Source organism: Labrus mixtus, chromosome 4 (genome assembly GCF_963584025.1).
Source record: "Labrus mixtus chromosome 4, fLabMix1.1, whole genome shotgun sequence".
Classification (NCBI taxonomy): Eukaryota; Metazoa; Chordata; class Actinopteri; order Labriformes; family Labridae; genus Labrus; species Labrus mixtus.
In genome coordinates this window covers 28,748,395-28,820,483 of record NC_083615.1, presented here as the reverse complement: position 1 = coordinate 28,820,483, position 72,089 = coordinate 28,748,395, and the positions used below count along the sequence as shown (strand labels likewise).

The 72,089-nt window shown below is 41.6% G+C and overlaps 2 protein-coding genes and 1 long non-coding RNA gene across 3 annotated transcripts in view; 1 reads left to right on the top strand and 2 right to left on the bottom strand.

Moving 5' to 3' along the window:
- The window catches only part of si:dkey-246g23.4 (uncharacterized protein LOC559426 homolog), a 20,456-nt gene extending 16,440 nt beyond the window's left edge, over positions 1–4,016 (bottom strand). The window contains exon 1 of the mRNA XM_061036751.1: positions 3,910–4,016. The gene's annotated coding sequence lies outside the window, so the exon portion shown is untranslated. The remainder of the gene's footprint in view (positions 1–3,909) is intronic.
- A 12,263-nt stretch (positions 4,017–16,279) lies between these two features.
- On the bottom strand, positions 16,280–50,223 carry kcng4a (potassium voltage-gated channel, subfamily G, member 4a). Its single transcript, XM_061036713.1, has 4 exons — positions 49,709–50,223; positions 45,433–46,196; positions 44,663–45,304; positions 16,280–17,978 (listed from the first exon to the last, which is right to left on the bottom strand). Exons 2-4 carry the CDS (start codon positions 45,538–45,540, stop codon positions 17,094–17,096), a joined length of 1,635 nt encoding a protein of 544 aa, XP_060892696.1. The 5' UTR covers positions 45,541–46,196; positions 49,709–50,223; the 3' UTR covers positions 16,280–17,093.
- Positions 50,224–55,019: 4,796 nt separating this feature from the next.
- On the top strand, positions 55,020–60,507 carry LOC132973340 (uncharacterized). Its single transcript, XR_009672986.1, has 3 exons — positions 55,020–55,212; positions 56,791–56,893; positions 57,642–60,507. It is a non-coding gene; the product is annotated as an uncharacterized LOC132973340 (long non-coding RNA).
- Positions 60,508–72,089: the final 11,582 nt, after the last annotated feature.

The window sequence follows — 72,089 nt, the reverse complement described above, 5'->3', positions numbered from 1 at the left end:
CTCACACACATACCAGAATCACACACATGCACAAACAGGAGCTGTGAACATGCAATGGTGGAGAGATGTCAGAGTGGGGCTGCTACAAGCCGCTAAGCAGAACAGTTGGGGGTTCGGTGCCTTGCTCAAGGGCCCCTCTGCAGTGCTAGGGAAGTGCCCTGGCACCTCTCCAGCTACCATACCAACTTCCAGATTTGGAAGAACCAGCGACCCTCCGGTTCCCAACTCAAGTCCCTACAGACTGAGCTCCTGCCCCGATATGATATGATCAGGAAAGTTCACCTTGAGCGAGTGGGAGAGAGTGGTGACGTTTTTTATTCCCTGTTGAGTGTGAGCTGCATGTGTAAACAACCAGATCAGGAGGATTTCAGGGGCAGTCCCAGGAAATTTTAAGGAGTGCATATGAGAAAACGGCTAAAGATTTGAATCTCATGTGGAGTAACTGAAGCAGACCGGTGCTTTTTTCTTTCTTATCTGGTTGTAAACGGCTATAAAATGATAATACTGCGACGTAAGAAATGTGTTTCTGTAGTCATACATATTCATATTTGCAGCATGGCAGAGCTTGATTGGTCTCTGATGATTTAATTAAAAGAACTGTGAGGTTGTAAACTCTGCACAGCCGGTTTCTGGGCCGTGGAAAGTTTAAAGACATTTCCTGGGCTCATTTTTAAGCTAGTCAGGTCCTCTAAAAATGGCCCTCGGCACCTTTCCCTCTCTGTCTTCTGCGAGGAATGGCTTAGTCAATGATCATTTGGAATTCAACCCTGCTTAAAAAACAAATCATGTTGGCAGACTCACTCAAACACACACACACACTGGTGCTTCTCTGCAGCAGCACACACATCACATCTGCACGCCCTTACAGCTTGCAGATATCCTTTCATCCATCTCCACATTTTTCACAGCCCCCAAGAATGTTTCAACTGTTGTTGTTTTTTTTTTTTTCCTTTTTAGCTGAGTGTGAATTATTCTGGTGAATGAATAGGAGAGCAGAGGAGAGCAGAGAGGTGTGGAGCGAGCTTCCTGTGGAGGGCGGCTGACAGCCTTGTCAGAAATTCTGCAGACACATGCAAACCCAGCTAACACTTGGAGCAAGCCTGAGGGGGGAAAGATTTGACCTTTTTGATGTGGATAACCATTAATCCGTGCATCAGGTTGTACTAAGTGGTGCAAGAACAGGCGTGTCATCAAACCTTCCTTTTCGTTAGCCATGCTACTCTTGCTAACAAAAACAGACAAAAGGCATCGATGATCAACATCAGTATCTTAGAAATTAGCATGTTTCCTACCTTAATGTACTAATAATAAATTACAGTCCAAGTATGTAGACATTTGGGCTACTTTAGGATATGTGGTACCTCTATCTTCTCTCTAAACACTTTCTCAACAGCTGATTGGATATGACTTTTTGTTTGTGACTCTTTTGAAAAGTGTTTTTTATCATCTGTTTTGAGTATCTAAGGACAAGTTGAAGCTCCATCTCTTTTTTCCCTAACTTCCAGCCATCCATCTCATCTCATCTCATGCCCTCCACCTCTGCCTCGTTCCAAAGCCTTTTCTTGCTAATTAGTGGCACATTCCCAGAAAGCACAGGTGTGTGTGTGGGCTTACCCAGATGGCTGTGCTGGTGATGATGAGAAGGCAGCCAATAAACTGATTGCACACAGGTCACTCGTTGGCCATGCAAAGCCTTTTCTAACATTAGCAATAATGAGAACTTCAATTGGTAATGTTTACAGAATTAAGTGGGCAGGTAAACAAGTCCTTTAAGAACCTCGGTGAGAATTATCAAATCTGTACGAAAAAAATAAGTTTTCGGGGTTTCAGAGACGTTCTACTTTCCATCTTTAATCAGAGTTTAATCCACTATAAACATTCCTGCTGGAAGTGATTGTACGTATGTAAAATAATCTGTGTGGTAAGAGAAGAGGTGGAACCCATCCTATCAACTATCAACTGAAGACAATTACCCTTTTATAAATCTCTATAAACAGATATATGCATGTAGGTGCAGATTAAGGCTGCATAATATTGGAAAATGCTGAGATTGCAAATCTTTTCTTTCTGGGACATATATATATATCACTTGTGTATATTGCCATATGAAAAAATACAGAAAATCAAAGCAGATACATGCTTTGTGTTTTATATTTATGTTAGGCATTCATGATATATTACAATGTGTGATTACTTTGTTAAATATGTCGATAATGATCTGAAGAGCTGTAAATCAGCAAAAATGCAAGAATGCATGTTAGCTAACACGAGTTCTGATGTCTATCTGCAGTTATTCATGTTTGCACAATATTTGTATTGCAAAAGGTTTCTCCAAAAAAGCCAAAAAAGCATTTTTTTTAACCACTTGGCACCAATTAAAGTTTTAGGAGGCTGATAGTAACCTTAGCTTGCCTTAACAGAGTGAGAAATAATTTCTTCTTGAATTATTTTTGATTGCAATAAATTCAGACTTTTGCCACGTGTTTATTGCAAAGCCTCATGTTGCGCTGATGATGCAGTTTATTGTGCAGCCCTCCTAGTGCAGATAACGATCCACTGTAAGCTGTCTGATCTCTACTCCAAATCCATTCACTTCTCAAGTTGCTAATTGGGCTGTAAACAAAAGGCAAAGGAAGAAAAGGAAATCTTGGCCCAAAGTCTTTCATGAACTACTGCTGGCTCACCTAAGGCCAGGGAAAATTGACTGTTTCTTCTTTAGATTACATCGTCGTGAGACAAATAGTTGATCTGTCTGAGGTAGTGAGTCCTTCTTCTACAATTGAGGCCAAAGCTCGGTATTCTACAATATGTCTTCATCAAGGCATTGCAATGAATGCTACTCAAAATGAATAGCCCTGTGGTATCTATAAAGACAGTATGGAGCCAGAGCCAGGAATCTTAGCTTAGCATACAGACAGCAAAGGGAACCAGCTGTGCCCTGACACTTGATTACAAAAACCCCAATATTTTTATTACATTTATTGTTATTATACAGATTGTTCCATTCAGATATGTTAGTAATTCTTGCTGTTTCTAAAAGTACAAAAAAAAACACATACAGGCCCTTGAAAGGCTCAGTATTTAAACTCAATATAAAACTCTGTGGAATAACAAAGTGAACAAGCTGCAATTTTTGGGTTACGTGCTGAACTTCTTGTCCAGTGTGGTGACTTCATGGAGTTTTACGGAAACGGTTGCTGTTAGTAGATTTTCAGTTAGAAAAAGTTGGTTTATTCCGACTAAACCTGGACTTTAAAATAGCATGTAATATGTTCTTGAACTAGGAGTGATTCCTTTTCCTGACTCATCTGAATCTGCTGCTGGTCTGCTGAAACCAAAGCTTCAGCTGCCGATACTTCTGGGTGTCCGACGTCCATGTTGCACACTGACAATATTGGTTCTAGATCAATGGCTGACAAAGACAAGACCACTTGGTCCTCTCATCACTATTTAACACCACAGCAAACAAAACTCAATAAATGGTAAATGGATTTGAGCTTGTGTAGCGCTTTGCTTGTCTTCTGACTACACAGGAGGCTTTTACACAACAGGTCACACCTACACATTCACACCCATTCACACGCTGAGGGTGCTATGTAAAGTAACCATCAGAATTAACTAACCTCATTCATACACATACGCCACAGACAAAGCAGCGGGAGCAACTAGGTCAGTGTCAGGGATAAATGTCTTACCCAAAGACACATTGGACATGAGGCTGCAGGGGATCGAAACCCGACCTTTTGGTTTATAGAGATGACCGTCTACCGACTGAGCCACATCCACCAATAGTGAAATCTTGGAAGCCTTCTGGCACAAAGATGTTTACATGTGATTTACAGCATTATTATTATTCATCTCAATAAGAATAACAAACTGTAGATACAGTCTACATAGAGTCTATCTTACCTGCTGATGTTGAGCTCTGGTCTCCAGGTGAAAGATGTGTGAAGTCAGGAGGGTGTTTCCAGGAAGTAAGGAGGTGTTTACAGGTAGCATACAGGATACAAGAGGGAGGAAGAGATGCACCTTAATGAGTGTGATCAGCTGCTGATGGAGGAGGTTTTTTTTTTTTAGCAAAATAAAGATTTCCTCAGGGAATAACTCCCCCTGGTTTCTTAGCATCCACCTGCTGGATTGTTAACAGAGATTTATTTTGCCAATGATGGTTTGTTTTGTTTAATCAACAGCAGGACATGCAGCATGCGGGGAGTTTGATCCTATTCTTGATATACCAATTCGAGGATGTTAGAATAATTTTAGGAAAATGATTGAATCGCAACCTGGCGATTATCCACAACTACAGATTTCCATGTAGTTTTCAACTGTTCAACTTCTAATGTATGGTGATTCTTCCAAACAAAAAACCTTGGCTATGTTAAGTAAATACAGGGTTCAATTTGAAGTCTTGTCCGTGTGCTTCTCATGCCAGCTTCTCCAAACAGAGCCACTAACCATCTTCCACTCAAGGTAACAAACGATGTCTATATAGCCCTACTTCTATTCAAACTCTCCATTTAAATAACGTATACAACACATGACACTCACTAATCCCTGATTAAACACTGTTTTACAGCCAGAAAGAGAGCTTTAATCCCAAACATATACCTCAAACTAAAATATTTATCAACACCCCAAGGTGCTGAATAGCTCCTGTCAGGCTGTATTCATGCTGTCCACACCTTTGATACTGAGAGGGGCGGCCTACTATGAACTACGTTTGAACTTCAGGTACAGCTGCCATCTGTGCCGGGGTCCATTTACAAATACAAACTGTACCTTGTAAAAGAGGTTTAACTTCTCAGTCAGTTTTAAATGACTTCATTTCTGGAAAAAGCTGCTTTTATGACTTTCAAATGTAGCTGCTGCCGTTGAGTGTGGAGTACTTACAGGCTCTCATAGTGACTGTGAATCATCAGGTAACAGGACCTGCACTTCTCTCCACTGACTTCCTGTCACCTTCAGGATCCAGTTTAAGATTTGACTACATGTTTTTAAAACTTAACATGGTTTGGCTCCGTCATACTTATCTGAGCTGTTGCCCCAGCATGCTCCAGTCCGAGCACTGCAGCTGACTCTCCAGACGCTTTTGGATTTTCCCGAGGTGATGGAGCCTTTGCGGTGGCTTCTCCTAACTTGTGGAACAGTTTACCTGTGAACATCAGAACCGCCACATCCATTGAAACTTTTGAGATTGACATTTTGTTATTTTCCTATTCATTGTAGGTTTTTTTATATAGTGATATTTGTTGTGCTTTTATTGCTTTATATTACTCTATTAATATTGTTTTATTGTTTTTTTAACCTGTACATCACTTTGATATAAAAAAAACTTTGACTTGACTTGACTTAAATATGGTTGTCATGGTGTTTCGTTATGAAAGGTGGGGTGACTCAGAGGGATGAAGAGGAACAAGGTGATTACTTACCGTTTCAGCATTTTTTTCTCTGCGATTGATTGCATTCCTCAGAAATGTATGATGACTTTGTTTTGTACTCGTGTTTGAACAATGGAGTCCCATTAAGTCCCCTTACAGTATGTTTTTGGTGAGGATCTCTCCACTCGATGTCACTGTTGTTATTTTACAATAGACAAGATTAAAGGTGTAGGCTTTAGTTATCACCTTATCACAATGCTTTGTTATACTTGTATATATTTCTGTCGCTGTTTGTGGATTAACAGCAGTAAACTAGAGTCATAGCCATTGGTCTGTCAAGAGACAATGAGGCACTAGAGGCTTCGCTGTAACAAACAACACATTACGAATTTCACTGATTGGTCAAATGAAGTTAAAATGTTATTTCTGCAACAACAGTTTGGTTGGTGGGGATGTCTGTGTAGGTTCTCAGTCATCCAGGTCATGGTAAATTTGAAGCTAGATCCAACTGGGAACAACTGGGCTTGGTTGAAGATCTTGAAGATGTTTCACTTCTTGCAGTTTTTGGAGGAGAAGTGAAACGTCTTCAAGATCTTCAACCAAGTGTGGATCAAGCTTGAAATGAGTTGCACTCTATTATTTAAGAGGAACCACATGCATCCGTGGTGCAACCAAACACTGACACATCTTAAACTAACTAGATTCAATGTAGGGTTTAGTGTGGACTTCACCATGAAGTCAGACAAAAGTCAAACCTAGCTGTAGCACCAGGACCTAATCACAAAATGAACATGATGAAAGATCTAGTCTTAAATTGTGTTTGTTACCAATATTAAAGCAACATGTGTACATATGTCATGTCTACGTTTTCAAGCCCCGAATGAAATATTAATCAAAGCTCTTTTTTTTCAGACAAATGTTACAGAAACATTATTACTCCTCCAATTCCAGTCAGGTCATATCTTACAAAGAAAAACACCAGTTTCAATAAAGTTGAGACGCGTGTAAAAGTTGGGTGCATTAGTGCACATAGTGTGGGTAACCTGCACATTCTTTTTTTTTTTAAAGATTTATTTTGGGGCTTTTTGTGTCTTAATGGAGAGATAGGACAGTGGATAGAGTCAGAGATGGGAGAGAGAGAGTGGGGAATGACATGACGTAGGGTAGGAGCCACAGGCTGGATTTGAACCTGGGCTGCCTGCTTTGAGGACTATAGCCTCTGTACATGGGGCGCACGCACTAACCACTGCACTACCAGCGCCCCCAACCTGCACATTCTTAAAGGCAGCATTAATACAGGATTTCAGACCAACATTATGCTGCCAAATGGACCACTTCTTTTTGACGGAAGGCCTTGCTTATGTCAGCAACAAAGTGACAAACCACAGTCTGGATGTTTGATAACAGCATGGCTCCGTAGTGAAAGAATTTTTGTGATAAACTGGCCTTCCTGCAGACCCGACTTATCACTCATTGAAAATGTTTGCAGCATTATGAAGGAAAGCGAGACCTTGAACTGTTGAACAGCTCAAATCCTGCACTGAGCAAAACTTGTAAAACACTCCACTTTTAGGATAACAGAAATGGGTTTCCTAAGTTTTGCTAAAAGAAAAAAGAGTGCAATAGAAAGGTAAACATGACCCTATCCCAACCTTTCTTTAAAGTGTTTCTGGCATCAAATTTAAAATTGGCTTTAACTTTCCATGAAATATCTCAGTTTTACCATTTGACATGCTGTCTTTGTGATCTCTCAATTAAATGATTAGTTTCAAGGTTTTACAAATCATCATGTTTGGTTTTTATTACATTTTACTAAACATCCACAACAACAACTTTTTTTGTCTGTAACAGGGTTGCATTGTTCTTCTTATTCCAGTCTTCCACTTAATACCACCTGCATCTCCTTTGTTTGTAACCAGGGGTGTAGAGGTATTTTTATTAGTACGGGAGAGCATCTAGATAGTGTTGTAGTACTCAAGATTGGTCTTGATCTCAAGACCGGTCTCGAGACCACTTTCGAAAGGTTTTGGTCTCATCTCGGAATCACAAGATTTCTTACTTGGTCTTGTCTTGGTCACGGACTGGGCGGACTCCTGATTTTAAGTCAAGAAGACAACTGATAGGCTTCTTTCTCATTTCATTACTGAGATTAGAAGGAAAATGCCCCTTTCTTAAACAACAAATAACTTCAATTCATTTGTAGTTCGACTTACACCGGTTACAGCCACAAACGTACTGGTGTTATGGTCTAAGTGAGTGACACGCCCCCTGCACACAAGTTGATGATTTATCTTTGATATTTTCGGTCTTGGTCTTGACTCGGTTTCGATCCCAGACACAAAGAGAAGCTGCCACGTTACCATGCTACAGTAGTTAGCTAGCTAGTATTAGCTACCCAATCCTAGCTCGAGGTGGGTGTGTACCTGGTGCCACCAAGTAAGTATTACACATCATCGCTCTTACCTTTTTTTAGCTGTTCAAAAACAAACAAATGATGCTTTGCTGCCTTGTCATCTTTACTACAGTAGTTAGAAAATCTACTGTGTCACTATCAGTCTCTGTAGTCTCTACCATGTTTCTCATTTCATGAATTGAGGTGGTGACGCAACCAAGCCACCTTAAATGTTCAAATGATAACTGGCCCTTGTGTTTGTGTTTGTGCTGCAGCAGCACTTCACGTATGTAGTAATTAATTATAACATTTTATAATTGTCTCATTTAAGTAGCCTAGTCTTGACAGAGTTATCGTTCATATCCAAAGCAAACCTTGTGGTGCAAAGCTGTGTAATAGTGGTGCAGTAACCTCTCCAAGAAAGGACTAAACAGTCCTCCTGCTGAGCATGAGGTGTTTTGTTTCATAGTTTCTGTGTATGTGTATGTGTGTATCCTGTCCTTTTAAGTTGTGTTTTTTCAGGGTAGTGGATCATCAGAGTGAAGCTGACACCCCGTAAAAGGCTCCTTCTGAATTCTGAGTCGGTGCACATACTTGGGGCTCATTATAAAACTGAATAATGTGTGCCCGGCTTCAGATAAGAAGACAGATAAAGACACTCTTAGTCTCTGTCCGCCCCCTTTCTCTCTTTGATGTCTCACCTCATGCTGTCTTTTTGTCTCTCCTCATCTCAGTCACCCAAAAAAAAGGTTATCTTTTTCCAGTATTTCTACATTCACCCCCCACCCACCCAGCTCCTCTTTTTTCCCCCACTGCACTTGCACTGCTACAAATCAAGTTTAATATTTCATCCAGTAAAATAACTTATGTTCCCTTTACATTGACATTTACTCTTATTCCACAAATTGCTTTGAGTGTCCCTTCAGTGAGTGGAGTCAACGACGACAGATTCTACAACAGATTTCCTCAACTTTCCATTTATTCCTCCAAATTAGGGTTACAAGACACTCCAGGACTCGTTCGGCTGATTAAATTCGACATTCAACAGTCTGAGCCATGGTCTCTCGATCTAGACTGTAGGATGTGGTCTCTATGGGGGTTCTGTCTTCATATCACAGGCATTTCTGTAGTTTGTAGTTGTAATTGGATCCACTGCTTATCAGAAATCTTGTGGTGTGCATCCACCCTGACTCAAACAGCAGGGAGCCAACACAGACCGATAATATCTCATAAAAAAATATGGAATTCAAAAGGACATTTGGTGCAGCAAAGGAGAAGGGCTTTGGTGGTGCTATTAATAGACCAGAGAACAGTAAAAGGATAATCACATGAAGGTAATGTAATTTTCTGAAATACAACCACTGCAAACGTGTTGTACTTGATGGGAGGATTCTTGATGGGAAACATGCAAACATTACAGCAAACAATGTTATAAACCCTGAACACCCTCCTTTTATCTCTCTGTCCTTGGAAAGCCATTTAAAGTGTGTATCAGTGCTCAGGTGAATACTGTCAAGTTGATCTTCACATGAACCCTTTTTGCACTTTTATAGTTTTCTTTGTCACTTTCAGTCTATTTGAGCTTTTTGCAAAAATTCAGGTATGAACAAGATCAAAAGAAGAACTTCAAAAGAGGTGAAAGTGTTTGTATCAAGCGGCTGATGTTTTGTTAGTTGATGCTTTTTAATCTTGTGTGATACTTTATTTCAGGCAAATATGTTCCTCTCTGCTGCACGATTTTGAACATTACTATAAATTACACAAGTTAATATTAATCATTTTATATTTACATTCTTTAAAAAAAATCATATTCAAATGAACACAGCAACCATGTCATATATGAACAAAGCTTATAATGTTTTATCTTCAACATTTTTTACTTTCTCAATTCTTCAGACTTTTGTATCTTTACACACATTGTATGTAAAATCAGCTGCTAGGGGGGCTCTCAATAAAAAAAAAGAAAACAATGATGGGAGTGGGCATGGCACCCTCTCCCTTAAGTCCTGTTCACGTTGATACTTTGACATAGTTTAGCCAAATTTCGGATTTTGGGTTTGTTGTGGTTTTATTTGGAGTCGGCTGCGATTAGTTGAAGGGGCGTGGCATCAATTCGGCAGTTCCACCAGCCAGCTCCTATCTGTGCATGTCTTGGCTCCAAATTACGTCACCAGTGCAACATGTCAGCGACCATCCCGTGGATGATTTGTCTTCAACTCTGTACAACAGAAGGAGACTGTCCATTTTAATATCAATGATATTGAACAACATAATTGACCCAGCCTGCATTTTGCAAGCAAACATGTCCAAGCTAAGAGCTAACATCTGCAATCTGCCCAGAAGTTATAAGTTACCATTAAAACATTTTTTTTTGAATGAGTCAGTAATCATGACGCTCGATCGATGGCTTTAAATAAATCTATCACTATATTGAGATGTTGAGAGCGAACAGGAAAAACACAAAACATAAAAAGGAAAGAAAATTGAGAAAGCATGCAGCAGTCAGTCAAAAATCTGTTTGAAAATATAAAAAAAAACAAAAGCAATCTCAGAAACTCATCAGAAATAAACCTGAACAAACCCTGCTAATCTTCCTTGTGCTTGCAGGAGAGATCTGTTTTTCCCAAAAGGATCAGAAGCAGCTCTGTGTTCTGGTGAAAGGTGACCTACTAGAGGAACAAAATACAAGCCAATATCAAGCGTCGCTCTCGGTCCGTCACATCTTCACACACAGATAAACACTTGTTCTCCCATCTAAAACCTTCGCCATTAATGGTTGAAGAACACTGAAAGTCAAGTGGTGGCTTCACTCTGAAAATTACAGCTCTTCTAGCAGAACTGCCCCCAGCTCACACGGCCTCCTGGCACTACTGACTGGAGCTTCTGAGCCCTCATCGGTGTATATAAATATAGGATGAAAGTTAAGCTGGCTATGAATTTAAAATAGTCTTTCTCCATCCCTTCCTTCCAGCCTCGTCTTATGCCTTATGGTCTCTGAGGTATATTACCAGACAAAAATGAAACCCCGGAGCTTCAAGATAATTCACTTCATTAGCTGAGTTTGAAGTCTCACTGGGTGCAGATGTGAGCAGTAAACACAAAGTATTTAATGAATTATGATTGGTTTAGATAATTAGTGTAGCGAGAGTTCATAAGGCTTAGCATAAAATAAAATAAAAATAAAAATCTTTGCAGATATATATATCTTAGTTTTAAACATAAGGTAAGCTCCTGCTACACTTACCACATTTGTAGAATAAATAAAAACGAAGTAAAATGAGATTATTGACATTCCTGTCACAGTTAAATAGTAAACAGTTTGTGTAATCTTGTCTGGGGACTTTAAAGGGCAACCTGCAGGTTGGAGACCCTGAGTGAATCAATTTGTAGGAAAATAACTGAGAAAGAATATTTTTTAACAACGTCTATAAATTAATAGACTACAGTGACTTCAGTAGTCTTTTTTTGTACGTTTGCTTTTACTTCCACATTAAAAACAGACAACCAGGTGTGACGTAACATGAAGGAGTCCTGCTGATTTATGTCTTGTGTTAACATCAAAAAATGGATGTAAATGATGGTTTTGTTAATTAATCTGCATACAACACTCCACAGGCTTTAAAGAGGACATATTCTCCCCCTTCTCCACCTTTTCAAACAGTCTCCTGTGGTCTAAATGAAACATCTGTGCTGTGCTTTGGTCAAAATATAACATGAATCAAGCATCAGAGGAGGTTTGTGACCCAGCTCTCTCAGAATGCTCCGTTTTGGTGTGTGTGTCTCTTTAAATGTAATGACCCCCCTGAGTTTTCTGAGTAGACATCACTCCTCTGTAGAGAGAATAAAAATGGCGGACCTGCTCAAAAGTTTTGCTCTAGACTGGGGGTGGAGATACCAGGGGAGGGGAGGGGATTTATTTTTTTACCAGAATCCCACTGTGACATGTGGCTCAGCTGGTAGAGTTGTCGCCCCTCAAACAGAAGGTCAAAGGTTCAATCCCCAGCTGAGCAAGCTTCTTGCGTTACTTGCAATAAAAATACAAAAATAATTTTTTGGTGTTTAAGCTGTGTGGTTTAATGTTTTAACCTCCTTCAGGGACAGTAGGGGTCCCCAGTCTCTAGAACCTTATTTTGGGGGTGGTGGGCAGAAAAGCCCAAAACACACATTCTGTATTTTTATGCAGTACACTAAAAACATGTAATGATCAAATCAGGAACTATCTGACAAATTCCACAAAACATTGAAAACATTCTCAAACCTTCCATTGAGTGTCTTTTTTTTATTAAAACAGGAGGTTTTAGAAGGATTTAGTGTTATTAAAACTGTTTTAATGACTCTGTTTATAATTATTAAATGCACTGCTATACAAAGCACTCAGTCTTCCTGCCCCAAGGCGTCTGCAATATTGGCTTTTTCATTAATATTTTTTTTAGTGCACAACTGAGTGACTTACAAAGCTTCCCCGGAGCTGCATCGTTTATCAGAGAGGCGTGGAGAGAGTGTGAAGAATGATCATTTAAGACACCATCGAACTTGTTCTCCTTTTCTTTTATATAACTGTAATCAGTGTTTGTCTGCAGGTTTATCTTTTTTTTTAGCACCACAGTGTTCAGAGGAGGCAGATGACACACATGGAGGTCGATCCATCGGGGACATCTGAGTCTCCGTCATCACCTCACAGCATCAAAGCAGCTCGCTCTCTGCACCACAGCGCCCCGCACCTCCATCCTCACTTAGCAGCAGCAAGAAACACACTTATTTGCAAGTAAAGTTTGTTTGCAGAGCTTTCTTAATCACAGTTTCAGTCTCGAAGGGCTTCCCAACGCCTACATGATGGGAACAATGAATGCATGCGCTGACCCTTTGGCCTATAGACTCTGAATGAGCAAGAAAAACTCCCACTAACCCCTCAGTCTCCAAAGTGAGTAGGTGTGCATGAGATGTGGAAGAAAGAGACAGAAAGAGCGAGGGAGAGAGAGAGAGAGAGAGAGAGGAAGCCACTGACATGACTTTACAAACTTTTGATGGATTTGTTTACATGTTCTAACTTACTGGATTAAATTAGATGTTACTCCAGTCATCATGTGTTGTGTTGTGTTGTTGTGCATGTCTGTTTGGCTCTCTGAGTAATAGTTTGTTCACACTTTTTGTGCCCCAGCATTTATACAAAGATTGGATCTGAGACTGAAGAGACACAGACAATAAAACAACACAGTTATAAATAATGTGATTTAAAAAATGAGAGGGTTAGAGGAAGACAACAGATAGAAATAAATACAGTGCTGGAACAGAAACACAGAGAGCCTTATCATGTAGTCAAAGTGTTGAGAGGCGACAGTTTGTGTTCAGCAGGAGAGTTTGTTAAAATCTTTGGAGGCAACGTGTGTGAGGAGCGTGGAGTAGAGATCCTCAGAGACACCTGAAAGAGGGACAGGAGATCCATCGCAACGAAACAGCCTCTGTTTTACCGCTTACAGTCAGTGCGAGTACCAGCGTGAAACAATGTGATTGTATATGTGTTACTGTAGGCTCATACTGTAGATCTGTTTAAGAATAAACCATAATCATCCCTGTTATATTACAGCCACATATTATTAGTCATCAGTTTGGTTTTCTCCCCTAACACCATCTCATTTATTTCTAGTCACTTCAGTTTGAGTTAAGTAAATTAAGTTATTAAAGTGTTCTTAACCTACAGGGTATGAGTGATTTGATCAAGCGGCAACCTCAGGTGTTGAGGAAGCCAATGCGGAAGTGCAAAATCCTGCAGTTCATCGAGTGTCCACTTGAGGCTGGCTGCAGGAACACAGGAAGTCACATACACACCACAGACAAAAAAGCTGTTTTTTACATCAGAAAATGTTTACAGCCTGGTACAAAAAACTAAATAGATCTGATTAGTTATTGTCATCACTGGCACACACTGTACGGGGGGTGAATATTTTTAAAAAGCGGCTCCGTTTTGATCATGAAAATGACACATGTTATCCATAGTTAGGTGTTTAGCTGACATGATTGACAGGTGGGCGTGACATACGGCTTAAAGATTTATTTATTTTTTGGGGCTTTTTTTGCCTTTAATGTAGAGCTAGGACAGTGGACAGAGTTGGAAATCATGAAGAGAGAGAGTAGGGAATGACATGTGGGACAGGAGCCACAGGCTGGATTTGAACCTGGGCCGCCTGCTTTGGAGGACCACAGCCTCCATACATGGGGCAAACGCACTAACCACTGCGCCACCAGCACTCCCCTTAAGAAGCTTAAAACCCGCCTTAGCTCCAGCTCTCAGCCTGTCGTTAGGTTGACTGAAAGTTAGACTGAGACAGGATTTCCAACATGGCGGCTGCTGCCGATGAGCCTCCGGAGCCCCCTGCAGGAACAGGATGGCTGACGTCACTCAGGCTTCAATCATTAATATTTACAGTCTATAGTTTTGCCATGCTGCTTGCACTGTGGGGTCTTTTCTCAGAATGCAATCAAGCCAGCATCCAGATCAAATAACTGTAGGACTCATTACACTACAGTATTAGTATTAGTGGTAATACTGGGATATCTTGGTTACAACATATAATCAGCATTAAGATAGCGATAGGCTTACTTTACTCATCATCTCCTTTGAACATCTACTGGTTCAACAACTTGTTTGGTTCCAAGGGATTTTTTCCAACGCACTGAACCAGGGGATTTTGTGTGTCTTGTAATTTGGTGCGAAGCTGGTCTCGTAAGTTTCTCTGCTGACACTGCTCATTGTTATGGTTTAAAGAGTGACCATGTTAACTGGTGACCTTCAGCTGCATGTGTCTGTGACTGCCATAGTTAAGACAGGTGTTGACACAGAAAGAGTACTCACTAATATTTAACAGGGTCACATGTTAAACCGTAATACCGGCAGAGCATCGAAAGCCCCTCTCGCTCATGTACTCATTCACAAGTTTAACGTCTGTGTTTGTGTGAGTGGTGTCAAACATTTAACAAAATATGCTCATCTGCCGAAATATCAAAGAGGTGTATGACCTGCTCGCTGCCCAAATCAACCTCCGACTCATTTTGGGCAAAGATTACAGATTACAGATTTGGTTTTACAAGATTATTGCAAGCCACACTGTGCCACACAGATCACATAATGTTTGATACGACTTGCATGTACGCTGTGTGATGAGGTAAGGGAAAAGCGCTCAAATTGGGTTTCCAGTTTTGCAAAGAGAGCTTGAGATGTGCACAAGCGGGTGTTTATGAACATTTAACAGACAGGCCAGATGTTTCCACCTGTTTTCATGTCTTTCCAACCAACTTCTATGACAAAAAGCGAGGAAGAATATTTTCCAAAAGGTCCAGCACAGTATATTGCTTTCATATTATTTTTATCTTGCCATTTAAATGCAACCATCCTGAACTGACAAGAGTGAATGAAAAAAAACATGTTTTAGGATAATACGTCTGTGCTGCATCACAAGCAGTGACTTTATATTCTTGTTTGAAGTTAAGCCTGCTGAGCCCAATCCTCCCATCTGAACAGCTGCAAGCTCCTTTATTACCCGTTTGTGCATCTTTATTTCTCCTGCGAGGATGCATTATTCCCATAACTGTTTTTATAGAATGATGAACCATGATCAGTGTTGTGACAAGTATGCACATGCTGCCCGTAGCCTATAATATCACTGTCTTTTATACTCATATAGAGCACACAGATGGATAACATCCGTAATCTGTGTAATCCATCATATCTCATTCTCATCATGCTAAATTGGATTGCCTCATTCCGATTGACAGCAACTTGGCCATATGTTAGTAAAGAGGCTCTGATCTCAAATCACACTGTATATAGTGTAAAGAGCTATAGCTGCTGAAATTGGATGCCATATGGCTGATCTGTGGAGCCAAAATACACCAAACGAGTGCACTAGAATTACTGACCAAATTAGGTAGCCTATCTACTTTAGTCTGTTGTCTCCTTAAGTTAAAAAAAGAAGAAGAGGAAATACAATATTTAATGGCTGTATAGGTATGAGTTGCAAGCAGAAACATTTAGCCTGGGGCTCTTAATCCCAATTTTAATCTAGATTACATCCACATCTGGCCTGTCCCTGCGTGCCTCCACATCCCTCTTGGACCCCATTGTGTGACTCACCAGATAAAGGAGGATGACCCCGTCTGTTTTGGAGGTCACCCTAGGATTTGACTCGGGATGATGCACTAGGTTTATCCCTGGATATGTAACATTCAGCAGAGCAGATTTAGGAAGTTCTGCATCTATTAATCAGATTTGTGGAGAGACACAGCAACCCATCCAGAGTGTCGTAATCGTCCCCATGACGACAGGAAGGTGGAGTAAGAAGGGAAAAGTTGCAGAATTGTTGTTCAAATAATACTTATCTTTGTGTCTGCCTCAGACAGCTGTTTCTGTTTCCACTTTACTCAGAAATGTTCAGTCGCAGGATTCTGTCTGTGCGCCCCCAATTAGCCGAGGAGATTAGAAAAGAAAAGAAAAAAAACACTACAGCCCAGAAAATGGATTTCTCTCAGATTACTAGGAGAGCTTTTATTTGGAGCGATGCAAAGTACATGTCATGGTTCTTAGCGCTCGTTCTCTCTCACTCACACATTCTCTCTCTCTCCAACACAAACGCTCTCCACCATCCTATTTCAAACTATCTGGATTCTTACTTCTGCAATATATTACATCACAGTTTACCTGGAGTTCACAGTAGAGAATGAAGAAACCATCACCTCGTTCGGATCAAGCATTCAGACATACGAGAGTGAGAGAGAGATGGATATATATATATATATATATATATATCATATCATATATGGGCAAAACTTTCAGTGAGTTTATATTTCTTCTCAGAACATGGCTTCAAGCTTGTCAAAAATAAATCAAGAGGAGCATCTCTTTGAATTCATGACAGAAAGTTGAGTATGAGACACATTTTCAGGTCATTCTGTAGGCAATATATTAAAAGTAATAAGAATCAAACTAAAACTTGCAGTTGAAGTATATATATCTATATATATATTGTTTTTTTCACAGTGGAAGGAAAAGCAACTTTGGATTGAGTATTGCATGTTAATGGGAGCAGCTGGTTACTGATATTGCTGCAGAGGCTTTCTGGTCAGACTAGACTGTCCATTTTAAAGGGTTTGAGTCTTAAGTTTCTGAGCAGTCTGCAGACCAAAGAGCAAAGGAACTGCTGTTTGTTTAATCTCCATTCATCCGAGATACCCTCAAGAGTTTACCATAATGTTTGCAGTACTTTTATTCAATGCAACAAATAGATCAGTAGGCTCTGGTATCTTCATGGAAGTTTCTGCTCGAGTAGTGCTCAGAAAGCTGCAGGTGGCAGACTGTGGCTGTTGTTTCCTGCAGCTTCTTCGCCTTTCCCTAAAAGAGCGAGGGACTCTAGTGAGTGCACACTGTCCTTGTCCGGGCGCAATCCCAGTCGAGGCACAGATGAGTCCCCCACTTCTCCGTCACCTGCTGGCTCCTGCAGCTCCCCGGTGGCAGCAGCAGCTGCAGCAGCAGCCGCCGCACACTCCTCCTTGAACAGTCTGTCGTGCTCCATCTTGAGCTCCTGGTAGGAGCGTGAGAACATGTGGAAGATGGAGGTAGCAGGGAAGGCCATGATGAGGATCCCACTGAGGATGCTGCTCAGCGCCACAACCTGACCCGGAATGCTTCGAGGCACCATGTCGCCGTAGCCCACGGTCGTCATGGAGATAATGGCCCACCAGTACGACGCGGGGATGCTGCTGAAGTCGTGGGTGCCGGTGAGCTCGCTCTCAGCCAGGTGGACCAGCGGCGAGAAGAGGGTGACAGCCACGCAGAGGAAAAGCAGGAGGAGGCCAAACTCCCGCGTGCTGCGCCTGACCGTCAGCCCCAGGGTCTGCAGGCCGAGGGAGTGGCGAGCCAGCCGCATCACATAGAGGATCCTCAGCGCCCGGAGAATCCTCAACACAAGGCTCAGCTTATCCAGGTAGCCCTTACCTCCTCCCGGCCTCTCGTGGTTCGAGTCCGTGTCCTCCTCTTTCACCACCAGGGAGACGTAGTAGGGAAGGATGGCCATGGCGTCGATGATGTTGAGCGGCCCGCGGAGGAACTCCAGCTTGCTGCGGGCCTGAATGAACCGCAGGATGAACTCCAGGGAGAACCAGGCCACACACACGGTCTCTATGATGAACATGTTGTAGCACTTAGAGGAACACTCGCCCTGAGGTGGAGAGGGAAGGGGGAAGGGGGGGAAGGGGGTTTAACAGAGTTTGACGGATGGGATAGAAGCAATGGAGAGATGGGGAGAAGACAAAAAAATCCTGAGGTCAGATAATCATCCTCTGTAGTCATTAATAAAACATGAGCTACAGTCAGTCAGAATGCTAAAGCCACTGCAGCAGCACTGATAGATAAGACACTGACACAATCAATCAACTGTTTTATTAGGGCAGGTTTCAGAGATCATTTGACACTCGGCGGGGGCGATGACAGAAAGCAATCAGGTCTCCATGCCCTCTAACTACAGTATCAAGGAAGAGTGATGCAATGTTATTGAACCCTTTCTGAAAAACTTAGGAGATGTAGCCTAGTACAGAGCCCTGCTGTTAACCACGCCACTAAAGCTGTGTCCCCAACCATTAAACACAACTGTCACTCTTTGAGGCCAGACCCTTTCAATGAACTGCTCCTTCTTCTACTCCGAGCCCCTTACTCATTAAGACGGGTGATGATACCATCAGAGTGATTTAGGCCTGTTTCAGATGATCTGAGGATCCTGGAGCTGGGGGCATCAGCTGGACGTACGCCTGGATGTAACATAACGTCTGACTTGGAATTAAAACCTACGACCAACTTACATTACACCCTGTGTACCAGTTGAACTTAAGCCCTGTTTGAGTTGTACCTGTGTGTAACTTTTACACCTATGATATCGCTATCTGTAAAAGGATTTTTGTCTTTTCTTTTGGTTTGCGTATCTGTAAGTTTGTTACTTGTCAACAGTCTCCGCTTGGCGAATGTACACATGGACGTATGCGTATGATAAAAAACGGATGCAGCTACAACCTGTCTCAGTAAGGCTTGGTGCACTCGATGTAACTCTTAAGTCATGAAGTCGGCCCTGGCTATGACGCAATTTGCACATAGTCAGTGTCACGGTTTTGCTCCGTCCAACGGCTCACGCCCTGCTGTCAGACATCACTCATGGTGGTGATGAGTCCTATAATCTGTCTCAGGGATTTAACAAGTTATTTCCTCCGGAACAGCAATTTTCTGAGAGAAGTAGATCTTTTCAGAGAACTGCTGTTTAATGTCACAAAAAGATTTGTGACGTTTCAAGCCAACCGGTCTCTTCCTCAGGTGCTGTGATGTAACGTTACAAAAAGACACTTGTTGGAAAACAATGTACAAACATGCACCTCCTAAACTACCTCTTAAACCTTGCCTTTACCTGCAGTGGGTAACATATTGTTACTCACAGCATTGGCTTAATTGCTTGTCGTTGCAAAAAGGAACTCTGAGCTAAAAAATTCTGATCAGTGGTCTTCACTGTTTCTGTGGAATTTGTGACTTTGCCATCACACTGCTTCTTCTTTTGCTCATGATGGTGAGAACCATATTACCTAAAGCTGCCGGTTCTTTGTCACTTCAATGGAATCATATTTCCATATATTGCTCATTTGCTGAAATAGCTGATGCTGTAAGTCTTGGCAGAAAGGCATTTGTGTTCTTCTCTTGAAATGACTTCTTACAATATTATTAACTGAATATGAAACCACATGACTCCGTGCATATTATCATGAAGGTCATTATTTGTATGTTCTCTCAGCCTCTTCTTTCATGAGCTTTCGTTCTCTCATTGTTCACTCTGCATTTATCTCCCCGCTACTTTGTGTCTCATCTATTTTCCTTCCCCCTCATCGTTTCTCCCTCTCTTCCGCCCTCTTCTTTCTCCTCCTGCATCTGTCACCTCCCTCTCATCGCTCATTCTGTTTCCTCCTCCATCAGCCTCTCCGGACTCCCTCCCGCTCATCCTTCATTCTCCGGTTGCCCCTCGCTCCACTCTCTTTCTGCTCCAGCTCCTCCGTTCATTCAGTGCTCCTTTAAGTGCAACACAACTCCCTCCACTGTTTCTCTCTGCTTGATGCATCCTCAGAGCACGTGTCCCATTCCTGCCGCTCTCATTTATCACTCTCATGCTCTCTCATTCTTTCTCAATGCCTCTGAGCGTCCCAGCGTGACTTTTAGCCTTTCACTTTGTTCCTACAGAGTGACATCTGTCCATGTAATGTGTTCTGTTGTATTGCCTACGCATTGTTGAATTGTTAATTACATTTTAACCTTGAAGATTTCCCTTAATTCTACAACTACAATTCTAGAATTCACTTAGCAGACGCTTTTATCCAAAGCGAGAGTAAGTACAACACAAGCAAGGATCTAGAAAAAAGGGAACAATGTCAGTAAGAGCAAACGATCAGCTTTGAGTCTGATTGGACACACAGGTGCTGACAGGAAGTGACCAGAGGCAAAGCACAACATTGAGGGCAGTTCTTGAGAGCTCTCATCAGTATAGAAACCATCTTATAAGTCATCGCTATCAAACAAAAACCATCGTCATCACCATCATCATCATCAATAATATGGAGACCATCATCATTAAGTTAGTAGGTATTCATGAAAGAGCTGGGTCTTTAGCTTTTTCTTAAAGGTGCAGAGGGACTCTGCAGATCAAATGGAGTTTGGAAGTTCATTCCACCACCGGGGGCGACAGAGTGAATGAATGAATGAATGAATGAATGTGTTCATTCTTAAACCACATGTTAAAGTGAGTATACAATATGTCCAGGGCAGCATGTGTTCTTGGAGCAGCTGTTGCTCAGTTGGTAGAGTCGGTTGTTTCTCAACCGGAAGGTCGAGGGTTTGATCTCCAGCTCCTGCAGCAACATGTCTAATGTGTCATTGAGCAAGACACTTAACCCTGAATTGCTGTCGCTGCTTCATCAGTGGTGTATGAATGTGTATGAATGGGATTAGTTACTTCTGATAGCCACTTTACATAGTAACCTTTGTCATCAGTGTGTGAATAGGTGGGACATGCGGTGTAAAAGCCCTTTGAGTAGTCAGAAGAGGAAAGCGCTATACAAGCTCGAGTCCATTTACCATTCTTATATAGTCTGCATCCATCTTTTATAAGATGTGCGGTATTAACAGCAGCTATTAAAGCCCAGTACGTTCTCCTTTAGTCCCCCTTTAACCTTTAATCTTATTAAATTAACAGGGCATTCTTGCAAGCAACCAGTTGCTCATTTACACAGACAGAGAAAACTGTAGCCTATGATTATTTTATTCACATTTCTGACCCGCTGTTGGATTTGATTCTCTGAGATTCATACTGGTGAATCAGTGTGTTTTGATCTTTGACTGCTCATTGCTCCATTAATAACAGCTGCTAACTGCTGATTCTGTAAGTCTGCCGTGTTAGTGTACAGCTGAAAACAGCCGCCTGCTGCTTATATTAAAATGTACATGCTGTTTAACAATGAAGTGAAAGACAGTAAAATGTGCTGTTCAACTGAGGGGAACTGAAAGGTAGCTGTGAACTCTGTGGATTCACATCATGTCATTGTAAGAAGTCATGTGGTTCTTTTTTTTTGACATGGGAGAAAATAAACAAAATATTTAGAATTAGAAAAAACCTGAAAACTTGCCCCTAAGGTTTTGCTGACAAGTAAAGGGTTAAATGAAGGAGGCAAATTTGTCACCCTATCACAGATTTCCATCTCTGCTGCTGCCATGCGGAAAGTTCTCATTTACTTCCAGCTGTCATTGATAGTCCCACTATATCACCATGAAGGCTTATTAAACATTATTCAACGAGGGACAAATTTCAAATGACAGTAAAACTAACCAATCACATCTTCTCTCTTTGAGGGTGGGATTTGTTGTCTTAAACTTTAAGACAAGTTTCGCCTGCTGTCTTGAATCACAAGCTTGCCTGGGGTCAACCAAATTAGCTAGCTAGCTTTCTCCCATGAAGCCGTAAGTTAGGTTAACGAAGGGTGATCATACGCCCCAATTTGATTGATACTGTCCTGTTTTCAAGCTCTGTGTACAGAGTCCTCACAAATATCTATTAAACACTGATATGTCCCGGTATTGAACAGTCCCTGTCTCTGTTTTAACTAACTAAAAGACCACACCATGCATAGCAACACTGATATGTCTGTTAATGTGTCAATCAAAGTCGTTGCCAAGGCTGTTGCTGTTTTAACCGACATAAAATCATCACTAGCTACATGGGTCAAGGTTCAATACTGATTTGTCGTACGTGTCAATCACTGTCTAGGTTGTGGCTGTTTGCTTAGCTAGCCTAGCTTATTATGCTAACAGGTAGAACTGATGGAAAAAGAAGCCAGCATTTTCCAAAGAGCTCCAGGAGAGTTACAGCATCCCTGAAAAGTACCAGCCAATGAATATGCTGCTTTTCGCAAACACTGCAGGTATCAATTTTCAGTCCCCATGGTGAAATCTGCTCGTCAACAAAGTGGGAGAGCAACTCTGTATGTATGTGTAAATATGTAAAAAGTCCAGTTTGGGTTAACACCAGCACTAGTTTTGGTTATGTCTGCCTTTGCAGTAATATCAAAAGTGACAGCATCACACAACAACGTTTAACGGGGGAGAAACAGGCGCACAGTGTGACGGTACGAGCCCAAAAACCCTGTTTCCTCATCTACACATAAACACCTTAAACAGAGTTTCTGAAAATCTTCACCCTGGAAGGAGTTTTCCAAAAGGTGTGTTTTCAGTGACCTAAAACCAGCCTAAGTGTGGACAAGGCCTTAGAGTGTGGAGAGAGATACAGGATAACTTCTGATACAGCTCACTTAATTCCTTAGCCGAGATAATACCAAAAGATGTACCATGTACCAGGTAATATCCACAACTTTAACTCAAAAGAGAATTTAAAAAGGAGAGCATTTCCAAGCTGATCAAATCAAGTCGAGTGGAGCCATATGGTGCAAAAAAAAAAAGTGTCACATCTCCAAAGTGAGTAATTATGTGTCACAATATATTCCAGATGGCTTTGATGACTGAAAGCTGTAAAATAAACTTTCTGGTAAAGTGGAGACAAATGAAGGTTTATGAGAGACGTGTTTACTCCTTTATTTATGGTGTTTGTCAAATTTAAGGTTTCTGTCAGCTTACCAATCATCCAATCTCACAAGACTGTTTCCTGTCAGGAAGCAGGACATGTGAAAGTTTGGAAGGAAATATATCAAGTTTTTAAGATGTATTGACAATATCGTTAATATTGATGGTTGTTTATGGTGCAGTAAAATAATGTTGTAGAGCTGCCAGTTCAACTATTACTCATCTCACTGATGATGACTGACTGCCTCCCTCTTCACCCTGCTCCTCCTCTCTTTTATTGTATTTAAGGAACACTTTGGGTTAGGATATTAATTCATAAAAAATAGTTTATTTTTCGTGCATTTTCACTGTAAATAAAAGACATATCGATATACAGTATATCGAGTATCGCCATTCAGCTTAACAATATCGAGATATGTGTTTTGTCCACATTGCCCAGTCCTACTTGGAAGTCACAGTGTATCTCCTCCGAAGATACAACACTATCATGACAGTTTTTGCCCTTATATCAATGGTTCGAGTAATTGGACGAATCCAGTACCAACAAAAGAGTGACTAAGAATATACTGGCGAGAAAAAAAGAGTATAAAGCAGATTTCACACAGACGTCATCACCCCCATCCACTCGCTCACGGTGAATATGTCCTGCTGTGTTCACACATGGGCTCACCCTGACATCTTGCAGACATTTTACTAGGGGGGGTAGCTAGAAAACAAATAAGCCACCAGGCGTCTGTTTTTGTAGGTACCGTTCACCCCTTTAATGTAAAGCCTATTAAACTTGATTTACGGCGTGCTGGTCCACAGCAGCAGGACAGCTGTTGTCAGTGAAGTAGCCCACACTGTAACCACATTTTCATGAAGACAGTTTATGATTTCTATAGACGTCTGCAGATCTGACTGTCTGACGTTTGTTCTTAAAGCAGAGGACAGATAAAAAAGGAGGTAGACTTTTGTTTCCTTCAGAATTACCAACCCAATAAATCTGTAATTAAATATTAATCTTTACACCTCATCTTCATCCTGCCTGCATTTGTCATGTTCCTCTGTCCCGCTGCTTGGCTGTCCGTCGTGTATCAATCTTGTAGACACTTTCTGCCCACATGTTACTTCTCTCACGTGCACCCTCTGCCTCTCATTTGCTCCCTCCCTCTCTGCTCCCTCATGTGCTGACATTAGGCCCATCAGGGCTGTGTGACACTGTTCTCGCCCTCTGCATGATAGGCCAATTTATTACAGCGAGAAGCTTTCCACTTCGGTCCCTCTGTCTTCCAAACACACACACATACAGTCACACACACACAATACCCACCATCTCCCTGACCTTATCTCCTCCATACGACTCTCTGGAGCTCATATCGGTGACAGCTCATTTCAACACCAACACAGCAGCTGTCTCGCACGGTGTTTCATATCATGGTCTGGATTAACAAATCTCAATGTCAAATTAAGACAGAGACATACAGAGAGGGTTATCTTCACAGAAGGCATGCTTGGAACAGAAACATTTGAAGTGATCGCTCTGGAAACCACGTCAGCATTATGAGGCTACATCATTTCCCTTTTCTTATTTAGGTAGCTAGTATACAGCACACTTAAAGAGGACATATTATCCTCCTTCTCCACCTTTTCAAACAGTCCTCTGTGGTCTAAATGAAACATCTGTGCTGTGCTTTGGTCAAAATATAACATGAATCAAGCACCAGAGGAGGTTTGTGACCCTGTATAAACCAGCTCTCTCAGAACGCTCCGTTTTGGTGTGTGTGTCTCTTTAAATGTAACGAGCCCCCCCTGAGTTTTCCCAGTAGACATCACTTCTCTGTCGTGAGAATAAAAATGGTGGACCTGCATAAAAGCTTAGCTCTAGGCTCGGGGTGGAGTCCATGGAAGGAGATATCAGGGGAGGGGAGGGGATTTTTTTTTAACCAGAATCCCAATGTGACATCACAAGGAGAGCCCATTTGAAACAGAGCATTTTTCTCTTTGTTGTAAGACTTAAACAGACCACAAACAAAGGACTGGATGGGTTTATTTCACATTTTGTGGGTCAGTAGACACTCAGGTTACCTGAATATGTTCAAAAAGTCAAGATTTGGAGGATTTTTCATATTATATGTCCCCTTTAAGTGACGGCCTTTCCGTTTGCAGAGACCTCAATCAGTAACAATAAATCAGGCTGTAATGCAGGAATATATCCTCAAATATCATCTTGAAGGGGATGCTTATATAGTTTGATTACTGCAGTAACAAGTGTTGTAGTGCAGGATGCAGGTATACGGAGTATACCCACTTATTTTTCAGCCTCCATAGGGTAAACCCACTTCTAAACCCCCTCTGATTCACATTGTGGATTGATTGACTATATCCGTGGTGTGCTGCAATTTGTTTCTTAGGATGCATGGTGAAGGGATAACTCTCCCTACTCTGTCTCTAATTGGCTCATATGCTCTTACTAAATATACAAAAGGAGTCTTACATGTCAGAGGCAGATTATCCTCTGCTAGACGGGCCACATAAAAAAAGAGAGTATACCCTTTATTGTACCCCTGGTGTATGATCAGTACATAAACCTGATTTTAAGATGCATCAATCGGCTGTTTTGATGCAGACACTTTGGTAAAAGCTTTTGCCCTCAACACTTCCAAGTAGTATAAACTGTTTCATAAAAATGATCACGACTTGTAGACAGTTTTCAAACAGGCGTTGATGGTAAAAACACATTTTCTTTGAACAAACTGTCCCTGCTGTCATGTGGTGTTGTAGGAATTGGATTAATACGTTTATGATTGGTTTCCTTCAAGTCAGAAAATTACTCTGAGTGATTCATTTGTAACAAGTAATAAATCAAAGGACTTGTATTCCTGACTCGACAAATTGGATCTAGAAACCTGGAGGACAGCATGAAATGTCATCTTGGTTATTAAAAGCTTGTATGTTAATATAACGCTCATTTACTATTTATAAGAGTGGTTCCCAAACTTTTCTCCCCTTTGGCAGATGAAAATATTCCTGTCCCCTTACTTTACCGTTCACATCATCATATATGGATATAAACTAAACACACGGTCAGTCACGCTCTTTCCTAACAAGTTCCTTAATTTTTAAGATTTGTCTCAAACATTGGCTGCAAAAAGTGCAGAATAGCAACATCTGTGTGACAACAAACAAACAGAAAAAAACAAACAAGCCCGTTTTATAAAGAGGATACCTGGATGTCCTCTCTCAAAATGTGCCATGCTTAGCTAGAAGTGACAAACTGTGTGAATTGTTTTTAAGCCTTGTGGGGTCCTGACAACTATTAAAGCAGTTTTTTGCAATCTCAGCATTTTCAACACAATTCAATGCAGTTCAGCGTGAAAATGTGACTGCTGTATTATTTATCCATCCATTCGTTACATCATGTTCATTAAGGATTCTGAGAGCCAGAGATAACTTCTTTTTATTCTGTGCTATTTAAAGGAAGAATGTGCGACTTTTTGATCCAGTAGTTTCATACTGGTGCTCCATTGAGCACCAGTATGGGCTCAGCAGGGGCTCAGCAGAGTGCAGCTGACGGACTCAGAGCGTAGAGGGAGCATGGAGCAGCAGTACATGAAAACAGACACTTTTTTCGGACTTTAGCTATTGTGAACGTACAAAAGTAGGTACATAGATTAAATATATGAACCCCAAAAAGGGCATAATATGGGCTCTTTAAGTACTTTCTTCCTGAAGTGGATTGACTGAAAATTTGTTTTTGAATTAATCAAATTTTTGAAGTGACTTAACAGTTTTGGCCATTGAAGGACAGAGACGACCGGACACTGACTGTTATATACACATTAATATGGAGATGGTTGTGATGTCTTTAATGTCTGCGGATATAAAGCCATATTTCAGTCTCATTTTACTGAGTGAGCCTGCAGGCTAACATTTGGCTCTGACTCTGCCGGTTAATTGGTTGGTTTTCAGTCCTCTCTCTGATCAAACATCTGGCATCTATTGCATAATATCGTTTTCAGTGTGTTTCATTGACGCCCGAGTGTTAGTGTTAATGACCGGGCAGATGGTGAGAGAAGTGAAATTGGTGCAATATGGTATAATTCCCTTTATACACACACACACACACGACTGACTCTCACTGGTTTGGAAGTTAAATAAATCCTGACACAGCAAACACACACACACACACACACACACACACACACACACACACACACACACACACACACACACACACACACACACACACACACACACATTTTGCTGCAAGAGGCTAGAAAAACACAATATGTATCATGTGAATTAGTTTCGGTTGAAGATGAGCGCTCAGTTTGTCTAAAGTACATTTTTACTCAGGCAAACAAACTCCCCTTTTGCCTGCTGTTTTGCTAGCAACGATGAAGTTTGACATTGTTGTTGACAGCCTCCCGTCTCCCGTCTGCTGGTGACCCTGTCATGGAGCAGTGAGACAGCTGCTGGGTGTCTCGACAGCAGGCCAGCAGGGTTTGAAGTGTAAATGTGTCTCCTTATTGTCGGACAAGCGAAAGCTTCTATAGCACTGAATTATGAATGTGTTTTTCTTTCCATACTTGTGGATCAGATAATGCTCCACATTTCACTGTCTTCAGATGGTAATAAGGACAACCCCGCCCCCCCAACATGTTATGTACTCTCGTTACATGATATGGAGATGCATGGGTATGTTCTTTCTCCTGCACGATAAACTGCACTGTGTTTAAAATTTGATCAGCATCCTTAGTATCGTCCCTGGTGCTTCGTTCTGGCTTTTAATTTCACTCTCTGACGCTTTCACATTACGGGTCTGACTCTGTAGCTCTCCTCACTATCTTTTATATTCCTCCCCTCGCTCTCAATCAACGAATAAAATCCCCCCATGATGATACCACCAAAAGTACAGGTTTGGGTGTAATGAAAAAAATATTTTACCCATCAATCAGTTTTACCTTGACCACACTTCGCACCACTGAATGCCGTTTCTCTCTGCTGCTGTACTGACCTTGTGCTCACTCTTGTACGCTTCTAGAAAGAAGAGAGAGGAGGAGAGAGGGGACGGGAGGCACTGACAGAGACAGAAAGACATGGAGGAAGAATGAGGGGGCGTGGCAGTTTGCAGTCCTGCTGGCCTTAACCAGGAACAATTGCACATGAAGCACCGCGTTCAACAGTCATGGGTTATTAAAGGGCCTGTATTATGTGACACATGCATCCATCATCAGGCTGGTCTCCTTGTGACCTGATAGCTGCTTGTACGCACAAATGCACACAGGGTAATACACGTAATAAGTAATGTTGCACAAGTAATCTGTAAGAAACCTCGATGTGTATTATGATAAAAGAGCGACAAACAGCCAGGAAGTCTCCCATAGACTCACTGATGTGACACTCCGGTCAAAACTTGTACTTTGTGTTTTTTATTTTTATTTTTTATGTTTTATATTTCACATTTTTAAATGCTATTTTATATATTGTAATAGCTTCTTATACTGTATTATTTAAGTTGTTGCTAGTTCTGCTTTATTTCCTTGTTAATTGTTTAGCACCAATACACAAAGTCAAATTCCTTGTATGTATAAATGTACTTGGCAATAAACCCCGATTCTGAAAACCATGAGCCTCATTTGACAATATCTTGTCGATAAGATTTATTTTTGGGCTTTTTTGTGACTTTATTCGAGAGATAGGACAGTGGATAGAATTGGAAATCAGGGAGAGTGAGAGAGTGGGGAATGGAGCCACAGGTTGGATTTGAACCTGGGCCGCCCGCTTGGAGGACTACAGCCTCAATAAATGGGGTGCGCGCACTAACCACTGCGCCATCAGCGCCCCGCCAATATCTTCTTAAGGTCTTATCTTAAATTTGTTTTGAAGGTGATGACCTTGATTCTCAAACTGCAGAATTGTTCCCACCTGTGCTCTTAAATTGATGGATACCATGTTCTTACAAGTTTGAAGCTTGTACTAGTTGTCAATGAGCAGAACAAAATTACCCTGAGATGTCAATATCAGGGCATGAGAGTGCAGGGCTGTGTGAACACACTGGAGTGAAAGGAGAAATAATGAGACGCCAGGAATGCCCCATATAAACCCTAAAAATTAGTACATTCAGGTCGTGCTGCTCGAAGTTAACAACAAACAGGCTGGTTGGCTAGGTTACATTTAGCAACATCACTATACCACAAACAGATATGATATCAGAAGTGTTGCCAATAAGATGAGGTGAACTTACAAAGTTTGATCTCAAATATGAGGGGAAAAATACAAAGATACCAGGGGTGTGACGATACACGGAGCTCACAAGATGAGAAGAGACGATACGATACCCGATAATGTGTTCATGAGGAGTAATATAGAGAAATCTCTTTTTGTCAAATAAGTTTTGCTTGTAACACACACACACACACACACACACTGTTCATTTAGAAGATGTGTGTGTGTGTGTGTGTGTGTGTGTGCACGGGCTATAACTGCAGCAAGTGTAAATGCAACCAGCAGCTTCGTCTGCAGTGTATGAATATGTATGAATGGGATTAATTACTTCTGATAGTCTCTCTCCTAGCAGCCTCTACCATCAGTGTGTGAATGTGTAGGTGTGACCTGCGGTGTAAAAGCGCTATGAGTAGTCAGGAGACTACTGCAGACGAAGCAGAAGGAGAAATAAAGGGGTTAGGTGTCTTGCCCAAGGACACATCATGTTGCTGCAGGAGATGGGGATCGAACCCTCGACCCTCTGGTTGAGAGACGACCGATTCTACCACCAGCATCAGCCGCCTCTGGGTCCCTGTAAATTACATAACAAAGAGTATTCTGTAGAGCTGCTCTTTTGAAGTTTCTTGAGATAATTAAAATTGAATTAGCGTCATACAAATAAAGATTGATGTTGTTTAATTTTCAGAAAAGTGCAGAATTAAAGAAAACACCAAAACCAATAATAATGGACTGGCATGTCTTCTCTAAAGGACTGCTCTTGTGTGTTTATAGATTTTGTTCTCAACTAAGAATGAATCCAAGGTGAGGAAACTTAATTAAACGTTGGAATCTCTTAGATCAGAAGAGATTTCAGCTTAAGAAGCGTTAATGACCGAGGCCCACTGACCACCAGAGAGTCCATGTGAGTGTGAAAGCAGAGCCGAGCGGTTTTATCCCCATATGAGGCCGTTGTGCAGGCTGCCAAGCATCACTGACAAAAGACCAACAGCTTGTTCGTGTGCAACAAACACTCTAATGGAGAGAAATGAAAGAGGGAATGTGGGAAGGATGGATAAAGAGAACAATGGAGAGGTGAGAATAGATGAAGCAAGAGTAGGTGGCTGAGCGGAGAGGGGGATTACAAGATCAGTTTACGAGGAAAAGAGGAGGTGACATCTAAAGTATTTAGGCCCCTCCATAAGTCTCTATTCTCAGTCTGTCACGTTGAACACCCCCACCCCCCCTCCCCACAAACACACACACAAACAAACACAGACACAGTGAGCAGCAGGGTTTTATTTGTCCAATTTTAAAGCGTCTCTCTTTCAGGACATTTGCACTGACTGAACATAAGTTATTAAAATTCATTGTTAGAATATACAAAAATTGGTTTGAGCCACAGATTAATTAACATCCATGCACATTCACAAAAAACTAACTCAACCAGACATCTCTGTCGTAAAGTTAGGCCATGTTTACACAAAAATCATCCACTAAAGAAAACATTTTTGTTTTGCTTCTTTTTTTTTCCAAATGGCACGTTCAGATGAAAACATTTTGACAACAAGCACTGTGCACAAGGATCCACAAAAACGAGTAAAAACGCTGTAGTACAGATGCTTTGCCACTAGGTGGCGGTGATAAAAGAACATGTGCACAACTGCATAAGAGCGGTGAGGTGCAAAACATACAAAAATGGCTAACACATAAAAGTTGTGTGGAGGGACATTGAAGTGGGGTTAATTCTCCAAGTGACCCCAAAAATCGCAGTTTTCAGCATGTTGCCACGACGACGAAGATGTTGCCTTTGTCGTGATTGTCATGAAACAAACTCCCAGAATGCATCAAAAGGTTATCTTGTAAAGAGGGCCTTAGCCTCCATGGTGATGAGGGTGTTTTAGTGTCTCATCAACAAAATGATGCTAAAGAAACATTAGTAGTGTACGAGAGTACACACACACACCACCAAGGCAGTGGAGCGATGCACTTTTATCATCAGAATAAGGAGATAAACCCATTTCTTTATTTTTATCTATAGCAATCAGTAACACATTACGCCATTAATTTGTTGCATCAAAGCTTAAAAAGAAACACACACACATAAATCTGTCTGCTGCTGGTCCTGCAGGCTGCATGAAGGAGTGCAGAGGCTTTGACTTCAGCTGTCACAGAATATAACAGCAGTCTGAACGAGATGTTTGAACATTTTTATCTTCTGCAGTGACTACAGAGAGGGCAAAATGGACAACAACTGCTCAGTATATGACCCCACAGTGTGGTGTGTTTGTTTGATGCAATGCTACTGTTCCCCATACTCCCCTCCGAGCCCCTCTGCCTGTGTCATCCCTCACCTGTCCTTAAAGTGTCCTCTGTCTGCTTTCCTGTGACGAACGCCATGCTGTGCATCATTAATCTGCCAAAATGTCTTAGTTCCACAGCTGCTTCTTATCACTAATTAGTGTCAGAGTGAATTTAGACTGAGATGTTTTGTCTGTTTGCTGCCAGACGGTCTGTTGAGACCACGTTCGTGATTTACTTGCAGGGGTAAACAAAATCTGCACAGACTTCGGTCAACATTGATGAACAAATTGGTCACAAGTCCTAACTGTGCCAAAGAGCCGGAAAGATGAAGCTTATCAGCTTTGTTGCTCAATTTACTTTGATATAAAAGCCTTATTACGTATTATCTGTTTATCAAAACAGGGAGTGGATTGCCGATGCAGACTGGGATTAATGAAACAGATGTTTCCTAAATGAACTTTGTTATTCATTAGAGAGCTGGCTTTTATAACAGTAACATGACCAGCCTCCAGCTGTGTCCTGATCATAATCTGTGAAACTTTAAATTTTACCTTTTGACTAAAAGGTTCAACTCTGAGGAGTTTTTTTTACAAGGAAGAAGTCCCCTTCACAATTAAGGAAACACTTTTCTTAGTCCTTTAAATGAACATCTCTTTCTCCTCTTTTGCAAAACTGTCAACGATGCATGACTTCATAACACTTAAAGATCCTATATTATACTTATTTTCACCTTCATGTTGTCAGTCTTTGAAACCTATCGAGTAGGTTTGCATGATTTGCAGCTAAAAAACTCCTTATTATTTATCTTATACATGCGTCAGTAAAAACTCTCATTTCAGCTTCTGCCTGAAACGGTTCATTTCAGCTCCTGTCTCTTTAAGGCCCACCCTCTCCACTTGCCCACTGTCTTCTGATTGGCCAGCTCTCTGGAAGCCCTCCAGTGGGCAGAAACCTGGGGTCTTCCAGTGAAGGGCTGCTCTCCAATGCGTCATCGGCCTACGTTGAGGCCTGAATCTGGTCAACCTTAATTTGGCTTGTTAATGAAAGTATAAGTGTCCCAATTTGGAGGTTTGAAAATATGGTCACCCTATGTCAGCTGACACTTTGAGTCAGGATTCTGGGGCAGAAATGTTAGTTAAAAGGCTGTCTTATTTAAAACAATAAATAATAATAAGGCAGGATGGCGAGGATGGGTTGTCTTTCTCAGATTGGATTCATTACAAGTAAAATCCAAGCTTGTCTCCTCATTGGTTATTGCATCCAGATCCAAATAAACAGCAACTCTGTTTCTTTTAAAATATAATAATAAAAGTGGTAAAATCATGTAGGTGGCCGGCAACTTCTCTGTAGAGTACAACAGTAGGAAGCATTTCTTGCCTCCAAGTGGGCGGGTCCACAAGTGTGTGATGTCACGTGTAAACTATGAATAAATGATGTTTAACGCTCTGCTCGGTTCTTGCATCGACAGAATACATGTTACAAATGTGTTGCAGTGATAACATCTATCTCAATCCCACACTCCCTCACACCAATCTGTGAGTTTTGTGTGTGCTCATCACCAAACGCAATGCAAGCATTCATAATGTGTGTGTGTGAATGTACATGCATTTTTAATTTGTGTGCTCATGCTTTATATTAGTGTTCATGTCAGCGAGCTTGTACGTGCTCTGTATCAGTGTGGAGCAGATTCCATGCCTATTGTTGCCTATCTGTTGACGAGTTCCCTCTGAGGCTGATGTGCTACATGGCTGCCAAGTGGGATTATTGGAGAGAACAGCAAAGTATGAGGTGTTTATCCGCTGTACGTGCCAGGATGTGGTTATAATGTACAACACAGCACAGATAAAGCACAATGTAGAGAGTGGGGAGGAGACTTTTAACCTGTGTGTACAGTGGAGGTTGTTGTGGCTGCAGACCTGCGTCCACTAAAGGCTTTTTTTTTTTTGCACTGGCAGCACCAACGACCTCAAGTATAGAGCGCTTCTTCCTGGTGCTTACTGTTGTTAGGTAACAAAAGTTGGCTCACAACACTTCCACTTCCCATGGTAGTGACTCCAGGGTCTGCTTTAATTGGACTTTTATTCAAGGAAATTTCACACAATAAAACAACATTAAAATAATGGTAGGGAAAGGTGTCCTCCTGAGCAGTTTGTTTAAGTGACAGTGATCCTGATACTAACGTTAGGTTACTTCAATGTTACGATTTAATACAATTTGACATACGATACACTTTATTGCCCCCCTTGCACCTTATTGGAAATTTGTCTTGGACTGTTGTTAGCAAATTGGCACTCTCTATGCTTTAATGATGAAGAATTGCTTGTCCTCCACTTCCTAAATGGCAGCATTATCGACCCAGCCACATCAAAATACATAAAGCTGTCTGTACTTTTGAAGACTTCTTGGCAGTGGTGTAAGGAGGAGGATTCTCCACCCGATATACAGTATGTAAACATCATCAAAGTGAAGTTCTGGTCAGGACTTTGCTGCTTTAAGTGATTGAAATGGTGCCAAAGGTGCCTAAAACCTGCAACAGATCTAAATATCTCAGTTTTTCAGTGGTTGCCGGGGGTGACGGTGGCCACCACTTTTCCTAAAATCTTTTTCCCCTCCAAGCCTCCTCCTCTGGTCTTGTGACTGAAAGCTATGAATTGCTCAAAATAGCCTCTTTCACATAATCTCAGTTCTGACAATGAGGTCATTTTCAGCTACTTCAAGGTCAGCTTCACCTGACTCTGTGAGCACCGGTGTGCTGTGTGTGAGAGGTATGCTGAACTCCCCAGCTCCAGTGGCATTCAGTGAATTTAACACCCCCCTTTTGATTGCTGCATCTGCTTTATTTGTATTCCCTCTCTCTCTCTTTTTCCCTCCAGCCACCAGCATATCTAAAGTCATATTTATTTTCCTTGACTTATAGTCACTGTGACTGACTGTCAGCCTCAGCTTCTCCCTGCTGAGTTCCCAAAGTTTACACAGTCGGACACTAATTTATGCTCCATTCATGTTCATTTAACGGAGGCTGAAAATTATGAGGCGGGGATGAAACAAATGTGGCACATGAAGAATGCTTTCTTAATTTGGTCACCCTGTTGTTACACTCTTAAACGAGGCCCATGATTGATGATGGTGCTTTGTCCTCCAGCTCAGCAGATGTAGCAAGCTGACTCTGTGTACGGAGAGACAATGCACACATACAGCGACGCAGGCGGACACACACCAACTGAGTAATTCAAAGCCTCACTGCTGGTTCTTTGCATCTCCTGTTACTGTGGGTGTTTCACATTTCAGGTGTGGAATTGAATAACCTCAAATAAAACTATACACCAGGGAGGCTTACAATTGTATCACCCTAAGACAGAATTCAGGATTGTTTCCTTTTTTTTGTTGCAGATCAGACTGTTGGCTGTGCTGCTCGGGGCTGCAGGGGAAATTCATTCATGCTTCCAAGTACAGAGAGTCGGAAACAGTGGGAAACCAAATCACAATTCGCCCTCAGAGATATTAATTTGGAAACTGTCTTTGTCGATCCACATAATGCAATTATGGACAGTTTAGTAACTTGTGATGGTCACGCACAACCAGAAATGCTTCAGAGATGGTATCATAGCCAACACTCTGATCTCTGCCAAATGATTTTCAGTGGAGCCGGACTCTGATGGAAAAAAACAAAAAGACAACAAGCTCTGTTTTAGTTTCTGCTGGGTTGAGATATAACGAGCAGACCAATCCAAGCAAAAGATTATGTCCATCCTGATTTTCTTCAGTTTTTCTTTGTGCTTGATCAGAATACTTTATGATGTAGTGTAAACTGTTTAAGCCATCAAAGCTAAGTTAAAAAGTAGACTGTTCTTTAGATTTATTGTTTTCCCTTTGCACTTTTGAGACTCATGCCAATGTTTTTTGCACTGTTACGACATTTAAAGGAGCAGTATGTAACTCTGACACCTAGTGTTTAAAAGTGGTACTGCAGTCCAAATTCAAAACATTGAAAAGATATGTCTCCCCCCGCCCCCTCCTCTCTAGAGTCGATGCTCAGGCAGGTTGCCATGTCTTGGACACTGAAGCTTCAGTGTTTATCCAGCTCTGCATCGGTCTGTAAACCTTTCTGTGTTCTAACCTCTCTCCATTTTTCAAAAGCATCTCCAATATTGATCCTAGTTTGAGCACGTTTCTGCTCGTGGAGCTTATTAGAAACATGCAGAGGCTTTTTAGGTCGAGTACAATCACTTCTATCTGAACCACTTCTCTTGACCGCTTCCATCACTGCAACACCTGTTGACCTGATAACTGCTCTCATATCTGACAAACCGAGGGGCATCCAAAACAGCCGTGTGGAGGTACCTTAAAAGCGCCTACCTCCTCTGGTCCAAACAAATCCAGAGCATTCAGGAGCAGAATCTAAAGTTAGAAGGAGGACATACTTCAACATAGCATGTTTCCTTAATGTCTGATCATATAGTAAGATCACTTTATCATTTAATTCAGTAGATATCTTACTTATTTGACCTTTAACCCATTGTATCTAATTTAAACCAAAAACTCTACTCCTTTTTTTATGTAAAAATTTCTCCAAAAGTGTTTCCTCTCTCTTCTCCCTTTAGCTATGGAAAGCCATTTTAATTGCCTCTGCGTGTCCGTGCTATAGAACGGCCTTGACTTACGTTGGTGCACACGTATTTCACAGACTTTTCGATAATGAGAAAAGTCCCCGGTATAAATGGTTTACCATTTTCATTAAACCGCAGAGAGTGACCGAATACAAGGTCTAACGCCTTCAAGCTACGAGCTTAAAAATGATCCACTTAACCAGAAAATTACCTGGGAAAGTTTTGGATTTTTAAAGAATGAGTTATTAATTATTCTATTATTAATGGAAAACTTTTCAAATTTCATGTGATTTACACTGATGGTGACTGGTCCCTGGTAATATTTAAGGCTGCAGTAATGATATTCCATCAATGCTCTGCTGCTGAACGTTTACCCTGAAGAGGTCGTCCTTTCACAGATTAAATTTGATAACAGACCAAAACACAGACCTCTTTAAAATGGCTCTAAGTGCTCTTCATACAGCCACCTTGTTGCTGTCATTCAGAAACATCATAATCATCATTCTTGGGGGTGGCCCTGTCTTTGGCCAACATGACTAGACACAGTGTCCCTGACTGGGTAGCTATTGCTCTTCTCCCACATGGTGGCAGGGCTAACGGTTCACATAAAAAAAAAGAAGGAATTTGGGTCTCTGACGGAAACAAAAACAAGCTGAAGGAAGCGCTGTTGAGTCAGTGTGAACACAGAGCTAAGAACAACAAATCCAGAGGGAGTTAGACTTCAATCTCTTTTTAGGATGTCATCCATATATTTACATATAGGGTACATTTGTATATCAACCAAACACTTCAATATCTAAATGTAGACACAACCGCCGCCTGACACCAGCCACCACCATCGGACTGTGTCGTCCCCACAACCACCGCTGTCCTCATTCATACACGGCCTGCTCCGACCTCCACCTCAGCTGCAAGGAAGTGTGGACAACAGGAACATGAGGAATACAAAGGAGAAATCCTTCCTGCATCTTATCCCACATGCTCTTTTTGTAAAGGGCCTCGAGATAGACTTGTTATGAATTGTCACAATACAAATCATGATTGATTGACATGTGGTATGGAGAGTTTGAGTTCTACCTCTTGGTGCTCCCTCTTCCCTAAGAGCTCCGGTAATGTTGCTGTGTCTCACACAGTCTCCTAACAGCTCCTCTGGGAGAGCAGATAAGGGACAGGAGAGAAAGGAGGCTTCACAGCTGGTTTAGTGTTTACGTCCTCCCCTCTTACTCTGTTTCTCTCGGTTATCTCCAACTTCTCAGAGACCCGGACTCCTCTCTTCCCTCCTTCCTTTTCTAATACATAATAAATCTTCCCTTCATACGTCAGAGGACACATTATCTCTGTCCCACTCTGCCCCTTTTTTTTTCTGTCTCAATAAACTAAGAAATCACTGGCCCATGTGTCCTCTGTATAATCACATACCCAAACACTTCTGATGGTTCAATAAGATTATCGACAAGCCTCTGCTTGAGAAGGAGTGGAGAGTCGATCAGAAAACGTGTCATAACTCACGGCCTGAAGCTTGAGTCGTGCAGGCTGTGACTCTTCTGTGCCTCTCTCTCTCTTACTCACTCGCCCTCTCAGGATACTCGTGATGGATGCCGTGGGACATAATTATTGAACAGCAAATCCTGCTCCAATTTATGGTATAAAGGATAGAAAATGGCCACTTCAATTACTCCTCAGGCCAGAAAGCAAGTGAATTAGCGAAAGGAGAGCAAATCTGAGGAGGCTGCCTGAAAATACTCCATCACCCGGTGAGAATATTAAAGACATGAATCTGAGCTGCTCTCTCTCTCTGAGGGTAAAACACTTTGATGTAAAGGAAGTAAATGAATGAAAATGACAGCAGAGAAAGTAGCTTTCCTCAAAAGTTTTACTCAGAAAGATATGCAAAGAAAGTGAGAGTATTGGATGTTTGACATTTAGACAGAATCAAGATGTAAACTCAGGCAGGTTATCAGAGTCCTGCTGCTTTCCAGAGAGAGAGAGAGAGAGAGATTTGAACGCCACACGCTCTGCTCTGTCCAATCCAAACACTGCTGCTATCTTTGTGGAGATTACTGGGGTCAGTGCTGGGTTAGGACAGAAGGAATAAAAATTCATCTCATGAACTACTTAGTATGTCCACTGCACTGCCAAAACACATGCACCCACCAGAGAGGAATTAAGTTCGGCAGCAAAGACAAGAGAGAGAGGAGAGAGAGAGAGAGAGAGAGAGAGAGAGAGAGGAGTTTGGTCCATAGGTTGACATTAAACATTTTGAGCAAGGTCATGGTTGTCATGGTCATGGCTGTGCATCTACTGGTCTCATGATTGGATTGATTATGCTGTCAATGATTCGATACCATGTTACATCAAGAAGCATCACGATGCATCCTCAATTCTCTTTAATACTGCACATGGCTACTTTTTCATAAATGAAGACAAGCAGTCAGATAAATATAAACTCCTTTTTCACTTTTTAGAAAGTCCTTTAGACATCAACATTGGAAACCAAAATAAATGAACGTTATAGGTAATGTATAGCTTATAATTGTAAGTCACTGTGTTCAGTTCTGATGATTACAAAGTTTTTTTTCTCTCCTGCGTTTTGATTTCAGACATCTGATTTGTGTTAAGTTGCTAAATCTGAAAACATCCTCGTTCCTGAAATGAATGTTTCACATTAAAAGCAGTACGACGACATATAGGCCGGGGGCTTTTATTGTGAAAAACCTGTCAGAATAGAATATTGGAATATTGACACTGGAATCTACACCAAACTGTAGATTATCTGTGTCACACACACATTCCCTACTTCCTACACACTATATAGTGATTTATATGTAGTGGAATATATAGTGCACTTACTCAGCAAAATGACACTACTCGCTCACTCGACGTCCGCTGACAGTAATGTCACTAAAACTTGCAGCTTAACTCCAACCGAGGATCAAAAACAGTAAACAACAACATGAATTTCAGTGATAACTTAAATTATACTGAATACATGTAAAATATTGAATTTTGTATTTCATAATGAAACATATTTTTGCACCAAAACTCTTAAGTTGTGCTCACAGACTCTGGTCTCGTGTCTATCATTATCAATGCTCCAAATATGAACTTTATTGGGTTTGTGTGTTCACGCTGGGAGCAGTCGAGTCAAACGCTCTCTGCTCGTAAACATCTTTGAATGCGTGATGGTATTTATTACTCGGATAGTGACCATCGGCTGTACACGACTTTTCACAATGCATTGTGGGATACAATGAGTGGACTATATAGGGGATGACCATGCTCACTCAGAATTCGGACACCTCTACAAAATTGCCTGTTCACTATATAGTGGATAAGGAGTGATTTCTGACACAGTTGTTCTTTGTTTAAACCTCGGGGGAAATCTGAGTTATAGCTTACAGCCTCAAAAACCTTGAATTCATTCAACTTATTCAAACTTCTTCTGTGTTCATGTTAGCCTACCCTGGCTTTGGCTCCAAGTATTAGTGTTGACACGGCCATTTTGCAGATGCAATATGCAGTCAAATACTGAAAGAGACAAGGTAAGCACGCTTTCCAAATATTCACATTTGTCCGTGATGATAAAAAATACCAAATCCTAACTTCAAACACCGGCAGCTTTCGAACTCAAGGACGATTTAATGCTTCTGTCAGGTGGGTCTTAAAATCCACAGGCATTCTGACGCCTTGATTTTATATCAATATTTCATGCATCTATTTGCATTTCTGAACCCCATTAAGGGAGGCTGTGCTTCCCGTCAAAATGCTGCAACTGTACACAGCCTGAAGGAATAATAATAGTGGCTGCAGATTTAAATTGAGAGTTTTATCATAAAGAGCAGAGCACTTATACAGCAGAGAGATACACACCCGCTGCCGAGTATGGAGGAGTGATGGAGGAGTTATTATCAGTGGGCCCGAAACTGAGCTGTGAGATAAAGGCCCCTCCCAGAGCGTTTAGTTCGCAGTGATGTGCTGTTTGATAGAGGGGACAACTGAGGACATGTGGAAATACATTACATCCAGATAGGCATAACGGGGAAATGAGGCAATTTTTATCTCTTGTTTTTTCTCACCAGAAACTCATTCTCATCCATTCTCGCTTTTTAATTCACTCCCTGAAGCATATTTCTCACTCCATCTCTCATTTTCTCTCTTTCCCTCACAGACATATCCTTTATTTGTCCTCCCTTTCCATCTTCCTGCTTTATCTTTCCTTTCACACCCCTAACCCAAACCGAGGCAGGCAGAGAGCGAGGTGAATGATGATTGGACGAGGGAATTTTGGCCCGCACTCCCGCACACAGCACACAGGGACAGAGACAAACAGCAGGGCCATGTGATTTAAAGATGACAGCGGTCCTGCTGCTCCTGCCCAGGCTTAGACGAACTCTGCCGCTTGAGTTCAGTAGTCAAACACACGAGAATAGTTTTGAAACTCAGGAGCATGCAGGGAGAAAAACACGAGGGCAGCAGATGGATTTGTTTACTTTTGCGGCCAGCTGCCCTTCTATTTCCAAGGAGCATCGACATGCAAAGAGATGCTTGGATGAACACACACACCGAATATGTCCTTCTAATCCACACTGTCCTCACAAGGAAGAGACACTAACATGAAAGAACAACACACACGCCTGCATAGATATTCTTTATGTACAACACAGGCAGTAGAGCTGAACGATAAATACTGGCTTTGCAATTTTAGGCTTTTGCAATATTTATTGTGATCTAAAAAAAAGGACATTAAAGCAGATAAATTATGTGTCTTTTTCTGTACATCAAACAAAATTATACTTTGTATTACTTGGATCTTTCAGTCATTTTCTGATATGAAATTTGAGCCTCCTCCTACTTTCTGTGATTCTAACTTCTAATTAAATGGAAGCTCATTCAATCTGTGATTGAGGGTTTGCCTAGATGTTGATATATGACAGACTTTCATCGTAGATTATTCCTGGAAACAAGAAACCAGAGGCGCTGCCAGTCAACAGGCAAGACAGACAACCACTTGGGGCCCCAGACCAGTAGGGGGCCCCTGAGGGCTCACAAACTGAAACCAAGCCAAACTAGCCCAAAATGTACAAATCGGAACACTGGCAGACATGATGGAGTGGTGATGAACGCTTGTTGGAGGCCCCCCCTAGTTGATTTTTGCCCAAGGCCCCAACAGACTCTAGATTCACCACTGCAAGAAACCTGCAGGTATAGGTTCACAACAAACCAGACAAGTCTTCCATCCTCAACACTATTGAATTGTTCAGCCGTACCAGGCAGTGTAACACCATAAATACAATATCCCTGCAAGCCACCGTGTCCTCACAAGGCTTGGATATGTCATCCACAACTAACAACATGCACACAGAAACACACAGCAGTATACAGTTTCACAAAAAATTATTTTCCCTGAAACACTCTGCTGCCAGGAAATCGATACAGTGTGATAATGGCAACTTTGTGTGTGTGTGTGTGTGTGTGTGTGTGTGTGTGTGTGTGTGTGCCTGCATGCCTGCGTGCATGCGTGTGTGTGTGTGTGACCCCGAGGGTGGACAGCTTGTTGTCTCCAGTGGAGCTCCACCTTCTTTGCACCTATGAGGACCGGCTAGATTTATAAGCAGGAAAGCCCAATTTCCTGTTCAGATCACAACTGAAATAGTAAAGCTATACATCAGGAAATACAATCCTTCTGCATTCTGCAACCCTCGTACTCTGCATCTGCAGCGTAGAAATGTGATGTCTTGTGAATGCTGCTATCTTATTCTTTTTTTGTGAACCTTGTCACTGCTGTCAGAGAATGAAAAATATAACCACGGTAGCATCTGGCTTCTTTGTGCTTGTTTTCCTATAAGCTATACATTAGTCTTATAGTATGCTTCAAAAGGTCTGTGAGACCATCACACAGTCATGCAGGTCCAAAGCACTCGAGGACGCTTTCCAGTCCTGTCCATCTGTGTTCCTATGACTTTCTACTGACTACTGGACTCCTGACAGGGCTCTTGAAATCCTCTCTTCAGCCTTTTACAACTCATCAAGCATTCTGCGACCGTCGCTCTCCTCCACCTCCTAAATTCTCCACGATCACACCCCCCTGCACACGGTCGTTTGGCTGCCTATGACTGCTCATATCAAAATCAATGCAGGGGTGCTGCCGCTGGCGACTTCTCAGCAGCTGTTGAACAGCTGCAGAGAGTTTTCCTGCAGCAAACCTGTCTCTCTTTGCATACAAAGCTCACTGTACATGTATTCCATTTCCAATTCAAGAGCCAGCAATCAAAAGCAAACAGGGGATGTGCTGCAGTAAGATTTAAGTTAAGAAGGGAGAACAGACTCGAGAGGAAAAGGGTGCAAAAGTCAGTGAGAACCGTATCAGTTACAGTGGATGAGTTTATTACTATTGTATGTGCATGTGACTGTCAGCATGTGTGTGTGTGTGTGTGTGTGTAGGCATGTGACTCCAGTGCAAGCATGTGTGTGCTTTACGCCTGCACATTATTGCAACTGGAAGTGTCTCTGCTGGTGCTGTCTTTTTTTTTTTTGTCTTTTGTCTGAAATACAGTAAGAGAATTTCATTATCCCCCCATGTTTACTGACAGATACTGGACAGGCCTCAGTGAGCAGCTCTGACTTCATTATCCCACGCTGCTATGGGTAGATACAGATCACAGGACATGAAAGGCTAAGACACACACACACACACACACACACACACACACACACACACACACACACACACACACACACACAGCAGCAGCAGCACCCCACAGGGATGTTTAAGAGGGTGTGACGACAAGGCTTTTTACATTTGAGCAGATTGAAGCCCAGCTTTTTGCAGCATCACAATTCCTTCATTGGTCAGAAATGAATTAAAAAAGGCTCTCACACATACTTTTTCTCACTTATTAATACTGACATCAGTGATAAAGTCAATGTTATATTTCAAAAACCACTGTCCAATAAGCATCAAGTTTGACCTATGAGCACTGTGTAATGACACAGATTAGAACTAGAACAAAAAGGATCACATCACTCCTATGTTAGCTCCCCTGCACTGACTTCCTATAAAATTCTTCTGCTCACCTTCAAAGCTCTTAGACACCATTAACTTAAAGAGCTGAAAAGAATAGTGGTGTATTACCCCTCAAGAACATTGCACTCCCAGAATCAGGCCCCTCTCCTTTGAAATCATCTGCTGGTCAGGGTCCAGGAGTTAGTTATCCTCTCTACTTTTAAGTGTAGGCTTAAAATTTTGCTTTCTGATAAAGCTTACACCGGCTCCATCAAGCGGTCCGGTACAGCTCGGGTGCCAAGGGTGCTAAAGGGTCCTTTGTTTACTGTGTCCCTGTTCTTTTTGAACGTTTAACTTACTTAATAGCGGGCTGCACTGTGTTGGGCTGCTATGATGTCACACTATTACAGCTGAAGAGGCTAGCTCCATCTGGCTTACAATCCGCTTACCAAATAAGGTTAGTACGGTTGGCTGTGGAAACCAGGCAAGTTCAGGGTTTACCTTACCAAACTGTACCAAACTGAGGCTTGTACCAGCCCCCTAGCTGCTCTAGGCTTCTGTCTCCCCATCTCCCTCTCTTTCTCGATCTGTATGCATTATTTCTAATACTGCATATCACTATTTTTAAATCTTCATACACCATTTACGTTGATAACCATATGTCTTGACAGGAGTCCCTGAGCTCCCGTGTCTTGTCCATTCCTCTGGATCATTGCTGCCGACGGCCCGCTGCTATAGGTCTGCCCGACTCCAACTGCTACAACTATTGATATTAAAGATGCATTTTTTTATGTATTTTTTTTTTTTTACGTCTTTAATCAGAAATAACAGTGGATGAAGTTGTAAAACAGGAGAGAGAGAGAGTGGGTAATGACATGCTAGAAAGGAGCCACAGGCCGAACTGGAAACCCGGGCCACTTACTCCAAGGACAACAGCCTCTGTACATGGAGCACGCCAACAGATGTGCCCACAAGGTAGTATTCTCAGTGCCCCTCCCCCCTTTCATTGTCTTTATGTTGATATACATTAGATGAATCAGTTAATTATCATATTTGTTTTTCCATTCATGTACTTTTTCAATTTTTTCAGGCATTAAAGCCATAAATCTGTTTTATTCATTGTGTTGTTGTTGCTGTTTGTTTTTCATTTTCCATCTCTCTTCCTGGAAGCCCTAGCCTCAGCAGACGGCTGTTCAACACGAGTCTGGTTCTGCTCAAGGTTTCAGCTTGTTAAAAGGCAGTGTGTACTTCCGATGTTGCCAAGTGCTTGGCTTATGATGGATTAATGTTGTATCTTATAAATAACAAAAGCAAGTGTACAGTCTGGATTTGCTTTTTTTCATCAAGTGTCTTGAGATAAAATTAGTTTTGACTTTTTGCGATACAAATGATAATGTATGTGTTGTTGATATTCTGTTTTTTGAGAAGGGAAAAACTAAAAAGAGTCTGCAGTAATCACTCACACCTCTTGTGATAAATCTTACTGACAGACAGGGTCGCTGTAGGCATCTTAAGACAAACCTTGAATGTATGGTCCCTGTTCAAGTTTAAGTGATATTACTGATTGATTGGTATCAGTTTGCCATTGGTCAAAGGCCCTGTGCTGCTTAACGCTACATTCACAGCATGCAAACTCTCAGGTTCACTCACCCTTTCTTCTTCCTCTCTCAGGTCTGGCATGGTGCTGATACACAAGCTGACAACGGTCACTGCAACCATGATCACTGACATGCAGGCAAAGATCTTCCCCGGTAAGCCAGACTGCGGATTCTCCACCGTATCTCTCAGCCAGTTCATCACCTTTCGATACCTGGTCTCTTCCACAGGTACACGCTGCATGGCGTTCCTCTGCCTGCACTCCTCCTCACGCCGCTCCAGCTCGTTCACCTCCTCTATGCGTGTGTACATCTTCCTCTTACAGCAGCGCTCCATGTACGTCATCTCCACGCCCCAGTACGTCAGCTCGTCGTGCAGGGAGAGAACGCACATCTCCCGCAGCAGGCGCAGTTTCCCGGCGGCCAGGAAGTTGAGGATGACCCTGAAGGCGGACGGCGAGCGGTCGAAAAAGAACTCCTTGTGGGCTTCGTCGTAGTCGTCGCAGACTCTGGCGATGTCCTCGGGTGACCGGCAGCCACAGAGACGGCCAAGACGTGTAAGGGGAAACTGCTCCAGGGTGCTCCAGGGGAAGGTGTAGCGGTTTCCCCCGACGTTGATCAAAGCCAGCAGAGCGTGGTCGATGGACACCAAGTCCTCTGGCCGTCGGATGAGCTGAGCCCTCTTGTAATACACACCCTGGAGAGTAAACATTAAAAAAAACTTTAACGCAAGCAGCTAAATAACAAAAATCTGTTATTAGTCTAAGCTGAGTACCCCGTCTGATTTGAACGATAACAATGGAAAGAAGAAATGTAGATTCCTACCTTGATGGTCTCAGTCTCGGGTATCTCTGTGAAGATGCGGTCAAGACTGCTGTCGTCGCTGACAGACAGATTGCTGAAGTCATGGTTGGCGTTGCTGATGATGGGCATGGCAGCATCTGGAAAGCAGGCTGCTCCAGACTGGGCAGCTCAGACCAGGTTACAAAGATAGAAAATGTCTGCGGATTGCACACGGCTAAACTTTCCAGACTGAGGACAAAGCAGTCCTCTCTTATCACAGTGTCCAACGACTTCTGTTAAAACCTCCACATGAGAGAAGCTTTCCTTCCACAGTCCAGGTCTATTATAGACTAGCTGAGCATAAATATGGCTGTAGTTTTCAGTCTTTTTGGTCTCAGAAATCCTCATATCAAGCAGTTTTCTTCACAGCGACAAAAGAGCTATGGCTTTGGATTCTGACCAGCACAGCAAAAAAAAGCCAGAAAGAAGAGAAATGGAAAATGACAGTACACCTCTTGTCACATACGTATGTGGGTGAGTTTTGACATTGCTGTCAGACGTCCACAACAGACTCATTAAGCATATCAGGATTTGGTACAGATCAGTGGATAATCCCAGTCTGAAACCATGGTATGGAAAAGGAAAGCATGAACAGAGGGAGTGATAAAGGATTGATCAGCGACTGATGACTGCAGAGGAGGAGCTGGATGACTCAAGGAGCCAAATCTGTAGCACTGAGGTGTCCAGGGACTGAGGGGGATCCTCTGAGTCTATGCAGCAGGATTAGGCCGGGCATCATCCAGGCACTGAGAAAAGAGAAAGAGAGAGAGAGAGAGGGAGGGAAATGTCAGAACAAAACTAGGATAGACTGAGATTAAGGTAGGGATGTTACAACAGAGCAGACATTGGAAAGAGAATACATAAGAAATAGTGTGAATACAGAAAAAGGTAAGGGGGAATCAGAAAGTGAGACTGCAGTGCTGTAGGCTCCACAACCCCATTTGACTTCTTCTAGTAATAAAGGAGAACAGACAGACACATTAACTGTGCTGTGGTCTGAGCTGGTCAGTGTAGGACTGGAACGGTTATCAAAGGAATTCACACTCTAGTTAACAGCCAATAAGAACAATTGCCAAAAGAGGATTGGTCGATAACATGTATAAACGTGTAAGTCTCTCCAAAGCTCAGAGTAACTCACACACAACTGTGCTGATTGAAGGATATAAGGGGTCATATGATTTTGGCAAACGTTTGGGACTATTGCTGCATTCATGTGCTCCTCGGATGGCCCCGATTTCCGGGTTGGTAACTCTTCCGACTTCAGTGTGTTCACATGATTTCAGTTCCGCAAGTCGTAATGTTGTAACAACATCGATAAACAGCGTGGATGCTACGAAGATGTGTGAATGTCTCTGTAACAATGTTATGTTCCAGCAAAAAAGTTGATGTGCAATATGTGAATCAATCAAAAGTATCTTAACATTAGCAAAACATATTTTACCCCCCATGCAATGACGATTATGACATCAAGTCGGCATGTCAGGCACCTAATTCTTTTCAGAGTTTCCGGGTTGTTGTTCCAACTTGAGCAGGCGTTCATGTGCATTGTACAAATCGAAAACTAATTTTTTCGATGTGTCCGACACCACATGAATGCACCATATGTCCAATCTGATTGGCCACCCGATGTGCCACCCAAAATATGATTTTGTATTTGCATTGTCAGAGGCGGGACTTGTGTTAAAATTCACTATTCAGGCTGTTTTGCCTGTTAGTACTTTGAATAGTAAATCAATACTGTGCACATCTTTATTTTGTAACAACTTAGAAGTAGAAGAGGAATGATCCAAAAAAAATACAATAAACATTTCCTGACTCTGTTCAGCTGTTCTTCAAATAAAGGCAGAAAGGCCCCAAAATAGTGAGGTTAGCCACCTAGCCCCCAATATTCCTTTGTATTCTGAATGCATACATGTCTTTTTATATGTTCCTTATGTTTGTAAGTGATGTAAGATGTGACAATGTCCTGTCTATTCTAATGATAATAATAATAATAATAATAATAATGAACATCCAATAAGAAAAGCCTGGTGGGATACTTAGTACGGGTGATTGAGATTTCAAGAATTAACGGCAGAAAGAACATTCAGGTCTGTGGTGTTATTCACACTAAGAGAAAGTTATTGGTTGTTTTAGATGGGCAGCCGTCCCAGTAACAGACACTGAATCACTGAAATGTTTTTTCTTGGCTATACTATCACCTCAAAACTTATTGGCACAGTTTGTTGTTGCGGCTGCCCAGAACGGTTTTCGCACAAGCTTTAAATAGTGACTTGTTTATTTCTCCAGGGTTCAATAATCACATTATCTGATCTTACTGCTGCTGCGTCTAACCTTCAGTTTGACTTCATTTCTACTGCAGACTTACCTTAGCATGCTTCAGACAAACAGTGGAAACCTTTTCCCTCAGTACATTTTGACATTTTTTTCGCTGTCATGAGGAGGAAAACCACATTACTATGAATCACTACACAAAGGATTCATTAAGCTAACCATGCACCTGCTTTGCTGATATGACATATCAAACTGTGTGCAGTGAAAAGGGTTACACATTCTTACCACTGACAGATAGCAGCACACTGAACCAGCACCAAGACCTTTAGAGATAAATGCCACTCTGAAAGCTGAGGGTAGGGGAAACATCTTTTGGTACTCTGACTGGTTTGGTGGCAAATGATGAAAGAACAAGGCTTAGGCATAAACAGCTGGACTCATCCTTTGGGACTCATTGTTCTGCTGCTCCGTGCATCCAGCTACTATAACAATAAAGCTGACTTACATTTTGGGTGGCTGCCCTGCCGATTTCTCCTGCCAGCTTTTGTTGTGAATTTAAAGCTGTAATAGATTTCCTACACCTGGCAGCGCAATTCAGGTGAGCCAGGATCTCCAAGGGAAAATCAGGGCTTTTCTAAATGCATGAGTATGTACATGTTTCCCCTGCACTTATTCATACATCACTCATCAGTCACTGTGACTCGCACTGACTCCCCACCCCGGAGTCAGAGGTACAGTAGCACTTCTATTCTGCTGACTACAGCCTTTATGACATAATATTATCATCACAGTCGAGATTGTTCTGCTGGGTCTTTATCTACAGTAACCACAGCCTTATTAAATGTGTGAGTGAACAGCACAGACAGTTTGAAGCATTGCACCGCACCAACATGCATCACTAATTCAGATCCAGGACAATCCGATCCTGTACTGGAGGAACCAATAAATCACTTCTGTCACCGTGCTGGGGTTTCATTTCCACCTCACAGAGGGAGGAGCGTGTGATAAACTATTTATTAATCGATTTGTATTCCCTGTGGATGTGGCTGGTTTTTCTTGGTGGAAAGTTAATTGAAGTAGGTGTTTTTTTTTAGCAGCTCACTGGTGTTCTCTGCTTCGCTCGACCCCACTCTGGTTCTCCACAGGGCAAAACTGACTGACAGGAGAGAGAGAGAGAGAGAGAGAGAGAGAGAGAGAGAGGATGTCTGCAGGAGCTAAAAGTAAACTGTTTTCTTTTTATCTGGAGTTTGATTAGATGTGAAGGTTGATTTATTTTTTGCAGAATAATTGACAAAGTTATTTTAAATTGTATCAAACTTAATTTAAGTTTTATGCAAACATGGCCAAGTAGCCTATGAAAAAAGCAAATCAATAAATGTTTTCTTTTTTTGATTTATTTTTGATTACATTGGGATGTTTTGTTTGACAGACTCATACTGTATTCAGCATTCACTCAGAGCTTATATTATATTTATGGCCAAGTCGACAGTGACTGTATTTGCCAGGAGCGGGTGGAGGGACTCGAGTTGCTCTCTCTCTCTCTCTCACGATCTCACCAACTTGCCACAGCAGGTTACCCGTACTTGTTAAGCGCCCTCAACGAGCTTCCTCTAAACAGGCTTGATTAATAGAGGGTATTAATTAAGTGCTCATTACACAAATCGTGTAATGATGTCGTGGAGAGGAAACCTGTAATGGGACGCGTCAGGTCAAATCCTTTCTCGAGGGTGAAGTCACACATCACTACAATGTTACTTAAATGTTTTAAATGTCATGCAATCATGTTTTTAACTTTTTGTGAACACTGATTTATAAACATAGTTAAAATGTGTCCCATCCTACAGTATGTTGCAGTGTATGCAACATTTAGATACACCAGCATCCTTCCTTAAAATACCGTGACAACATTATAACTTCATACAAAAAAATCAGCAACAAACACGAACCACAGCGGCGTCATTATAACTTATGAGGTGCAGCTTACCATCCAGAGCCCCCTACTCCTCACCAGAGCGCCAAATGGTGACACATTCCGTTGCAATTCCTCGCAAATCCTCCGATCATTCAACACCAAATCCGGTTGTCAACCGTTGCCAGTCGCCACATGGTGTAATAACAGGGATGCATCTCCTGCGTCCGCATCTTCCCAGTCCGTGGAAGGCGCGCAGAGAGTCTGAGCACACTAGTGATGGAGGCGGCGGGTGACGGTTTGGTGCGCTGAAAGTGTCCCGTTACAGCTCAGTTAGTGCTGCTGCTGCTGCTGCAGGAGGAGGAGCAGGGGAGGGGGAATCAGAGCCGCGGTGCGCAACAGAGAAGACTACCGGTACTCAAGTTCAAGTTTACGCGTGAAGGTATAAACAGGCGCAGTGATGACGAGGAGTAAATTAAAGATAGATGACATTTTACCAGAGCTACATGTGCTGTGTGGCTGACAGTAACTCACTCCCCATTCCCTCTGCGATTATATGAATTTCAAGGACACTGAGGAGACGCTCTCATCCATGTTTCCTACCCTTATCGCTTCACTCGCAACAGGGGGCGCGGTTACCTCCCAAATTACATTTTAAGGCTGAGTCTGCAGGGAGGGATCTGAGTCGATTCTCACATACAGTTTGAGAATGATGTCAATACGCCTTTTAAATGAGCAGCATGGAACAGGAAACAATCACTTTTTGTTTACAAAAAGTATAGATCCATATGCGACCAGTGGTCTGATATTTTACCAGGCTATAAGTGTTTAAACTGGATGTAATATGAAGACGATACACACATTTTGTCATGGCTCTCTCACTCACCATTCACCCACCTGCCTTCCTGCTCAGCCATCTGCCTCAACCTGCTCTCTGGACTCAAAACTGCTCAGCCACACTCACACCCCTACTCTGGTCTGGTCAGCCATCATCCCCTTCACTCTGCTAACCTCCAGAATCTTCAACCCATCTTCATCTCCATTTGCCACAATAAACCTCATTACCAATCAACCCCGCTGTTTATGTGTCCTGCCTCTGGGTCCGAAATTCACTGGTCGTAACACATTTTATTGGTGTAAATGTAACTTAACAGAGAACATTCCGGTTATTACTATTATTACATTAATGTTTTCTGTTGTCCTTTTTACTGCAAAGCTAACTGATTTTGGGAACATGGCTGCAAAGAGCTAAAACGTGTAAGTCAGCTACTTACTTGGAGAAATCAAGAATGTAGGCTTGCAGCACTTTTCGTACAAATTAGTAAATTTGAAATAATGAGTTAGTACTTAAAGTCTTTCTATGTGATTTTCACACTTAAATATAATATAAATCAAGTATATCCTCTGAAAATAACTCTGTGAGTCATGACTGTCTACAATGGGTGTAACACCTGAGTCCCACTGTCTGTGATGTTTTCAGAGTTTTCAGAGTCCTATCTTCACTTTGTTTACATCGCCCGGACGGCCGGCTGACTCCTCCCCTCACGTATAAAAGTTGTTTAATTGAGGGACTAGAGAAAAGAAGAATAACATACTGTACTCACTGCTTAACTGTGTTTCTAGATCACGCTCATTTCAGGTAAATTTACATGCAGTGTGAAGATACGAGCATAATAAAGACTGCTAGCATTAGCATGCTAACACAACAATGCAGCGCGAGTTGTTTTGGTTTCATGCTGGTGCTCAAGGGCGACATCTGCTGGATCAAAAAATCACATATTAAGCCTTTAAGTGAAGAATGTGCAGAAGGCTGTAAACATAAATACAGCAGAAATCAAGTATATCCTAAATGTCTCTCTGAGTCATGACTGTCTACAATGAGTGAGAAGCCAGAGTCCTGCTGGCTGTGTTGCTATAGGAGCCATGTTTACATCATGTTTACATGGACGGGACGGCCTTGTGTATAAAGCTGTTTTAGTCAAGGACTAGAGAAAAGAAGAATAACATACTCACTTCTTATTTGGATGTCATGTAAGTGTCTTTATAGAACGGTCATTCTGTGTCATTTTATGTGCAATGTGAAGCTAGTTAACCAAAGAGCGCTAACATTAGCCTGCTAACACAACAATGCAGGACACAGGCAATCATATCGAGCAAAGGACAATTCCGTCCGTCGCTTGCGCTTAATGGTGCTTAATTATGATGCTTTCTAATTGATAACTCCTTCATGTGAACGCGAGTGGAGAGGTGTTGGAGGTGTGTCGCTGGAGGAGAGTGGAGGCTTCAGAATAGAGGAGGTGTCGCCAAACAGCAGTTTGTTTGGGTGTTAATGCTGGCACTCAAGGGCGATATCTACTGGATCAAAAAGTCGCTCATTCTTCCTTTATTGTTTGTTTTCATGAATATAAAATGAAAAGTTGGATGTTATATTCAATAGCAGTGTCATGCAAAGCCCTTGTAGGATCAGCCTGATGTGTGTGGCAGGACACTGAAATAAAGACAAAATGAACACCAAGGATGCCAGAGAAAATAGAAGTAGAAAGGGCAGTGATAAATCTCTGTGACACCCAACAGCTGGTCAAACTAGTTGCTGTTTTTCAAGTAAACAGGCCTCGGTGTTCAGCCCGGACTTTGAACTCCATGACTGGTCCCATTTCAACACCTGCTTTTACATCATACCTACCTCCGCAAGGCTGGAACTAAACATTTCAACCATGCAGGTGAAAGTTCTTCACCTGCAAGAAAAATTGTCATTATGCTTGCAGATTTGTCTGCGTCGCTGGCCTCTTGCATCCACTTTGTCCTTGAGAGGCAGCTCATTAGGTTGCCTTCGCCTGAGGGAGGGAACTGCTAAAACAAGCAAACACTTTGTCCAGGTCCTTACGTCTGCTAACGGAGCAGACAACACATTAGTGAGGGGAGAGATGGAAACTGAAGAGGTGGGGGTCACAGTGTGTGTGTGTGTGTGTGTGTGCTGAGAATGTACATGTTCTGCTTATTGAATCCCTCCATCACTATTCATTAACCTGCAGTGCAGCATATGCCCGGGGCTGGTTAGTGTATGCAACATGAGACTGATCACACACACTGGCTATTAGTTTTCACTCTTTTTTTCATCTCACAAAGGAGACAACGTTTCGGTCACAGCTGAATGGATTATGTGCCCTGCAATCTGCCTCACTGAGACAGTAATGCAATATGCCTTTTTAATTCTGTCTGTCATTTTCTCATACTCTATCACACACATACAGACAAACACACACATACACACACACACACACACACACACACGCGCGCGTCTGGATTTTTCACAGTTGGTAGATGGGGAACATCTCCGACGTTGAAAAAGCTAACTTATTTATGTGTTTACCACCTCAAGCACACTCTCTGTGTCCCTGCCTTATTATAGTTTATTAATCTCACACACACCCATACCTGCAGCTGCTAACCATCCATCTCACACACACCGCCATGCAGTACAACAGACGACAGCACACACACACACACACACACACACACACACACATCAGAAAACAAACACAGATAGCTGCAGCCTTGTTGGTACTAATAGCAAGCCTCAGTCTGGAGGATTAAGAGTTTAATCCCTCACAGGCGAGAGGGGCTGAGATGAGATCGCAGCAGCCGGCGTGCTGGGGTCTGATGAGCCGGGGTGGGAGGTGTGTGCATGAGAAGATCAATGAGTCACTCAGCTATTTAAAAACTGTTTGAACGAACACTTTCACACTGATGGCCACCTGAAGGTCCTGCCAGATGGTCCTGTCCAACTTTCCCTCCCTTTCACCTCAGAACTCTCTTCTCTTCTGCCTCTCCTCTGATTTCTTGGTTTCTCTCTCGCTCCGCTCTCTCTCTGATTCTCTTTCCAACCCTCCCCTAGTGAGACATGTTTGATCTCAGCACCAGCAAGTTTTGATCAGGTTAATTGCTCTCTCAGCGGACGTTGTGAATAGACAGATTCACACATGCCGCACAGTGTGGAATAGAGATAGGGGAGGGGGAAAGAGAGCAGAAAAGGGACATAATCATTATAATGTAACAGAGGAATTGAAAGGATTGAAAGAATTTGATGGCATAGAGAAAAGTCTTGTAGAAGAGATGGCAAGGTGGGAACATAGGAGCTGGGTTAAAGAGGAGAGGACAGGTTGATCAGCAGGACAGTGACCACATCAGGTCTGTTTGTCCCGCTTAAGCACGATTACCCCTCCCCATTCCCCCGCTGGCCTGCACTCACACTGCTCCAGGACTAACCGGGCCTGAGCCGGTTACCTCTTGTACATACTGTCTTAATACAACACATGCATGTCTCTACGTGATCATGACACGTCCTTAGTTTACAAGACAGACGGAATTGAAATAACTAAATAAAAGGGATGTGCTGTCAAGTCAGCGTCAACACATCGGAGAACAACACAGAGAACATGACACATACTTTACTGACTTTGTGGCTTATTTTGAGACATTTTAGTCGGATACAGTCAGAACACTCCGGGATTGCAAGATAATAAAGGCTGCCAGCGTTGTGTACCTGTGCTTGTGCTTGTGTATAAACTATACCATGCTGAAGCACACCTCTTCCAAGCATGCCAGGGCCAAGGAAGTGTACCATGCTTGAGCACGGATCGGAGCACTGGCGCTAGTCAGGAGGTTCGGGAGGACTGCTCTGGAGGTTCTCCTGACCTGGCTGTTCACACATGCTACTCACAGCTGGAGACTATCTCTGTCAGACGGGAGGGGGGTCTCCAGCAGCATGTAGCAGATGAAGTAACATAGTCTGCTACACAACACTATAATGACAATATCTGCCTTTCTATCAATGCTACGTGTAGTTCAACAGAATCACAACAACAACATACTGTACATACATAATGCAGCCGTTTAATTATGTGCACAGAGATAGTAGTGGTCGCTTACAGACACTCTATGCACCGTGCAGCAGTCACAGTATAGAAACATCACCGCCCCCCCCCTCCCTCCCTCCCTCCTATTGGCTGAGTTGAATTCTTTGGAGAATATCCTGCTGCATTCTCACATCAGTCCACTCAGACCTGCTGCGGGAAAAATACAAGGGGTCTTGCAGGAGAAACTCCGGGCGAAGTCTGAGCGAAAAAATTGACTGTTTGCATTCACACATACAGCTCCTTCGGAAAATATATTGAGGTTTTCATTAGATTTCTGCAAGTGTGAAAGTACAACAAGTCTCTCTACTTGTGTTTCCTTATCGCTGTGACGCAGAATAAAACCAGTTTAGGCAGATAACTCAAATAACACCACGAGACAACACAGTCTTAATAATCGTGTGTATCAGGGCCACACCCTTTCTTCTCAAAGACGTTCTCAAAGGTCAAACGCATTCCTTTTCTAGGTGGAGGACCTATCAGCTACACTTTGAGGAAGTGTGTCCTTCTTTGCTGCTTCATGCTGTCAGACTTTTAAGTGTACGGCTGCATGACCTGACAAGTTGGGAATTACTAACTGAAAGTTTGTTCTGGTTCAGAGTGTTTGTGGCGATAAGTCTCATGATGAATCGAATGGAGAAACTGCGGTTGGAAATACAGGCTGAGGTAAGAAGGCAGATGCAACAGGTTGGAGTTAGACAGACGCTCCTTACGCCGTATTTGAATCTTTTTTGACTATCCCTAGCTGTTAATATCTAGATAATTACAGGAGGACCGCTTCGGAGATTCTCCCGACCTAGCTGTTCACATATGCTCCCCACAGCGGGGGGGGGGGGGCGTGACGTAAAAAAAACAACGCAGAAGTAGCGGCCGAAGCAACAGAGTCCGCTACACGACGCTATAATGAGAATTTGCCTTCATATCAGTGCTATGTGTAGTCCAATGGAATGACAACATCCACAAAAGAGAGGAGAACAACATACTGACGAACAGAAAACAGAATGCAGACGTTTAATTACGTGCACGGAGATCGAAGTGGTCGCGGGCAGACACTTTAAACAGTCACTGTATATAAACTCCATTCTCTTCTCACCTCGAGGTGAATCCTCCGGAGTATATTCGGCCGCGTTCAGACATCAGCTTACTCTGACTTTCTGCGGATGAAATACTAGGGGTCTGGAGGAGAAACTCCGGGTAAAGTCCGGGTAAAAAATTTGCCTGTTTGCAAATCTCCAGAGTTTTTCAGGAGATTTCCGTATGTGTGAAAAGGGTTCCTGTAATGTCTGTTTGTCAGTCTGTGGCACTGACACACAGTAAAGTAACTAAAAACAATATGTCAGCTGTACAGATCCAGAGTTGTTATGCAACACACCATTATGTGATATAATCAGCTGGCCATATTGTATGTTAACATAGAAAAGTGTTTACGAGGTCAATGAAAACATGAACATCCTGATTACCTGCAGCTTCTTTACCAACTGTTACTTTATCAAACAAAAACAAACAAACATCCATTGTCTGTAAAGAATATGATAAATACATCGACATTGGAGGCTCAGTTGCTGCTCCCGTTTGGAGACAGACTTGGGTCTGGAGCCTAAGTACAAATCATTATCTAGAAATTGGTCTGGGGACTGGAGACTGGTCACTTCCTGAGGACTGCCAAAAGGCCCTTGAGCAAGGCACTAATACCTCAACTGTTCGGGCGCTCTTTCTTGTGCAGCCCCTCACGCTGACATCTCTCCATTAATGCATGTCCATTGGATTGTTTGTGCATGTGTATTTGTTTATTCCTGGTCTGAATATCCAATAACAGTGTGAAAAACTGGATTTCCCCTAAAGGGTTAATAAAGTAGGTCTTGTTCTTCTTCTAAATAAAAAGTTAAGTAGATACCAGGATCACTAGTTTTTTAAACAAATTATTAATAATGTTGGCCCACAATGCCGTTCAAATGATGTGTCTAAACTGTAACACTAGCTAGACCAGCACAGTGAATTCATAGCATCTGGTAGGGGGAGCTAGAAGTGCTTTTTGTTTGCTTACCTTTACATTAGTCAACTAGTCTTAATCAAAATTTCTGTTTAACCGACTCAGATATTAGTCGCTGTGAACCTCCCTGTAACATGTTACTTCATTGTTCATCACAATGTCTGAATCCCTTAAAGGTGAGACAATTGCAGACACGTACACTATGTATGTGACAACCTTTATTAATCAAGGTTTTATTTTCTGTGTTTATCCAGCTCTTGGAGCTCCTCATCTTGCTGGTTCTGGCTGCAAGTTGTTGTGTTCTGGACATGCTCTTACACGCTCACAAACGTTTCCTGCAGGTTGTTGGCATCCAAGGTAAAGATAATTTATTATGTCATGCAGTTCCCATAGAACATTCGGCTCAAGTTAGTTGCAATTTGTGAAATAAATATGTAATGTGAAAATATCAGTGTTCATAAACAGGTTAGTCCTTTCTTTCAACTAACTCAGCAAAAATTCCAAACTAATGTATTTCATTCATAGTTAATGCAGGAAAACCTTAGTATAGTCAATAAACTCAAACCTTTTACTGACAGTCAGCATGACCACAATTAAGTAGTTTGAGCTTCAGGCCCCCCTCTCATCAGGAGGTCGCTGCCAGTGTTGAGCATAATGGCATCACAAGAGTACAGCTAAAGGAGAACCAACAGATTTTTCCCACTGAACAAATTACTTTGTGTGGTCTTAAATACACTTAAGATCCAAATTATCTGAAATCTGAGATCCAAAATAAAAGTCATTTTTTTTTAATTTTGACTTTATTAAAAATGTTTTAGTTAATATATTTTGAGACTTGTGCATCTGCCATCCTTATTGGATGTTCTGCTCTAAGATCATTTAAAATAACACTGAGTATCACTTTAGCTCGTCCCGGTGCTGACAGACATGAACCAATAATCTTGGCCTCAGTCCCTCAGATTCAGAGTCATTTTAATGCACCACTTGAAGCATTGCCAGGAAGGTAATGCCTTAGAATGAAAATGTTATAGCTTTTTGCTTTTACATGAAACCTTTTTCTCATTCCTGTTAATGATACAAGCTTCTCACCTGCATGTCTCCACAGCCGACCTTCAAGACAAAAAAATTACAATAGATCAGGTCACATCAGTTGTCCTGGATGTTCTTCTTCTTTTCCTTTGCTACAAGATGATCAACTTCATCCTTCTGCTGGTCACCTTCTTTCTTAGGTGGCTTGTGAATGTTAGAGCGGCTTTGTTTGTTCCTGTTTTAATCCTGAGTGGCCAAAGTGTCAGCTTAGAAGCTATGTGTACAATACTGGTGTTTGCAGTGAGTGTCTGCATCCTTCATTGGATTTGGAAACGAGAAAGGGACACAGCCATGGATACCCGAGTTATTCAACTTGAAAAGGAGGTGAATATGTTATATCAATGGAGGTGAACAGATGAAGAAGCAGATTTGGTATTTTGTGCTCCTGTCTTATAGACTTTTGCATATTTAGTTTTTAGCGCTCTTAGGGCCAGATTTACTAAAGGTTTGCGTGTCTTAAAACGTGTGCAAACTTGATACCAGCCGCAAAAAAAGTGCTATCTGATCTACTAACGGCAAAGGATTGCGTCTTCCATATGAGCAAAACAACGCTCATTGTCCATTTAGTACGTTTGCCTTAATGAATATGCAATATGGGGCATTTCTGCCCTAACGTGCAAAATACTGGGAGGAGAAAATGAAGGAGAAAAAGGAGGAGACATAGGCACAATCAAAGAAGGCATACAGATCGCGTTTTTCCCCACACATGTTAACATGTTTGGAATGACAGCAGGAAACACCATGATTAAACTATATTGTTGCATATTTATAGCCAACAAAACTGAACATTCACAGCCTCTGTATTCTAAAGAATTTCAACATTTACATTTATGTCTTCCTATTTCCCTCTTTTCACCAACATTACATTTTAAACTGGGATTTTCTTTTTCTCGGGTTGCGCGTCTCTCCCCCAGATCGCCCCCTCTGGTACGCTCCTCTCCATAATGCGCGCGTCTCCTTCCTCTAAAGCCCGCTGCTGCTACTCTGTAGGATGCTTGGATTGGGGTACCTCACCACTGCTTGTACCCCCGTCTTCGATATCTCTTTCCAGGACATTTATGTCCGATCAGACACAGCGCTGGCCAGCTGTCTGGTGCGCAACAACGGCCCGAGTGTCACGCCTGAGCGCCACAGAGGACACAGCTCGCACCTCCTGCACAAAGTATGACAATTCATTCTTAAGATTAAGGGAAGAAAAGAGAGGCCCTGTTTAATAACGAGGTTAAAGAAGTCAAATTTTCTTTTTGTAATATTCAGATTTATCTCCTATAACTCAAAAATATTGTGCGTTTATTTGCCGCTTCCAATGATACCTATTTTATGCTAGCAGTCGTCCTGCTTTCCGTCCAAACTCTCCATGATGTAAACCAGTAGAACACGCAATAACCTAACTTAAATAGTACCGCCTCCACAAGGTTTGCACATGGTGTCATTCACGCAAACTTTCTTAGTAGATCACCTGCAAATCGCACTTTAACCAAACGTGCAATTTGTTGGAGTGAACACGTAATTTAGCACTCTTTACTTGGGATCTTAGTAAATCTGGGGGGGGGGGGGGGGCTGGAGAGCCCGCACCAGAACTTCAGTGACCTTCCGGTTCCCAACCCAAGTCCCTATACAGCTGCCCCATATTGCATTCATAACAGTTGTTTCTTAATTTGGATGCAACCAATATAGTTCACATTCAGTCATAGGATTTCATTTGTTTTAATGGTTGAGTAAAACCTTTTTTGACCCTTTGTTTGTTTACCCTGATCCTCTGACAAAAGGCCCGCTGCCATTCAAAGATAGACTTTTAAGCCCTGCCTCAGACTCATGATTTCCAAAAAATTATCTGTTTCTCTTTATTTGAATTGCTTTTTTCAAGATAATTAAATTCTAAATTCTGTTAAGTTTGTATTCAATTCCCCCCCCCCCCCCCCCCCCCCCCCCCCCCCTTTGTGTTTATATTGGACTAGTCCATTGTGTATATAACCCCACTTGTGTAAGTTGATGTTAGGTCTGTTTGTTATGTTTGTTTTGTAAGGTTGAAGCATTCCTTATTCTATAAGTTGACCTCTTTTTGATTTTGGGCCCTTTTTTCCCCCTCACATTTTTGGTATGTTTACATTGATCAATTTTGTTACTGATTTTCTCAACTTAATTAAAGTAAATTTGCTCTTTATTTACACCTTTGTCCTTTGCCTGATTGCTTGGTCCCTTACATTTACCTACAGATCATTATTTATGTATTTGGACTCTACAAGGGACGGTACACCAAAACTTCAGCTAAATTCCGTCAAGAACCAAGATTCATTTGGCTCGTTTGCCTACTTCTCAATTAGCCGGAAGTTAGTTATAGTCTGTATTTCCAATATGGTGACGGCCATTGTTGGGCTTCAAAACAGCTCTTCCTAAACCTTCTAGTGACTTCACTGACACTATACATGTATGTTTTGGAAAACACAAACTATTTGGAAAAATTCACGGGAAAAATTGTGACTTTAAAGGAAGATAAGAATGTGCGACATTTTAGACACGAATAAAGCAGAAATCAAGTATATCCTCTGTGAATGTCTCTCTGAGTCGTGACTGTCTACAATGAGTGAGAAGCCTGAGTCCCGCCAGCTGTACAACCTTGGGTATAAAGCTGTTTTAGTCAAGGACTGGAGAAAAGAAGTATCACATAGTCTACTCACTGCTTATTGGGATTGTGATGTATCCACTGACTGTAAATATTAATGGATGAAGCCTGAGTGACGTCAGGGGAACTCCGGAGGCTCTGGAGGCTCATCGGCAGCTGCCGTCATGCATGAAATCCTGTCTCAGTTTAACTTTCAGTCAACCTAACGACAGGCTGAGAGCTGGAGCAGAGGCGGGTTTGAAGCCTCTTGACCAACCATTACATCACGCCCACCTGTCAATCATGTCAGCTACTATGGATAACACATATCGTTTTCAAAATCAAAACGGAGCCCTTTAAAACAAATTCACCCCCGTACATTGTGTGCCAGGTACGACAATAACTAATCAGACCTATTCTTTTTTTATACCAGGAGGTAAACATGTTTATTTATGCTGTAAAAATGGCTTTTTTGCCTGTTGTGTGCGTGTGACTTCTGGTGTTCCTGGAGCCAGCCTCAAGCCGACACTCGAGGAACTGCAGCAGTTTGCATTCCACATTGGCTTCATTCAAGACCGGAGGTTACACCTGGGTTGGAGGTGAGTCACTGGAGGAGAGCGGAGGCTTCAGAGGTGTCGCTAAACAGCAGTTTGTGTTGGTTTAATGTTGTTGCTCAAGAGCGAAATCTACTGGATCAAAAAGTGGCACATTCTTCCTTTAACCAAATTAAACGTAAATTCATGTTTCTTGTCTGTTGCAAGCAGTGCCTCAGTTGGTATATAAAAAATGGACGCTTTCAGGGTAATCCTGGACTTGTAAACAATAGATACTGTTTGAGATTTGGAAGGCTTTTGCTGTTTTGGAAGCTGAGAATGGCAGCGTTCTGATAAATTACCATCAACTCAGTCTTTCTAATAGTGAGTGAAGGCTGATTTACAGAAAACGATGTAATGTCATGTAAAAATATTCCAAACCGCACACCCTTCAATGAGCTAAGTCAGTGTAAATGAGCCACCTATGTCTTTCTGCCCAGGCTGAAATAATTCATATTCAAAGCAGGTTCACAGCTTATCAACAAAACTCCCTACTGACTTGAAAATCCCTGTCAGTATAAAGAGAATCCTTTGCAGCAGATTGCAGGCTATCAGGTGACTTAACACAGTCTGCTGTCCCTGTGTGTCGATTTCTGTCATTCATTTTAAATGTATTCCTTTTATTCTTGTTTGATCACAGCTGTTTCAAGTCTAACATACATATACTCCTCCTCCTCTAAAGTCAAATGATTGATATCATTTTCTTTCTTTGGGTTTTGTATTCGATGTTGCAGTGGTATGAACTGCAGATAGTTGCAAACTCACTTTTTTGAATCCACTGAAACAAATGGAAAACCAAAAAGAAGAACATCCCAAACTCTCCCACGCTCCTTTTTTTTCTCTCAGCCTCCAGACAGCTTTAAGAAGACTCATTCAAAACTATCAAGCCACCTCTAAAAAAAAACGCTCAACGCTTAAATTTGGCCTAAGTATTTGGCTGGAAGCTTTGCTGTTGCATTTTTACAAAGCTTGCACATGTGAGGCAGGAGTGAAATAAGCTGATTTCAAATAAAAAGGCCATATTCAAAGTTTCTGTATTCACTAAGTCAGATCAATCATTTGATTCTTTTGGGTTTCTCAACCAAAAGAAAAGCAAATCTAACAAAATTCTTCTGACCTGTTCATCAAATCTTGGATCTGTTAGTCTGGGTTATATTTCAGATCATGACACATCTCATGAGATGTGCTGAGAAGTCCTGTTCTTTAATTCATGATTGGGCTTAAATGGATTTTTGCACAATAAAATGTTAAACTCTGAAGCTCCTCACTCAAGATTTATTCTTCCAGTGTTTTTAAACCAAGCCCCTTTAGGTAGGACCGGTCTACTGAATCCCCTGGAAGATAAACCGACCAGCCATGAGATTATGAACACTGACAGGTGGAATTAAAATAATTAATTATAATAATAAAAATGATGTCATATAATTATGTTCAGGTACATGTGAAGGTTTGGTCAGGTTGGAGTATCTACAGCCGAGTTACAAACCACCTTGGTGAAATATGCAGATTGAGGGCTCGCCACGGCCACGGCCTTTGAGTAATGAGAAGGATTATAATAGCTTCAGCACTCACTCTATTGACCTTCACATCTGACGGCAGTTCAGCACTGGTAAGGTGGGTTTTGTACTATTTTAGTTATTATGTAGTGCACCTTCATTTATCCTTAGTGTTTTACAGATCCTTATTTCCTTCAGAAAGTAAATCTCATTTGACTAATTGTTTTATTGCACTAAAAATCTTTGACTTGTATTTCAGACGTTTGTTACGTTCCATGTGTTTTTATTGAACCCTTTTGAATTGAATTTTAAGAAATGGATCTTGTAAACCAGTGATCTCAAAGTGGGGTCCCAGGACTCCCAGGGGTCAGCGAACCATAACTTGGGGGTCCACGGAATAATTTACAAACAATTGTAAAAGTGTGCTATATCATTGAAAAAGCATATCTACAAACTGGGACCTCTTGCACCAATAAAATCAGCTATTTTACACTTTAGTTCACTTTAGTTTTGTGCAATTAGATCAATTCTGATATGATCGTGACAACATTTTCTCAAAGTTTATAAAATGAATTACTTGGAAAGTATAAATGTAGCCTAATTCTATCGTTGCAGAGTAATACATAGTACATTATTACGGCGGGTGTGTGAAATCAACGTCAGAGGTATAGGAGTGAATCAAGCGTGTGCAGGCGCGTCTCACTCGTGGGTGTTGTGGGTGTTGTGGGTGTTGCGACACCCACACTTTCACTGAAACGTATTTTCATCCCCCACACTTTTTACCAGTGGAGTCATCGTTGAAAACCTATTGGTCAAGTAAGATTTATTAAGTGACAATTAAGCCAATCATAGCTGTTTGGTTACAGTTGAAGCAGGTAAAGTTACGTGCATTTAATCCTCCTGTCACTCATCATGGGCTGAGTCAGAGCTCAGAGCTAATAAATGGATACATGCTACATGTAGCATCCTCCTGAAAGAGAGTTAGTCACCCAAACAGATGTTTTTAAGATAAATCCACCTCACAAAACAACGTAAGTGTAACATTTTCTCCTCTTGGTTGTTCTTTTAGCTGTATGTATTTACTCCCGTAACTTTACAATGTAGCAGAAGTCCCCTTTGCAGTTTTTCAAAATAAAAGCAAATTTTATATGAAGACCGGAAATAAAGAGACTGAGGTCATAAGGCAATAAGAAAAGCAAAATAAAAGCATCACAAAGAGCAGTTTTGAATCAGGTTTTTAGAGCTAACTGGGTTACTCACAATGGATGTTCATAAAGTTAGTGTCTAATTATTATCTTTTGTAACTTTGTCTTGTTGTATGATGTGTCAGCTAACATTAGTTATTGGACATTAAATGAAACAGAATGTGTTGATTTGCTAGAGGGTGGTAATATACTAGCATTAGAACACCTGCACTTTTAAAATCGCTGCTCCACCCCTGGGCGTGTGTATGAAACAGAAATGGGTTGTGTTTGAGACGTGGTCCTGAACCATGTTTTAAAAAACAATATTTAAACATATATTTTTTTTCCACTTTCATCATGATTTGTAAACAGATCCTCTAACATGGGCCTCCTAGCTGTGCCTCACTCTCGCTATAAACTTAGCGTGACTAAAAGTGACTGAGTCTTTGCGGTCAAGGCCCCTCACTTGTGGAACAGCCTTCCTCCCTCAGTCAGGTCTGCCCCCTCTGTGGAATCTTTTAAGTAAAATGTCTTATGATATTATTGTCTAATTATATTGTTAGTATTCTGTGTGTATGTGTGTAGGCAAACATGTATGTGTGAGTTTTGCCTTGTTGTTTTTGTTTTGCTTTTTATTCTGTATTGCGCTCTTGTTTCTTGTACAGCACTTTGGTCAGCTGTTGCTGTTTTTAAATGTGCTTTATAAATAAATGTGATTGATTGATTAACTTGTCTTTTTTTCTTCATTCAATACTACTTCAATACAGGAACATTTACATTTAGCAGTCACCAAGGAATCACCTTTGTAAAGTCACACAGGAAATGCAAACTCATTGAGAGTTTGTTATTTACCCTGGAAAAGTCAGCATCAGAGCCCCTCCAAGTCTTTGATTGTCTGGAGTTTGGGTTTTTGCCCTCCATGATGTCTGACAGGCAGTCATAATGTTTCCCCTGATTGGTCAGGCATTTGGTCACAGCTGTCCTGATTTGATCCTTAAAGTTTCCTTTCTGTACGTAGACAGTGGAAACTTTATCCTGGCAGTTTGAAACACAATCTTTACTGACTCTCATTTCACTCAGGTTCTCACTCACCTATAGGTCTGCATGTCTGTCCGTCTCAACCTCATCACAAGGTAACAGAATACACATTATCACGCCTTGGGATCAGAATGGAGATCTTGAAATAGTGACAGAGAAGGAGGAGAAGAAGAACCTAATCTGGCCAGGTGATCATCAGCGGTCCCCTTTTTCATCAGCTTAACGTCAACTGGAGAGGTGTTGATCTCTCTTGAGGAGCAGGATGCTGATGGTTGGTTACATCACTCTCCAGCGCTGCGTCACTCAACATTTCCACACATGTGACTTTCCCTGTGCGAGTGTGTGTTCAGGTGTGCACTGTTTCTCTTAGGCATATGCTTCTCTCTGTCTTAACAGAATCAACATGTCCCACTGCTGTCGACCTGCCTGACTCCAACTGTTGAAATTATTAACACCAGTCCTACTTTTATGATCACTGTTATAATTGTTAGTGTTAATCTTACAGCCGTTTAACTACAACTGGAAACGATCAGTCATGCTCCTATTATCCCCAATTATTATATTAGTCCTTCTGTCTCTAACTGTTTTAAATATTATGATCAGTCTATTATCATTCCTTTGCTATTCATGCTACTATGACACGCTTTAGTTTATTATGGGCACTGTAGCTTTAAGGCTGAATTGATGAGCAGTCGAACGTCACTTCCTGCTCACCAGAGCAACCACGCCCCGTTCAGGTGAAAACAAGCCCTGAGAATGTATCGGCGGTAGATTAGAAAACAGCTGTGCAATTAAGCTTCTTGAACTTCAAACTATTTAGAAAACACAATTTAGTATGTTTTTTTTTTTTAATCTAGAAATGACAAAGGAAGATAAAAGAAGAGCTCTGTGTGTTTGGACTGAAACTAGAGAGGATTAAAGTGGTAAATTGTGGGACCTCTGTCATTCCTGTTGATCGCTCCGTGACAGAAGAGAAGTCTGTTAACAGATTCTTCACACATTCATTCACTAACGTATTAACAACGTTTCAACTGCCACATCACATAAATATGTTGGTGAAAATGTCTCTAAACGAAGGAACACTACACCAAATCCTCTTACTGAAAAATAAATGTCAAGATAAAAAGTTTGCTAGCTCGACTCCTCTGATCACAGTATGTGCTCGTTTGACTGAGAGAGACTGAACACTCATACACCTTGAATTGTGTTTATTTTATAATGTTATGATGCCAATCTCTGTTCAGAAATGTCATATTTTAAATGTTTACATCGCTGGTCATCAGATTTAGGCTCACACTTGTCGTTTTAAAGTATGGTTTTCATATTTTTTTTTTTATTTTTTTTTTAAGATATATTTTTGGGCTTTTATGCCTTTAATGGAGAGACAGGACAGTGGACAGAGATGGAAATCAGGGAGAGAGAGTGGGGAATGACATGCGGGAAAGAGCCACAGGCCGGATTCAAGCCCGGGCTGCCCGCGTTGAGGACTACAGCCTCCATACATTGGACGCGCGCACTAACCACTGCACCACCAGCGCCCCTGGTTTTCATATTTTAAGCTTTTAAATCAGTAATGACTCAAACTTTTCCATTAACCTCCATTCATTCAGATGGAATGATTTCACCCAGAAAGGGGCGTGGTCGGCATCGTTTGGGCAAAGTACCCGGATGGGTTGCTCTCATGAATTATCTGTTGTTGTTGTTTTTGTCTCTACCTATCTCTAACTTTCTGTCTCACCCTTTAATCCCACTTTTTCACCTCAACATATTCTCAGCAGATGGCTGTTCAACATGAGTCTGGTTCTGCTCGAGGTTTCTGCCTGTTAGACGTACAATATGGAGAATTTTATTATAATGTTTACATTCAAATATCTTAATGATGTTAGGCCTTTCAAATGTTGTTTTAATGTTTGTCTGGAGCAAAAAGTCAACATTTACAGAAATCTTTGGACAGAGCAGGTAATGGCATGAATATGGTGTCTTAACTCAAACACGACATGCACGCATGCAAAAGAGTATCTTTATTACATATTCATTGTGTAGGCCAGAGCCCCGGGCAAAGGGTCAGCATAGTAGTCGCTTGGTAGACAACCGTGGGATCATGTACATAAATGAATGAATCTATCCAGGGGCGAGCTACAGCCAACACGCAGGAGAGGCTCAGGCTGTGCACACTGATCAAGATGTGCAAAAGCCCAGAGAGAGTTGCACAAATAAAGGCTTAACAGGCTATTTGCTATTTTTTGTTTTACTTAATTCTTTTACTGTTTATTGGTTCAGAAGGTTTTTCTTGTAGCGTTTGTTCAGTTTGGATCACTTCATCTTCACAGTTAAAGTATTTTTAACAGATTTGTCTGAAGTATTTTCCCTTGTTTTGCTGTGAACATACAGTGTGAGATGTCCATGCCTTTCTGACGGCACATTCTGCTAATAAGGTTGGCAAGAGGCTGTGTTGCATGTCGCTGTGTTGTGCCAGTGGTATGTTTGTACATTTCCCTGTTTAATCTGTGTGCAGCCTGCTGTGTGAGAGTCAGCTGCCCTCGATGTTAATCAGAGCATCCCCTCTAAACATGTCAGCGCGCTATAATGCATTTCAAGTGGTCATTTTTTACCCGTACTGCCCAGGGGTTTCTTGGTGGTGCGGGAATGTAGCCTTGCTTTCACTGCCAGGGGCATGACGGCAATTAGTCTCCAAGACAGCGAGAGAAACAGCGAGAAGAAGAAGAAGAAGGAGTGATGGAGCTGAGAGTTTGCTAACAGGAGGTGTGGATGGAGACACTTTCGCCTTATTAAATCCCTCCATCACTGCACAGGGGCCTAAAGTGGAGCATATGCTCACAGCCGGTCAGTATGAGACTGATCACACACACACACACACACACACACACACACACACACACACACACACACACACACACACACACACACACACACACACACACACACACACACACACACACACACACTCACAGACACACACACACACACACACACACACACACACACCATCCTGTTACTTCACTTTCATCTGATGATTCTGTCACAACTGAAATGGATTAACTGGCCTGTAGTCTGCCTCACGGTGACAACAGTGACTCCGTCATTGTGTCATCTGCCTTATCAGTCTTCTGCCCATTTTCCAATAATTTCCTCTGACATGATCCTCCGAATACATGGAAATGAAAGCAGGTAGCCAACCGCTAACAGCCTGTCTGTAACGCTTCAGCACTATTTTAATTTGCGGGTGTTAAACGCCCACATCATCTGTGGACGCAACAAAGATTTTTTTTTAAAAGTGAGTGAGTCACCAGACACAGGACACCAGCAGCACCATCGTCATCATGATGACAGTGCTGCTGGTGGTGTTGTCATTTTAGCCTAAAGTACCTACAACTGTTCTGATGACTTTTATAGAGTGTTGTGTAATATTATTTTAATTTTCCAAAGATGCATTTCCTTTTATATCTTTGAGTCTTGGCAGTATAGTAGCTTTTTTAAAGCTCAACCTGCACCGCTTGCTGCTCATTAGAGTTGGGAGCAGGTTAGAAGGTGAAAAGAGAAGCGACACAGCAGGGTGACTAAAAGCCTCCAGAGAGAGGTTGGGAGGGAAATGAAAGGTTAAAAAAAAACAAAAAACGTACAACTCTCTTTGAACCTGAGGTATACAGTGAGAACTCTTGAGCCTCGTGGAGCGTCACAACAGCTCAGTGTCAAGCATGATTATCAGACTGTAGCTGCTCTCGTGGCTCTCAGCCAGACAAAGTCACAAAGTGGCAGAAAGCAGTGAGGCAGAGAATACAAAACACCTTTTTGAGAACTCGCTGAGAGAAGAAAATGTCACAAAAGTGCCACAATTTATTTTTAACTGCAGCATTTGCTGCTGCACTAAAGCTGAAGAAGTATTTGGAGCTGTGCTTAACATCTTAATAAAGTGTGACACTATTTTCACATTGCCCTGAGGGGACGTAAACCCGAGGTTTAATTTGTACTTGTTTGTATTCAGTGGGCTTCAATTTGAGCCCTGTTCTTTAAACATTACTTTACCATTTTGTAAGATTTGAACCTTTAAAAAAACGCTTAAATAGCTTTGGGTGATTTTAAGTACATCTATGGAGGTACCGACAACTACCACTTGTTTTTCGTTTATCATGAAGATAAACATTCAAAGCTCTGCAGTTAAAAGGAACATCTTAATTTCTATTATTTCTGAGCTGATTTTTGATCATTTTGTGCATTTATAATTTTACATGATCCTAAAGAACACATTGAATACTAAATAAATGTTAATCTAGTTCGTTGAGGGTGGAGGGAGCAATACATCAGAAAATAAGTTCTAATTGTGATGCAGATTGCTACAACTCTCCCACATCTAGTGTTGTAGTGCTTGAAATCGGTCTTGGTCTCAATATCTTTCAAGTAATCTGACTACATAAATATAAGGCTTTAGTCATCATCGCATCATATGTGTAAAATATGAGTGAAATATCCTTTAACATTGCTTCAAGTAAATTTTAAAGATTTGACACCGAGTTGAAAAGAAAAAGTACCCTTCCTCATCTTAAGCCTTTCTAAACAAAACATTTATTTTATTTTTATTTCAGAATAAGTTGCAGACCGATACAAAGGGAGGCCGTGGCTCTGGAGGCAGTGCTCAATGAAGAGGAGGATTCCTGTTCCCCCCCCCAAAAAAAAACTGTGACTGGCTATGTGGCCTGTAAGAAGCGGGTCTTGTGTTAAAACCAGCCAAGGTCTTTTTTTTTGTTTGGGAAAGGCTGCTGGTAGTTTTCTTTACATATCAACGCATATTTAATTAGACAGCATAGGAAAGCACTCTGTCTTACTTGCAATGAACTAATTGGCAAAGTGTCAGTACCAAAAATTGCCAATTACTGTATTTTCCGAGTTAGAGTACTTTAAATTGTGACTTTAACATAAATCTTCTGTTTGTGTCATTAAAACATTAAGCTAATGCTGCCATTATCTTAATAATAATGATAATTAATTGATATTTATTTGTGTTTGTTTGTCCGCACATCACACCTTTGGCCAAAGAGGTCTGGACACGCCCCTGGTTCAATCATCATCGAGGTTTTAATATCCTAGACCTTTTAAAAGTTTGACTGGTGATTATCATTGGACTGCTCTAGGCTCTTTGATTGAACTAACTTCTGAAATACCCTTTTTTGTGGAGTTGTTGGAGCATATTTTACTACGATGTCTTTACATGGTGCTCTCAAATAAATATTTCACCAACAGCTTATGCATGTAATGAAAACATAAAATAAACTGCGGTATACTAAATATTACTTTACTGTCACTTTATTGTGAGTGTACACGTTCCAGTAGTAGCTCCCTCAGGTTCGCCCAGAAGTTCATGCTGTGACTGCCTTTGATTCAAAGAGGGTTGAGTAAAGATTGAGTCTTTCTGCATGCTTGACGAACCATCTGCTGGATTTATATCGAGCGGATGTGAGAGGAGAATCTTGTTTCTAATCGAATGGCAGACAAAGATTGACATATTTCCAAAAGATATCAAACTTAATAAAGTGTGCAAATTAGTAAGAGAGGACTTACGGAGTCAGGATTTGAATAAAATAACGGTGAGTGTAAACATGTTAGTGACTGTCTGACCCAAAGCAGTGTTTACATTTTACATTTCAAACACACTCTGGGCCTCTGGACTCAATTTACAGGAGGTCTGTGTGTAGGTTTCATCGGTTCAGGGACACACACATATACAGTGTACACACTCGCATGCATCCACATCCATACGTTGTAATCAAATCCCTCTCTGCATCCTGAGCTCAAACAGCAGCCCAGAACACGATGCATGTGAGGAGGAGTGGAGAGCAGCGAGCAGGGGGAGCTGTGTCAGCCCTAAGCAGAATAATAAGCGACAGGAAGAGAAAGAATCAGAAAAGTGTGAAAAAAAACACACATAAAGCTGGTTTTGTCTCCATCATTCTTCTGCTTTCTTTGTGGCCCCGTCCAACGGCCTCTTACACAAACACTGTCTCCTCTCGCTTCAGCTGCAGCCTCCACTGGAACACGGAGAACAATTAACCATTTGCAGCGATACAAGCAATGTTCTTACAGAACAGTGGGCTTCTATTCGCCTGAAGTGAATGTTATAAGGTCCCTCAAGAACTGGCCATCAATAATGGATCATACCTAGCATCTATAGCCCTGTTTCTCGATTGATTCAGATTAATGGAGCAGAGAAAAAAACCATGAGAGGAAACTGGAGAGCGGAAACAATTGATCCCAGAGCTGCCTATATGTGCAGAATCTGCCTGAGCAGGCGAGCTATTCTTGTGACATGTTCCACAGCTGTGAGCTTCACCTGTAGTTAAAATGTAAAAAAAAAAAAAAACATTTCCACGACTGATTTGCTAGTTATTTAGAAAATGTGATTTCATAAAACAGTGGTGAAAGAAGAAGTCTGGAACATGTGATCATTGTCATTCCTGCTGTGAGTTACTACACTCTCATGTTTCTATGTAAATATGATGCTATCAGTAAGAGCCTCTTAGCTACACTTTAAGTGCAGATTGGAGATTAAAAAGGTCTTTTACCTGCTCGCAAATTGGCCTTGAGATAACATTTATTATGAATTACATACAAATAATGATTGATTGATTGATTGATTGATCTTGTGCCCCTGTCCAAGCTAATAAATTCTACCAAAAAGTGTTTTTAGAGCAGCTTTTATCCAAACCTATGTTAAGCCTTTTTGCCTCGCAGATGCAGACCTTCCTAGGAATCATCGATCTTTATTTACTGTCACGTTCTTCTTATTTGTTGAATTTATTGGCAGTCTAAACTATGTCACGCCGCTGTGATTCAGTGTTGTGTAAGGGTACGATAAGCAAGATCAGGCTTTACTGTACCAAACTGTAATGAACCAAACCAGACCCATTGGTGGAAACGGGGCTTTTGTTGTAAGCTAACAACTAACTGGTTCTAGATGTAAATGTTTTGCAAATATGCAAGATTGGATATTGACCCTCTTGTCTAACTTGGAGCAAGAATAGAATAATGTATACAGCCTGATCTCTATTTACAGAATCTAAACAGAGATCCCTACCCATATACACAGATTATATATTTTGAATCTGTATATAGGTGTCTGGATTTTCAGCATTTGCACAGCGTTTGTCTGGGGCAGGGACAAACGTGTGAACAGTAAAAAAATGACATATTCTACTATTGAACTGAGCAGATGAACGGCTGCTGCACTTTGAAAGGTGCTTTATAAAGAAAGTAAAAGGTATTAAAACTGTTTTCTAATGAGTGGCATTATTCCTTTAATAACACTTTTCTATGAAGGGGCATGTGTCCATTATGCTTCACATTAAAACAAGTGTACGCAAACTCAGCTGAACAACAATTGAAAATGTGCACCATGTTGTTGTAGGCACGTTTAAAGACATCACAGCAGCGTGTAGAAGGGAAGGAGTCGATTATATTTTCTTTTTGAAGTGTGCTCTTTGACCTCAGGCAGTGTAAGCTGTTCAAAACTAGCCTGAGCTGTTTGTCGGGGGGGGGGGT

Coding starts and splice junctions, on each gene's coding strand:
- kcng4a (XM_061036713.1), bottom strand. CDS start 45,540: ATGCCCATCATCAGCAACGCCAACCATGACTTCAGCAATCTGTCTGTC. Junction 45,305..45,432: donor CCGAGACTGAGACCATCAAG/GTAGGAATCTAC, acceptor TTTACTCTCCAG/GGTGTGTATTACAAGAGGGC. Junction 17,979..44,662: donor TGAGAGAGGAAGAAGAAAGG/GTGAGTGAACCT, acceptor TCTCCACCTCAG/GGCGAGTGTTCCTCTAAGTG.